This window comes from Coregonus clupeaformis, chromosome 8, assembly GCF_020615455.1.
Source record: "Coregonus clupeaformis isolate EN_2021a chromosome 8, ASM2061545v1, whole genome shotgun sequence".
Taxonomy (NCBI): domain Eukaryota; kingdom Metazoa; phylum Chordata; class Actinopteri; order Salmoniformes; family Salmonidae; genus Coregonus; species Coregonus clupeaformis.
The window spans coordinates 16,395,991-16,468,079 of NC_059199.1; the positions used below are offsets into that span (position 1 = coordinate 16,395,991).

Below are 72,089 nucleotides of genomic sequence, written 5' to 3' on the forward strand. Positions count from 1 at the left end.
CTTTACGTGGCCTTCACCACGGAGATGAGGAAGGTTTTTGACCACCCCGTACGAGGCAAGGAGGCTGCGAAACGGTTGTTTTCTCTTCGGCAGGGGGCTCGTAGTGTGGCGGAGATGGCAGTGGAGTTTCGGACTTTAGCAGCAGTGAGTGGTTGGAATGACGAGGCATTACAAGGAGTGTTCATCAATGCTTTGTCTGAGACTTTAAAAGATGAATTGGTGTCATATGATGAATCGCCTACGCTGGATAATCTTATTTCACTCACTATCAGGTTGGATAACCGGATTCGGGAGCGCCCGCCGGGAGAGGAGTGTTAGTTCCAAGCAACCTGTCTGTCATCAACAAACTCCTTCCTGCATCGTCCCTACGGAGAGAGCCGTGTCTTCCCGAGTCGATACGAGGAGCACTGAACCCGAAGCCATGGAGGTGGGTCGCACGGTTGTCCTCAGAGGAGCGTGCACGTCGTATTCAGGCTCGGGTCTGCCTGTATTGTGGAGAAGCTGGTCATTTCGTTCCTTCCTGCCCAGTTCGTCCGGGAAAAGGGCCGGCTCATCATTTATGGGAGAAGTTTTGGTGAGCCGAGCAGCGGATTCTTCCTCTTCTCCCCGCATTCTGCTCCAGGCATCCCTCCAGTGGCAGTCCCAGAATTTCTCTGTTAGTGCGCTGATTGACTCTGGTGCCGACGTAAAGCTTTTTGGATAGAGAGTGGGCTCAACAAATGGATTTGGAGACTGTTCCTATGGACTGTCCGCTGCAGGCTAAGGGTCTAAATGGACAATTGTTGACCCGCATTACCCATCAGACTGTTCCTGTTTGTCTTAGAGTGTCGGGAAATCATCAGGAGAACATTCAATTCCATATTATCGACTGCCCACAGACTCCCCTGGTCCTTGGTATCCCCTGGCTCATAAAACACAATCCACACATTGATTGGGTGACAGGTAGCATTGTTTCATGGAGCACATTTTGTCATGTGAATTGTTTGTGTTCTGCTCAGACTCCTGCCAGTACTGTGCCTCAACCTCCACTGGAGTCCATGGATCTTTCTGCTGTTCCTGACGTGTATCATGACCTGGCATCCGTTTTCTGCAAACACAGAGCTACTTCTCTTCCTCCTCACCGGCCCTTACGACTGCGCCATTGACCTCCAGCCAGGAGCCCCGCTCCCCAGCAGTCGCCTGTACAATCTCTCCCGGCCGGAGACGGAGGCTATGGAGAACTACATTCGGGACTCCTTGGCGGCAGGTACTATGCGTCCTTCCTCGTCACCTGTAGGAGCGGGATTCTTTTTTGTTGCTAAGAAGGATAAGACCCTCAGACCCTGTATTGATTACCGTGGACTTAACAACATCACCATTAAGAACAAGTATTCTCTGCCTTTGATTAATTCTGCTTTTCCCCTCCTTCATGGTGCTACCATCTTTACGAAACTGGATCTACGAAATGCATATCACCTGGTGCGCATTCGTAAGGGTGATGAATGGAAGACTGCCTTCAACACACCCTTGGGACATTTTGAGTATCGGGTTATGCCTTTTGGGTTGTCTAATGCCCCTGCTGTTTTTCAGGCACTAGTCAATGATGTCCTTCGGGACATGTTGAATCGGTTTGTTTTTGTCTATCTGGATGATATCTTGATTTTCTCAGAGTCCTCCCAGGAACATGAACTGCATGTGCGCCAGGTGTTGCAAAGGTTGTTGGAGAACAAACTGTTTGTGAAGATGGAGAAATGTGAATTTCATGTGTCTGAGACCTCTTTTGGGTTACATCATAGCTCAGGGGGAGCTGCGGATGGACCCAGCTAAGATCTCTGCTGTCACGGACTGGCCAGCTCCCTCTACCCGCAAAACAACTTCAACGATTCCTGGGGTTTGCGAACTTCTATAGGAGGTTCATCAAGGACTACAGCCGCATTGCGGCGCCACTCACCGCTCTCACCTCCATCTCACGACCGTTCGCTTGGAATGAAGGGGCCGAATCAGCGTTCGAAGAACTGAAACATCGCTTCGCCTCGGCTCCCATTCTGATGCAGCCGGACCCCGACCGCCAGTTTGTCGTGGAGGTGGATGCATCCGACACTGGGGTAGGTGCAGTGTTGTCACAACGTTCTCCTGAAGATAACAAACTGCATCCCTGTGCTTTTCTCTCAAGGAAACTTTCTCAGGCAGAGAGGAATTATGATGTTGGAAATCGTGAACTGCTCGCCGTTAAGCTGGCTCTCGAGGAGTGGCGACATTGGTTGGAGGGGGCGGAACAACCCTTCATCGTTTGGACGGATCATAAGAATCTGGCTTACCTCCAGTCAGCGAAGCAGCTCAACCCCCGTCAAGCCAGGTGGGCACTATTTTTTGGGAGATTCAATTTTTCTCTGTCTTACCGTCCTGGGTCACGCAACGTCAAGCCTGACGCCCTGTCTCGTGTTCATTCGGCTGTTGATACTGGTAGTAACCCTGAACCCATTTTGCCTCCTACCTGCAGTATTGCAGTCATCACATGTGACATCGAGGGGATTGTTAGACAGGCTCAACATCATCAAGCTGACCCTGGGAGGGGTCCTCCTAACCGGATGTTTGTCCCTGAGTCTGCTCGCTCCCAGGTACTTCAGTGGGCTCACTCGTCTCCCCTTACCTGTCACCCTGGAGTTTCGCGGACCCTTGACTTTGTGCGACGGAAGTTCTGGTGGGCCACGATGGAGGCGGACACTCGAGCCTTCATTGCTGCTTGTACGGTATGTGCACGAAGTAAAAACTCCACCCAGGCCAGCGCTGGTCATCTACGACCTCTACCTATACCCAGCCGGCCCTGGTCGCATATCGCTATGGATTTTGTCACTGGACTTCCCCCTCATCTGGTAAGACTGTCATTCTTACGGTGATTGATCGTTTTTCTAAGTTCGCTCATTTTTTGGCCCTACCTAAACTGCCCACTGCCAGAGAGACGGCTGATATTTTGGTTGAACATGTGTTCCGCTCTCATGGTCTACCCACGGATATTGTCTCTGACAGGGGTCCCCAGTTTGTCTCCCAGGTGTGGAAAGCTTTCTGTAAAGCTTTGGGCATTACATCCAGCCTGTCCTCTGGATATCACCCCCAGACCAACGGGCAAGCCGAGAGAGCGAACCAGGAGATGGAGACCGCACTTCGCTGTGTCACTGGGTCTAACCCTGGGTCATGGAGCTCCATGCTCCCCTGGGTGGAATATGCTCATAACACCTTGACTAACGCTTCCTCTGGTTTGTCTCCTTTTCTGTGTGCTCTGGGTTATCAACCTCCCTGTTCCCTTCCCAAGAGAGGGAACTTGCGGTACCCTCGGTGCAGTCCCACATGCGCCGCTGCTGCAAGGTCTGGAGGAAGGCCAGGGTAGCTCTGTCCCGAGCTTCGGCGTACATGCAGAGGCAAGCCAACCGTCACCGGTCCCAGGCTCCCGGTTACTCTCCTGGTCAAGAGGTATGGCTGAAGTCACGGGACCTTCCATTGAAGGTGGAGTCGAAGAAGATGGCGCCTCGTTTTATAGGACCGTTCAAGATACTGTCTATTGTTAACCCCCTGCGCGGTTAAGCTACAGCTTCCTGCCTCCCTACGGGTTCATTCCACCTTTCATGTTTCCCAGATTAAGCCTGTGTCGGTTAGCCCTTTGTGCCCGCCCTCTCATCCCCCTCCTCCGCCCAAGATCGTGGGTGGGGGTCCGGTCTACACTGTCCGGCGACTTCTGGATGTTCGCCGCCGGGGTCGTGGTTTCCAGTACCTGGTGGATTGGGAGGGTTATGGTCCTGAGGAACGTTCCTGGGTGCCCAGGAGCTTCATTGTGGATCCTGCTCTGGTTCGTGAGTTTCATAGGTTACATCCTGATAAACCCTGTCGGCCGCCAGGTGGCGTCCGTAGAGGGGGGGGTACTGTTAGGCCTACTGCTGCTAGGTAGCTCTCTCTCTGCTCTCTCCCTCCCCTCTGTCTGTCCTTGATTGCAGGAGTGAAGTCTGGTGTGCGGGAGTCAGGGTTCCAGCTGCAGCTCATTCACCATAATCACCTCTGCCTTTAAGACCCGGTCAAACTTTCCACTCATCGTCAGATCATAGTCAAGACAACCATGTTAGTCTCGCTGCCGACTCAACCTGTCTGTTTTCGCTCTTGTGTTTTTTGGACTGTTTATTTACTTTTTCTCCTGTGCCACAGATATTTGGAACCTGACTCCTGCCTACGCTTCACTCCTGCCACCACCATCCTGCTCTCCACTATCGGGCCTCTCCTTTGGACTCACCACGGACACTAGGACATTACGGTACCACACCTGCCCTGACCTGGATCTGTACCCTCCCTGTAACCTGGACTTGCTCTTCCCCATTTATTGGAAACCTGGACTATTGAACATTATAATAAACCTGTTAAAACTTCTCTGGCTTGGTGTACTTGTCTGCATTTGGGTTCTATCCAGTTAAATCATAACATCCAGAAGTTTTCAATGGGGTTCAGGTCTGGAGATTGGGCTAGCCATGACAGGGTCTTGATCTGGTGGTCCTCTATCCACACCTTGATAGACCTGGCTGTGTGGCATGGCGCATTGTCCTGCTGGAAAAAACAATCCTCAGAGTTGGGGAACAATGTCAGAGCAAAAGGAAGCAAGTTTTCTTCCAGGACAACCTTGTACGTGGCTTGATACATGCGTCCTTCACAAAGACAAATCTGCCCGATTCCAGCATTGCTGAAGCACCCCCAGATCATCACCGATACTCCACCAAATTTCACAGTGGGTGCGAGACACTGTGGCTTGTAGGACTCTCCAGGTCCCCGTCTAACCATTAGACGGCCAGGTGTTGGGCAAAGCTGAAAATTGGACTCATCAGAGAAGATGACCTTACTCCAGTCCTCTACGTCCCAATCCTAATGGTCTTTTGCAAACCTCAGCCTGGCTCTTCTTTGCTTCTCATTGATGAAGGGCTTTTTTCTAGCTTTGCATGACTTCAGCCCCTAGGAGCCTGTTTCGAACAGTCCTCGCCGTGCACTTCATCCCAGCTGCCGTTTGCCATTCTTTTTGTAGGTAACTTGATGTCATCCTACGGTTGTTGAGTGACATTCGAATGAGTTGGTGGTCATCCTGGTCAGTAGAGAGTCGTTCTCGCCCTCTGCCGGTCTGTAGCTTTGTTTTCCTCAATGTCTGCTGCTTGACCTTGTTCTTATGAACCGCCGTCTTTGAAATTTTAAGGATGGAAGCAACCTGACGCTCACTGTATCCCTCTGCCAGTAAAGCCAGAATTGAACCCTTCTTTTCCTCACTCACAACTTTCCTTTTCAACTCTTTTGGGATGGTCAATAGTTATTTTTTTATTAATATTACTTTTGAGGTACTATTAGCACTGTTTTTGCCATCCAGCTGGTCCTATTGCAAGAGGATAGTGATGACCACAGCAGTGGATTTTATACTTTTCCTCGTTAAATAAGATTTGGTTCATGTGATCACCTAATCAGTACCTAATTCAGTAGAATGAGGTGTGCCTGTGTTGGAATTCAACAGACACTGGAATGGAATGGCTGTCATACATGTAGAGATGCTGATTTAAGAAAAATCTGCAGTGGTCTCTTAATTTTTTCCAGAGCTGTATGTATACACTACCAGTCAAAAGTTTGGACACACCTACTCATTCAAGGGTTTTTCTTTATTTTTACTATTTTTTACATTGTAGAATAATAGTGAAGACATCAAAACTATGAAATAACACATATGGAATCATGTAGTAACCAAAAAAGTGTTAAACAAATCAAAATATGTTTTATATTTTAGATTCTTCAAATAGCCACCCTTTACCTTGATGACAGCTTTGCACATGCTTGGCATTCTCTCAACCAGCGTCATGGGGTAGTCACCTGGAATGCATTTCAATTAACAGGTTACAAGTTAATTTGTGGAATTTCTTTCCATCTTGATGCATTTGAGCCAATCAGTTGTGTTGTGACAAGGTAGGGGGGTACACAGAAGATAGCCCTATTTAGTAAAAGGCCAAGTCCATATTATGGCAAGAACAGCTCAAATAAGCAAAGAGAAACGACAGTCCATCATTATTTTAAGACATGAAGCTCAGTCAAAAGGGAACATTTTAAGAACTTTGAACGTTTCTTCAAGTGCAGTCCAAAAAACCCTCAAGTGCTATGATGAAACTGGCTCTCATGAGGACCGCCACTGGAATGGAAGACCCAGAGTTACCTCTGCTGCAGAGGATAAGTTCATTAGAGTTACCAGCCTCAGAAATTGCAGCCCAAATAAATGCTTCACAGAGTTCAAGTCAGACACATTTCAACATCATCTGTTCAGAGGGGACTGTGTGAATCAGGCCGTCATGGTCGATTTGCTGCAAAGAAACCACTACTAAAGGACACCAATAATAAGAAGAGACTTGCTTGGGACAAGAAACACGAGTAATGGACATTAGGTCTGGAGTCCAAATTTGAGATTTTTGGTTCCAACCGGTGTGTCTTTGTGAGACGCAGTGTGGGTGAACGGATAAACTCCGCAGGTTTAGTTCCCATCGTAAAGCATGGAGGAGGAGGTGTTATGGTGTGGGGGTGCTTTGCTGGTGACACTGTCTGTGATTTATTTTGAATTCAAGGCACACTTAACCAGCATGGCTACCACAGCATTCTGCAGCGATACGCCATCCCATCTGGTTTGGGCTTTTGTTTTTCAACAGGACAATGACCCAACACACCTCCAGGCTGTGTAAGGGCTATTTGACCAAGAAGGAGAGTGAAAGAGCGCAGTTAGAAAGAAATGGCATATAGAAGCAAACCGGATGGACATTATGAAAATGATCGGAGACGTTGAGGGTAGAGGAAGTTCAGGAGTAAAAACAAACAAAATATAATTATTGTAAAATTGACTGTGTCCATAAAATGTACACTACCGTTCAAAAGTTTGGTGTCACTTAGAAAAGTCCTTGTTTTCGATAGAAAAGCAATTGTTTTGTCCATTAAAATAACATCAAATTGATCAGAAATACAGTGTAGACGTTGTTAATGTTGTAAATGGCTATTATAGCTGGAAACTGCTAATTTTTAATGGAATATATACATAGTATACAGAGGCCCATTATCAGCAACCATCAGTCCTGTGAGAGGCAACAGAACAGCACAAACTGGCTCTAACTAGAATAGAAAGAGGAGTGGGAGGCCCCGGTGCACAACTGAGCAAGAGGACAAATATACACTGGGGGAAAAAAGTATTTTGTCAGCCATCAATTGTGCAAGTTCTCCCACTTAAAAATATGAGAGAGGCCTGTAATTTTCATCATAGGTACACGTCAACTATGACAGACAAATTGAGAAAAAAAATTCCAGAAAATCACATTGTAGGATTTTTTATGAATTTATTTGCAAATTATGGTGGAAAATAAGAATTTGGTCAATAACAAAAGTTTTTTTTTCTAATTTTGTCTGTCATAGTTGACGTGTACCTATGATGAAAATTACAGGCCTCTCTCATCTTTTTAAGTGGGAGAACTTGCACAATTGGTGGCTGACTAAATACTTTTTTTCCCCACTGTATTAGAGTGTCTAGGTTGAGAAGCAGACGCATCACAGGTCCTCAACTGGCAGCTTCATTAAATAGTACCCGCAAAAAACCAGTCTCAACTTCAACAGTGAAGAGGCGACTCCGGGATGCTGACCTTAAGCCATATCTCAGACTGCCCATCTTAATCTTTTCTTTTTATTGGCCAGTCTAAGATATGGCTTTTTCTTTGCAACTCTGCCTAGAAGGTCAGCATCCCGGAGTCGCCTCTTCAAAGTTGACGTTGAGACTGGTGTTTTTCTAGTTAGAGCCAGTTTGCGCTGTTCTGTGAAGGGAGTAGTACACAGCGTTGTACGAGATCTTCAGTTTCTTGGCAATTTCTCGCATGAATAGCCTTCATTTCTCAGAACAAGAATAGACTGACGAGTTTCAGAAGAAAGTTATTTGTTTTAGGCCATTTTGAGCCTGTAATCGAACCCACAATTGCTGATGCTCCAGATACTCAACTAGTCTCAAGAAGGCCAGTTTTATTGCTTCTTTAATCAGCACAACAGTTTTCAGCTGTGCTAACATAATTGCAAAAGGGTTTTCTAATGATCAATTAGCCTTATAAAATGATGAACTTGGATTAGCAAACACAACGTGCCATTGGAACACAGGACTGATTGTTGCTGATAATGGGCATCTGTACGACTATGTAGATATTCCATTAAAAATCAGCCGTTTCCAGCTACAATAGCCATTTACAACATTAACAACGTCTACACTGTATTTCTGATTAATTTGATGTTATTTTAATGGACAAAAAAATTGCTTTTCTTTCGAAAACAAGGACATTTCTAAGTGACCCCAAACTTTTGAACGGTAGTGAATATAAACTTTTCAGGACCCTGTCTTTCAAAGATGTCACGACTTCCTCTGAGGCTGCCTCCTCTCCTTGTTCGGGCAGGCTTTCACATTGGTCGTCACCGGTCTTCTAGCCACTGCCGCTCCTCATCTCATCATTCCATTTGTTTTGTCTTGTTAATTACACACACCTGGTTCATATCCCCTCATCAGTACCTGTATAAGTGTTTCCTCTGCCCCCTTGTCTTTGTGTGTGATTGTTTATTGTGAGGTTAGTGAAGCTCGGTGGAGCTCCTTGACACCAACCACGGTAAAGGAGGTGAAGTGCTTTATTGGCTTTGCCAACTACTATCGGAGGTTTATCCGGGGCTTTGGCAAGGTCACAGTTCCCATCACATCACTTTTGAAGGGTGGGCCGTCCCGGCCCCGCTGGTCTGCTGAGGCTGAGGGTTCTGTTCACCTCAGCCCTGGTACTGGCCCATCCTGATCCATCACTACTGTTCGTAGTGGAGGTGGATGCGTCCGAGGTAGGGATAGGCGCTGTCCTATCTCAACGGTCGGGCACAACACCCAAGCTCCGCCCCTGTGCCTTCTTCTCCAAGTAGCTCAGCCCGGCAGAGCAGAACTACGACGTTGGTGATCGGGAGCTGTTGGCTGTTGTCCGAGCCCTGACCGTGTGGAGGCACTGGCTCGAGGGGGCGAAACACCCTTTCCTCGTCTGGACGGACCACCGTAACCTGGAGTACATCCGGGCATCCAGGAAGCTGAACCCTCGCCATGCCAGGTGGGCCCTATTCTTCACCCGCCACACACGTTCCTCTCCTCTGGTCACCCAGGTATCGGTCAAACAGTGCACTGCCTGACCAGTAGGTACTGGTGGCCTACCTTGGCTAAGGACGTGAGGGTGTATGTTTCCTCCTGCTCGGTGTGCGCCCAGAGTAAGGCACCTAGGCACCTCCCAGCGGGTAAGTTACAGCCCTTACCAGTTCCACAACGGCCATGGTCCCACTTGTGTATTAAGTTCCTTACTGATATTCCCCTCTCTCAAGGTAACACCACCATCCTGGTCATTGTAGACCGCTTTTCCAAAGCCTGCCGCCTCCTTCCTCTGCCCGGTCTCCCCACAGCCCTGCAGACTGCGGAGGCCCTGTTTACACACGTCTTCTGGCACTACGGGGTGCCAGAGGACATAGTGTCTGACCAGGGTCCCCAGTTCACATCCAGGGTCTGGAAGGCGTTCATGGAACGCTCTGGGGGTCTCGGTCAGCCTGACCTCTGGTTTTCACCCCGAGTCTAATGGGCAGGTGGAACGGGTGAATCAGGATGTGGGTAGGTTCCTGCGGTCCTACTGCCAGGACCGGCCGGGGGAGTGGTCGGTGTTCTTGCCATGGGCTGAATATGCCCAGAACTCTCTCCGCCACTCCTCCACTAACCTAACGCCATTTTAATGTGTTTTAGGTTATCAGCCGGTTCTGGCACCGTGGCATCAGAGCCAGACCGAGGCTCCTGCGGTGGATGAATGGTTTCGGCGCGCGAAGGAGACATGGAACACTGCCCACATCCACCTCCTACGCGCCATGCGTCGCTAGAAGGCCAACGCTGACCACCATCGCAGTGAGGCCCCGGTCTTTGTACCGGGTGATCGGGTCTGGCTCTCAACCCGGAAACAGCCCCTCCGCCTGCACTGCCGGAAGCTGAGCCCGCGGTTTGAGGGAACATTCAAAGTCCTGAGGAGAATAAACGACGTTACTCATAGATTATTACTCCCTCCAGATTACCGTATTAACCCCTCGTTCCATGTGTCTCTCCTCAGGCCGGTGGTGGCTGGTACGCTCCAGGATTCTGAGGTGCGGGAGGTCCCTCCGCCCCCTCTGGACCTCGAGGGGGCCCCGGCGTACTCCGTCCGTTCCATCCTGGATTCGAGATGTCGGGTGGGGGGCCTTCAGTACCTCATGGATTGGGAGGAGTACGGTCCGGAGGAGCGGTGCTGGGTCCCGGTGAGGGATATCCTCGATTCCCCGTGTGCCTTGTTGGTTTCAATATGCTTGTTTTGCGCAATGGACTGCTTTACTGCGTAACTCTGTATTCCGGAATAATCCTGTTATTCTGTGATTTACCCTCCTGCGCCTGACTCCTTCAAATCACCCATCACAAAAGAAATCCAAATAACTTCACAGATCTTCATTGTACAGGGTTTAAACACTGTTCCCATGCTTGTTCAATGAACCATTAGCAATTAATGAACATGCACCTGTGGAACGGTCGTTAAGACTCTAACAGTTTACAGACGGTAGGCAATTAAGGTCACAGTTATGAAAACTTAGGACTCTAAAGAAGCCTTTCTACTGACTCTGAAAAAACCCAAAAGAAAGATGCCCAGGGTCCCTGCTCATCTGCGTGAACGTGCCTTAGGCATGCTGCAAGGAGGAATGAGGACTGCAAATGTGGCCAGGGCAATAAATTGCAATGTTCATACTGTGAGACGCCTAAGACAGCGCTACAGGAAGACAGGACGGACAGCTGATTGTCCTCGTGGTGGCAGACCACGTGTAACAACACCTGCACAGGATCGGTACATCCAAACATCACACCTCCGGGACAGGTACAGGATGGCAACAACAACTGCCTGAGTTACACCAGGAATGCACAATCCCTCCATCAGTGCTCAGACTGTCCACAGTAGGCTGAGAGAGGCTGGACTGAGGGCTTGTAGGCCTGTTGTAAGGCAGGTCCTCACCAGACATCACCGGCAACAACGTCACCAATGGGCACAAACCCACCATCGCTGGACCAGACAGGACTGGCATAAAGTGCTCTTCACTGATGAGTCGCGGTTTTGTCTCACCAGGGGTGATGGTCAGATTTATGTTCATTGTCGAAGGAATGAGCGTTACACCGAGGCCTGTACTCTGGAGCGGGATCGATTTGGAGGCGGAGGGTCCGTCATGGTCTGGGGCGGTGTGTCACAGCATCATCGGACTGAGCTTGTTGTCTTTGCAGGCAATCTCAACCCTGTGCATTACAGGGAAGACATCCTCCTTGTGGTACCCTTCCTGCAGGCTCATCCTGACATCACCCTCCAGCATGACAATGCCACCAGCCATACTGCTCGTTCTGTGCGTGATTTCCTGCAAGATAGGAATGTCAGTGTTCTGCCATGGCCAGCGAAGAGCCCGGATCTTAGTCCCATTGAGCACGTCTGGGGCCTGTTGGATCGGAGGGTGAGGGCTAGGGCCATTCCCCCCAGAAATGTCCAGGAACTTGCAGGTGCCTTGGTGGAAGAGTGGGGTAACATCTCACAGCAAGAACTGGCAAATCTGCTGCAGTCCATGAGGAGGAGATGCACTGCAGTACTTAATGCTGCTGGTGGCTACACCAGAAACTGACTGTTTCTTTAGATTTTGACCCCCCCGTAGTTCAGGGACACACTATTCCATTTCTGTTAGGCACATGTCTGTTGAACTTGTTTCGTTTATGTCTCAGTTGTTGAATCTTGATAAGTTCATTCAAATATTTACACATGTTTAGTTTGCTGAAAATAAACGCAGTTGACAGTGAGATGACGTTTCTTGTTTTTGCTGAGATTAGTATGTGTAAGCTGGAAGCAGAGGCCTAAGCGTTGTTGTTCACTAGTTTACTCCAATTGTGGAAGGGGTGGTGGGGTTGGAAAGTAATAAAGGGAAATATATATGTATATATATATGTATGTATATGTATTTATATATAAAGTAGGTATGTGTATATGTATGAATGTATGTATATATATATACAGTGGGGGAAAAAGTATTTAGTCAGCCACCTATTGTGCAAGTTCTCCCACTTAAAAAGATGAGAGAGGCCTGTAATTTTCATCATAGGTACACGTCAACTATGACAGACAAAATGAGAAATAAAAATCCAGAAAATCACATTGTAGGATTTTATATGAATTTATTTGCAAATTATGGTGAAAAAATAAGTATTTGGTCAATAACAAAAGTTTCTCAATACTTTGTTATATACCCTTTGTTGGCAATGACACAGGTCAAACGTTTTCTGTAAGTCTTCACAAGGTTTTCACACACTGTTGCTGGTATTTTGGCCCATTCCTCCATGCAGATCTCCTCTAGAGCAGTGATGTTTTGGGGCTGTCGCTGGGCAACACGGACTTTCAACTCCCTCCAAAGATTTTCTATGGGGTTGAGATCTGGAGACTGGCTAGGCCACTCCAGGACCTTGAAATGCTTCTTACGAAGCCACTCCTTCGTTGCCCGGGCGGTGTGTTTGGGATCATTGTCATGCTGAAAGACCCAGCCACGTTTCATCTTCAATGCCCTTGCTGATGGAAGGAGGTTTTCACTCAAAATCTCACGATACATGGCCCCATTCATTCTTTCCTTTACACGGATCAGTCGTCCTGGTCCCTTTGCAGAAAAACAGCCCCAAAGCGTGATGTTTCCACCCCCATGCTTCACATTAGGTATGGTGTTCTTTGGATGCAACTCAGCATTCTTTGTCCTCCAAACACGACGAGTTGAGTTTTTACCAAAAAGTTATATTTTGGTTTCATCTGACCATATGACATTCTCCCAATCCTCTTCTGGATCATCCAAATGCACTCTAGGAAACTTCAGACGGGCCTGGACATGTACTGGCTTAAGCAGGGGGACACGTCTGGCACTGCAAGTAAATTCATAAAAAATCCTACAATGTGATTTTCTGGATTTTATTCCTCAATTTGTCGTCATAGTTGACGTGTACCTATGATGAAAATTACAGGCCTCTCTCATCTTTTTAAGTGGGAGAACTTGCACAATTGGTGGCTGACTAAATACTTTTTCCCCCCACTGTAACGATCCCGGCGGTCTGAGTCGGGTCCTGTCTGGTGACGAGTGTTTCTGGTCGTAGCTCCTGTTTCCCGAGGGTTCGGGAACGCTCCGGGGAGCGCTCTTGTTTCCGCACCTGCTTCCCATCAGCAATCGGCACACCTGGGCCTAATCATCACCCTTCTTAGGGTCTGGCCCAACATCCAGTTCCTGCCGGATCGTTAGCCATGAACAGTATGTTTTGCCGGCGTATTAGCCTCAGTACTAGAGTTAGTGTTTGTTGTTTTGTTGCACCCTGTTGACCTGCCTGGTACTTACCTCCGTTTTTGTTCTCCCCCACAGTCACTCGCCCGGAACCTCTACCCAACCTCTGCCTGATGGTCGGCGGCTGCCGAGCCATCATCGGATCAACCACTGGACCCTCTACAACTCCTCCACGCCGCCGCTCTGTTCCCTGGATTATTCCCCTTCACCCTTGGTTCAGTAAATAAACACTCACCTTTTGACACCACTTACCTTGTCCTGGTCTGCTTCTGGGTTCTGGCTTAGTAAACCGTGACAGAACGATCCGGCCAGTAATGAACCCAGCGGACCTGGACTCTGTTCGCCATGCTATTACCCAGCAGGAGAAGATGTTGGGCCATCATAGCACGGTACTACAGGAGATCGCGTTGTCAGTTCGGAACCTTTCTACCGGTCTGACGGAGGTCCAGAACCAACGCAAGTGGCCGGTGGAGGATCCACTACCGGTTTCATCCATCTCGCCTGCCGCTTCTGAAGCTGTTCCCATCCGTGAGCCCAAGGTTCCGACGCGGATAAATATGAGGGGGAGCTGGGAAGATGCCGTTCCTTCCTTATGCAGTGTGGACTAGTGTTCGATCTACAGCCCTACTCTTATGCCACAGACAAGGCTAGGATAGCCTTTGTGATTGAGTTGCTGCGTGGTCGTGCGCTGGAGTGGGCTTCAGCCGTTTGGGAACGACAGGATCCCTGCATGGCTTCATACCAGGGGTTCACGGCCGAGATGAGGAAGCTCTTCGACCATTCCGTCCGAGGGAGGGACGCAGCTAGGCGCCTGTTTTCGCTTCGCCAAGGAACTCGCAGCGTGGCCGACTTCGTGATTGAGTTCAAGACGTTGGCTGTGGAGAGTGGGTGGAACGAGGAGTCTCTGCAAGCGGCCTTTTACCAGGGTCTGTCGGAGCAGCTCAAGGATGAGTTGATCTCCTATCCGGAGCCTAGTGACCTGGACAGCTTGGTAGCCTTGTCCATTCGGGTGGATAATCGAGTCCGAGAGCGAAGGAGGGAGAAGCAATGGGGTCCGTCCAATCGATCAGTTTCTCAGTTCCCAGTCGGGTCGGGTGGTGGACCAGAACACATCGATCATTCTCCACCACAGTGGATTAGTGGAGAGGTCCTCTCTCCCGATTCGGAACCCATGCAAGTGGGGCGGCACGGGTTAACCAAGGAGGAGCGTCAACATAGACGTAAGACCAACTGCTGCCTCTACTGTGGTAGCTCGGGACATTACATCTCCACTTGTTCCCGGCGGTCGTCAAACTGCCCGGCTCGCTAAAGTTGGGAGGACTTTTAGCGAGCCAGTTTCAACCTCTCAGTACCTCTGTCAGACCCCGCTTCCCGGCTACCCTTGTGAACAGGAATCAGAGCTTAGCGCTTAACGCTTTTATCGATTCAGGTGCCGATGGAAGCTTTCTTGATGCCGAGTTGGTGGAACAGCTGGGGCTTTCCAAGGAGCAATTGCCGGAAGCCATTGAAGCGACCACTCTGAACGGCAGTAGTCTGGCACGTATCACGATGAGGACTGAACCGGTTAAGATGCGGTTGTCAGGGAATCATTCTGAGATGATTTCATTTTTCATTCTGCCGTCTTCCCATGTTCCTCTGGTCCTTGGATACCCCTGGCTGAAGGAACACAATCCCACGTTCGATTGGGTGACGGGCAAGGTAACGAGTTGGAGCCTGGATTGTCATGCTAACTGTCTCAAGACTGCCTGCCCCCATTCGGTTCCCAGTCAGGTGATTGAGGCTAAACCTCCAGATTTGTCCCTGGTTCCCGAGACATATCACGATTTGGGGGAGGTTTTCAGTAAGCAGAAGGCTCTGTCACTCCCCTCCCCACCGACCATATGATTGTGCCATCAACCTGGTCCCTGGAGCTGTCTACCCCAAGGGAAGGTTATACAGTATCTCCCGACCTGAACGTGAGGCGTTGGAGACCTACATCAAGGAGTCCCTAGCTGCTGGTCTCGTTCGTCCCTCGTCATCACCCCTGGGGGCAGGATTCTTCTTTGTGGGTAAGAAGGATGGCTCTCTTCGACCATGTATTGACTATCGGGGTTGAATGACATCACGGTCAAGAACAAGTATCCCCTGCCCTTGATGAGTTCTGCCTTCGACTCCTTACAGGGTGCTACGGTGTTCACCAAGTTAGACCTACGCAATGCGTATCACCTGGTCCGGATCAGAGAGGGGGACGAGTGGTTGACGGGTTTCAATACACCGATGGGGCACTTCGAGTATCAGGTGATGCCGTTTGGACTGACCAATGCTCCAGCGGTATTCCAGAGTATGGTGAACGACGTCCTGAGAGATATGATCGGTCTCTTCGTGTTTGTTTACCTGGATGACATTCTGATCTTCTCGAAGGAACCTTCCGACCACGTCCAGCATGTCCGGCAGGTTCTGCAGCGATTATTGGAGAATCGCCTGTTCGTGAAGGCCGAGAAGTGCGAGTTTCACGCCCACACGACATCCTTTCTCGGGTACATCATCTCCAGGGGTGAGATTAGGATGGACCAGGAGAAGGTTAGAGCGGTTCTGGAATGGGCCCAGCCCGGTACGAGATTGCAGCTCCAGAGATTTTTGGGGTTTGCGAATTTCTACCGCAGATTCATCCGGGATTACAGCCGTGTGGCCGCTCCATTAACTGCCTTGACTTCCAGCATCAGGACCTTCAAGTGGAATCCGGAGGCGGATCGAGCGTTTCTGGATTTGAAGAGGCGATTCACCAACGCACCGATTCTCTCTCAACCGGACACGGCCCGTCAGTTCGTCGTTGAAGTGGACGCGTCTGATGTGGGAGTTGGCGCCATCCTGTCGCAGCGATGCTCCACGGACAGTAAACTCCATCCCTGCGCCTACTACTCGTCGCCTTTCGCCTGCGGAGAGGAATTACGATGTGGGTAACCGGGAGCTTCTCGCGGTGAAACTTGCCTTGGAGGAGTGGCGCCACTGGTTGGAGGGGGGCGGAGCAACCGTTTATTGTCTGGACTGACCACAAGAATCTTGCTTACGTGCAATCGGCTAAACGTCTCAACTCCCGTCAGGCCAGGTGGGCGTTGTTTTTCGGACGATTCAAGTTTGCCCTGACGTTCCGACCTGGATCTAAGAACGGCAAGGCGGACGCCTTGTCCCGGATGTTCTCCAAGACGGAGGAGAGTGGGCCCAAGACCGAGACTATTCTCCCCCGGCACTGCGTCGTGGGAGCAGTGATGTGGAAGATTGAGGAGGAGGTGCTGGCGGCCCTTCGGACTCAGCCCGGTCCCGGTAACGGTCCACCCGGTCGGTTGTTTGTGCCTGAGTCGGTTCGTCCTGCTGTCCTCAAATGGTCCCACGCCAGCAAGATGGCTTGTCACCCCGGCGTGGCTCGGACGATGGCGTTTCTTCGCAGACGTTTTTGGTGGCCTGCCATGGCCGAGGATACTCGGGGTTTTGTTGCTGCCTGTCCAGTGTGTGCGCAGAATAAGAGTACCAATCGGCCCAGCTCTGGACTACTTCATCCCCTTCCTATTCCCCGGCGTCCATGGTCGCATCTGGCCCTGGACTTCGTCACGGGGTTGCCCGCTTCTGAGGGGAACACGGTCGTTCTGACTATCGTGGACAGATTCAGCAAGTTCGCCCACTTTGTGCCTATTGCCAAGCTTCCCTCTGCCTCGGAGACGTCCGAGATCCTGGTTAGGGAGGTTTTCAGGGTCCACGGGTTGCCCAGTGATATCGTTTCCGACCGTGGCCCTCAGTTTACCTCTGCTGTCTGGAAGTCCTTCTGTTTGGCCATTGGAGCTACAGTCAGTCTCACATCTGGTTTTCACCCCCAATCCAATGGTCAGGCGGAGAGAGCCAACCAGAAGATGGAATCCACGCTACGCTGTCTGGTCTCTTCCAACCCCACCTCCTGGGCCACTCAGTTGCCTTGGGTTGAGTATGCCCACAATACTCTCCCTACATCGGCCACTGGGATGTCTCCCTTCCAGTGCCTGTATGGCTACCAACCTCCCCTGTTCCCTTCTCAGGAGAAGGAGCTCTCAGTGCCTTCTGTTCAGGCCCATATTCGGCGTTGCCACCGGACCTGGCATCGGGCCAGAAAGGCACTCCTTAGAGGTTCGGACCGGTATCAGCTCCAGGCGAATCGTCGCCGGATCCCCGCTCCCACCTATACCATCGGAGATAGGGTTTGGTTGGCCACACGGGATCTTCCGTTACGGACTGAGTCTAGGAAGTTGTTACCGAAGTTTATTGGTCCGTTTGTGGTGGAGAAGGTGATCAATCCAGTGGCCGTGCGACTCAAACTACCGAGGACGCTCAGAGTCCATCCCACTTTTCATGTCTCCTGCCTCAAGCCTGTCTTCCTCAGTCCTCTGTTGCCTCCTCCGCCTCCTCCTCCTCCTCCTCGGATGATCGGAGGTGGTCCTGCCTACACGGTGCGTCGCATTATGGATGCCAGACGGCGGGGCCGGGGTTTCCAGTATCTCGTGGACTGGGAGGGGTATGGTCCGGAGGAGAGGAGTTGGATTCCGCGGCGACAGGTCCTAGATGCGGATCTCATCAGGGACTTTTACCGCCTCCATCCTGGCGCTCCGGGGGAGTCCGCCCGGTGGCGTTCGTCGGAGGGGGGGGTACTGTAACGATCCCGGCGGTCTGAGTCGGGTCCTGTCTGGTGACGAGTGTTTCTGGTCGTAGCTCCTGTTTCCCGAGGGTTCGGGAACGCTCCGGGGAGCGCTCTTGTTTCCGCACCTGCTTCCCATCAGCAATCGGCACACCTGGGCCTAATCATCACCCTTCTTAGGGTCTGGCCCAACATCCAGTTCCTGCCGGATCGTTAGCCATGAACAGTATGTTTTGCCGGCGTATTAGCCTCAGTACTAGAGTTAGTGTTTGTTGTTTTGTTGCACCCTGTTGACCTGCCTGGTACTTACCTCCGTTTTTGTTCTCCCCACAGTCACTCGCCCGGAACCTCTACCCAACCTCTGCCTGATGGTCGGCGGCTGCCGAGCCATCATCGGATCAACCACTGGACCCTCTACAACTCCTCCACGCCGCCGCTCTGTTCCCTGGATTATTCCCCTTCACCCTTGGTTCAGTAAATAAACACTCACCTTTTGACACCACTTACCTTGTCCTGGTCTGCTTCTGGGTTCTGGCTTAGTAAACCGTGACACCCACTGTATATGCGAGAAAAAACATGGGGGATTGGAAGTGATGCAGACAATTACATTGATGGAAGTTACAATCTATCTGCAATATTAAAGCTGATCTACCCCCCCAAAAAAACAATATATATATATATATATATATATATATATATATATATATATATATATATATATACAAAAAAAAGGCTGTGTAAGGGCTATTTGACCAAGAAGGAGAGTGATGGAGTGCTGCGTTAGATGACCTGGCCTCCACCGACCTCAACCCAATTGAGATGGTTAGGGATGAGTCGGACGGCAGAGTGAAGGAAAAGCAGCCAACAAGTGCTCAGCATATGTGGGAACTCCTTCAAGACTGTTGGAAAAGCATTCCAGGTGAAGCTGGTTGAGAGAATGCCAAGAGTGTGCAAAGCTGTCATCAAGGCAAAGGGTGGCTATTTGAAGAATCTCAAATATAAAATATATTTTGATTTGTTTAACACTTGTTTGGTTACTACATGATTCCATATATGTTATTTCATAGTTTTTATGTTTTCACTACTATTCTATAGTGTAGAAAATATTAAAAATAAAGAAAAACCCTTGAATTAATAGGGGTGTCCAAACTTTTGACTGGTACTGTATATATACGGTGCTGCTTGAAAGTATGTGAGCCCCTTGTGCAATTACAGATTTTTTTCCGTTTTTACCATGAAATCTTAATTTAATCAGAACCAGTCTTTTTGATCTGAAATATCAGGTTTATATTTACCAGTACCATGTGTTATTATAGAGGAAATCATGTGTGTAGTACAAAAACAAAAGTTGCATTGGTTAAATCAAGTAGGAAAGTGAATCAGGTGGGTAAATAATTAGCTACCAAATGAACCAATCAAAGGAGAGATCGTTAGAGATAAGAAACCTGGTCAGTTTGGTGTTACCCATCCAGGTGAATTTAAAGCACACCACGCTGAGAGGAAAGGAGATCTCAGAGGACATCAGGACAATGGTAGTGAGAGCACATAAATCTGGGGAAGGCTATAAAATCATCTAAAAAAGATTTGAGCTCCATCAGTCCACTGTGAGGCAAATAATTTACAAATAGAGAGCATTTAACATGACAGCAACCTGGCCTAGAAGTGGACGCCCTTCCAAAATATCCCCAAGAGCCACAAGAACAATAATAAATCAGGTAAATGTCACGCCCTGGCTCTGGGGACTCTAATATGTTGAGCCAGGGTGTGGATAGTCTATGTGTGTTCTAGGTTTCACTTTCTGGGTTTGTATATCTATGTTGGTCAGGGTGGCTCCCAATCAGAGACGGCTGTAGCTCGTTGTCTCTGATTGGGAGTCATACTTAGGTAGCCGTTTGGCATTCATTTGGTGTGGTTTCTTGTTCGTATTTGGTTTGTGTATGACCATTGACTGTCACGTCATCGTTTTGTTGTTTTGATCGTGTGATCATTGAGATAATAAATATGTTCGCTTTCAACGCTGCGCCTTGGTCCTCATCTCTTACCGACGATCGTGACAGAAGAAACCACCAAGACTTGACCAAGCAGCGTGTCCAGGAGCCATCGCCAGGGAGATCTCTAGCAGATCTCCTTCGCCTCCTCGACTGGGTCAAGCCGAGTGAGGAAGAGAAGGGCTTGACATTGTGGCAGAAGGGCGAAAGGCTGGCGAGGGACATGGAGACCTGGTCCACGGGTAGGAGAGACGCCCAGAAAATTTTTAGGAGGGGGGCTAACGCCGTGGACGACGGGCCAGCAGGAGACCGCGGCAGAGCGGCCCAGCGGGTTGGCAGAGGAGGCCGCCAGGTTACGGGGGCCACTGGTCGAAGAGGGGGTGGAAGGTGTAGAGGCACGGCGAGAGGTACTGGGGTGTGTTACCAGTCCGGTCCGGCCCATTCCAGATCCTTGCGTAGGACCAGTGGTGTGTGTCCCCAGTACGGTCCGGCCTGTTCCTGCTCCCCGCACCAAGTCATTGGTGCGCTTCGTCAGCCCGGCTCGGCCCGTTCCTGCTCCCTGCACCAAGTCAGTGGTGCGCTTCGTCAGCCCGGCTCGGCCCGTTCCTGCTCCCCGCACCAAGTCGGTGGTGCGCCCGTCAGCCCGGCTCGGCCCGTTCCTGTTCCCCGCACCAAGTCAGTGGTGCGTTGCGTCAGCCCGGCTCGGCCCGTTCCTGCTCCCCGCACTGAGTCAGTGGTGCGCTTCGTCGGCCCGGCTCGGCCCGTTCCTGCTCCCCGCACCAAGTCAGTGGTGCGCCCGGCAGCCCGGCTCGGCCCGTTCCTGCTCCCCGCACCAAGTCAGTGGTGCGCTCGTCAGCCCGGCTCGGCCCGTTCCTGCTCCCCGCACCAAGTCAGTGGTGCGCTTCGTCAGCCCGGCTCGGCCCGTTCCTGCTCCCCGCACCAAGTCAGGGGTGCGCTTTGACAGCCCGGCTCGGCCCGTTCCTGCTCCCCGCACCAAGTCAGTGGTGCGCTTCGTCAGTCCGGCTCGGCCCGTTCCTGCTCCCCGCACCAAGTCAGTGGTGCGCTTCGTCAGCCCGGCTCGGCCCGTTCCTGCTCCCCGCACCAAGTCAGGGGTGCGCCCGACAGCCCGGCTCGGCCCGCTCCTGCTCCCCACACCAAGCCAGTGGTGTGCGTCGTCAGTCCGGCACGGCCCGTGCCTGTTCCCCGCACTCAAGTCAGGGGTGCGCTTCGACAGCCCGGCTCGGCCGCTCCTGCTCCCCACACCAAGCCAGTGGTGTGCGTCGTCAGTCCGGCACGGCCCGTGCCTGTTCCACCGGTGGCTGGTCCGGCACCGGTCAGATGCTTCACGCCGGAGCTAGAGCAATCCGCTCCACCAGTGTGCAGTCCAGCTCCGGCCAGCGGGGCCAGACTGGACCAGGGGTACTTTGGGGGGTTGGAGAGGGAGCGGGGATCAGGCCCGGAGCCGGATCCGCCGCCTAAGCGGAGTGCCCACCCGGTCCCTCCCCTGTGGTATTTGGTGGGCGCGGTCGGAGTCCGCGCCTTTAGGGGGGGGGTACTGTCACGCCCTGGCTCTGGGGACTCTAATATGTTGAGCCAGGGTGTGGATAGTCTATGTGTGTTCTAGGTTTCACTTTCTGGGTTTGTATATCTATGTTGGTCAGGGTGGCTCCCAATCAGAGACGGCTGTAGCTCGTTGTCTCTGATTGGGAGTCATACTTAGGTAGCCGTTTGGCATTCATTTGGTGTGGTTTCTTGTTCGTATTTGGTTTGTGTATGACCATTGACTGTCACGTCATCGTTTTGTTGTTTTGATCGTGTGATCATTGAGATAATAAATATGTTCGCTTTCAACGCTGCGCCTTGGTCCTCATCTCTTACCGACGATCGTGACAGTAAAAGCCAACCCAAACATAACATCTAAAGATTTGCAGACCTCCCTTGCTGCATCTCAGGTAACTGTGCATGCTTCAACTATAAGAAGAACACTGAATCGAAATGCCATTCATGGGAGGGTTGCTAGGAAGAGGCCTCTGCTATCAAAAAAGAACCAAACTGCCAGTCTTAACTTTGCCAGAGACCACCTGGACAAACCTGAAGGTTTCTGGAAGTCCATTCTCTGGACCGATGAGTCCAAATTTGACATTTTTTGTCACAATCAACACCGCTACGTTTGGCGAAAACCCAACACTGCCTACCACCAAAATAACCTTATCCCAACAGTCAAGCATGGTGGTGGGAATGTCAAGATCTGGGGCTGCTTTTCCTCCTCTGGACCTGGATGACTTCACATCATTAAGGGAACCATGAATTCTGAGATGTACCAGGAGATTCTTGAACAGAACGTCAGGCCATCAGTCAAAGAGCTAAAGCTGGGACAAAAATGGGTCTTTCAACAAGACAACGACACAAAGCATTCAAGCAAATCTACCAAAGAATGGCTCAGGAGAAAGAAGATTTGTGTTTTGGATTGGCCAAGTCAAAGTCCTGACCTAAATCCAATCGAGATGCTGTGGCAGGACCTGAAGCGGGAAGTTCATGCCAGACACCCCTCAAACCTCACTCAATTGACTGAGTTCTGTAAGGAGGACTGGGCAAAAATCCCTCCAAACAGATGTCAGAGACTGATTACTGGCTATAGGAGACGTTTAGTCCAAGTTTTCGCTGCTAATGGAGGTTCCACAAGCTATTGACTGAAGGGGTTCACATATTCTTGCACACATCAAATCTTTGTTTCTGTTAAATAAACCACTTTTTTAAATAAACAATGAAAATATATCATACCCAACTGGTCCCAGATATTCAGTAGAGAGACTGTCACTCTCAGATGTGACATACAGGGAGGAGAAGAGATTGAGTATGGTTTTTATAACAGAGGAAAGTCGGTCTACACGAATACAGAGCCTGAGTACAGAATCAGTCCTGCAAAGAATGGTCTATATACCTGTGAAGGTCTTCAGAAACTCAATGGCTTAAAACACTCCGAGTCAACTAATGCTATACAATTGACCGTGTTAGGTAAGTCTGTTTTTATGGGATTGCAAGAGAAAGAGACAGAATAGTGAGGAAAAGACAAAAGGGATGAGGTCAAATAGCAGACAGTGAGATCAATGATGGAACTAAATTATTGTTTGATTTTGGGGTAAGGTACAATATTATGATAACAAATTGAGTAAATATTTTATACTAAAATAATTTAATTAAAGAACAAACATTTTAACCCCAAGCTGTCCTGAGTGTCTCTCCTCAGTGGCTGAACCCTGGAGACTCAGTTACTCTGAGCTGTGGGGTTAAAGAGTCATCTACAGGCTGGAGGTTCTTCTGGTACCGATTTGTTCCCTACAGAGCTGGGTTACCCTCCCTATTGGACAGGTCCTACTCTGTAGAGCCTCTATCTGGCAATGGGACTACTGAAGACTCCTACACTCTGAACCCTGCTGGTCCTAATCACACAGGAGGATATGTGTGTACAGCTGGGAGAGGAGACCCAGTCTATGACACACTCTACAGTGAACCTCAGTTTCTCTGGTCAGGAGGTAACTAACTGCATTGAAACTGCATTTAACCACATTTAAGTCATCCTCATGTGTATATATAACTATAAGTTTGAGTCTTTCTCTTTGTTTCAGACCTGCATCCTTCAGTGTCTCTCAGAATAAGACCCAACAGAACTCAACACTTTACATCAAAGTCTTTCTCACTGAGCTGTGAGGAGAAGGGGAACTCTACTAGATGGAGACTGAAGAGATACAGAGAGAGAGGAGTGGAGTCAGGGTGTGGCTCTAACTGGGAATCAATGGCAGGGTCCACATGTACCATCAGGTCCACACTTGAAAAGGACAGTGGAGTGTACTGGTGTGAGTCTGCATCAGGAGAGTACAGTAATGCTGTAAACATCACAGTGGCTGGTATGTCTATTGTACAACATTCACTAACCTTTTTTACATTTCAATGTATGATAATGATGTTCAATTCTGAAACTGAATGAATGTATCTCATATAAAATGCAAGCTCATAAGACATTCATATATTGTGTGTGATTACTCCAGATTTACAGTTTTATTTATATATTATGTTACACAGCTGGTGCTGTGATCCTGGAAAACCCTGCCTATCCCATGACTGAGGGAGACTCTGTGACTCTGCTCTGTACAAATAGATATCAGGAAACAAACCCAAACCCCAAGGTTGATTTCTACAAAGATGGAGTACTCATCAGGAATGAGACCACAGGAGAGATGACCATCCCTGCAGTATCCAAGTCAGATGAAGGCTTCTATAAGTGTAAATCTAATGAAGGAGAAACACCAGAGAGCTGGGTGACAGTGAGAGGTGAGAAGAGCAGTGTGTGTGTGTGTGTGTGTGTGTGTGTGTTGATGGTAAAACATGTGTTTTGATAGTCCCTCCAGGTTCCGTTGTCTCCATCTCTCTGCTGTCCAGGATGCTGTGTGGTCTACTGGTGGTGTCTCCCTTTCTACTGGTGTATATCATTCTGATGGTGAAATGCTGCAGGGCTCAAGGTGACCACTTTATTTCAGTGTGTATCTACAAGAAGCTTATCCAGCTTGATATTTTCCTTCTTTATGTCATGCTCTTGTATTACTGTTATCAAGTAATGTTGACTCGAATGGTTCATTTCAAATGTAAATAGACAAAGTGCCCAGTGGCAGCTATTTCTGTTAAATGTCTTCTACGGAAATGTTCTTCCCCCAGAAAAGGCAAACTAACATTTTCATTACTTCTGAAGGATTACATTTTAGTGCTGTGCAGTTGAACGAGCAGTTGAATCAGTTTAACTCTAATGCTACTCTCCGTCCGTTATATTCCTATAGGCATGTGTTCAACAACCAAATCTCCTCAAGATGAGTTACGATCTGATGATATCATCGAACAGACCGAATCATCCGTGTGATCATTACAGTATGAACTGTGAGCTGAATGACCATTTTTATGATTTTAAAGTTTTTGCCATTGCCTTGCCATTGATTTATGATAGCGAGTCAAATATAATTGAATGACATTTTACAAATACTAAATGCTATGATTTAGCAAGTTGACGTTTTCAGCTTTTGGGATCTTGTATTCTTTGTTATTGTTGATTGTTGTTAATATTCTTGAAATATTACACTTACTCCTCTTTGATTTCAGTTTGTTGATTGAAAAAGAGTGTAGTGCCTGTTTTGTTTAAAAGTAGAATTTGTTGTATTTTTTAAATATGTTGTATTTTAGATAATGTCATGCTTTTTACATGCAGGTGCATATATGCTGTATGTGAATATTTTCTGGGACTAAAGGTGGGTTTATACTTGTTTGGCCGACCTACTATAACAACTTTAACAATTATGTTGGAACATGTATAGTTTGTTTTTAACTCAATTAATGCTTATTTTCATTTACATGTTCCATACATTCCGATTCTATGTCTGTATGTTTTTTATAAAATGTTATTTCTTCAGTATTCGTTATAGGAGCCAGATGAGTGTTCCACTATTGAACTTGAATAAAGAGGGTGTGCATTGTCTTACATTAGATAGCACGACGATTCTGCCTGACGAGAGTCGCATAGGAGTGACTCCACCTGACGTAAGACAATGGAGGTTGTGTTGCATTTTGTATTTTGTATTAATTCTCATATGTCAAATAAAAAGTGATGATTCCCCACATCATTGTATTGCTTTGAAATATAATTTAATTTAAGGACATATTCCTTTTACTCTCTGTATTGCTGAGTTGAAACAATGCATTTACATCTTGAACATTCCTATACATTTCTTATTATGTAAAGCAAAACTTTTTAACAAAATCTCTATACACCATATTGCTGTCAGTCTTCTGTAAACCACATTCAGATTTGACTTCTACTGATATGAACCCATACAGAAATGGTCCATGTCTGTACTAATATGATGACATAGAGAGAGGAAGGAATAAGAGGGCAGACCCAGTAGACTGAGGGGTTATGTTGTTGCTATGTGACCAATGACCACATTAGCGTCCATATTGTGATCCACAAGAATCTGGAGTAGTTACTGGCCTGTCCTAAAGGGGGCGATAAGAAACCCCAGATGTTTACCTTTTTACACCCACTAAAGGTGAAGTCTCTAACTGCTTTCACCTGTAACCTTTCTCTCCACATGTTTGTTTCTTCACATATGTTGTACATGTGTCCCACACCCTACACTCTACAACAAACCACTTAGTTTTTTTGTTTTTTGGGGGGTAGATCAGCTTAATATTGCAGATAGATTGTAACTTCCATCAATGTAATTGTCTGCATCACTTCCAATCCCCCATGTTTTTTATATATATACTCCCCTTTATTACTTTTCAACCCCGCCATCTTATCCCTACTTGGGGTAAATTAGTGAACAACCATGCTTAGGCCTCTACTTCCAGCTTATACTTACTATCTACATTTTATGGACACAGTCAATTTTACAATAATTTTATTTGATTTGTTTTTGCTTCTGAACTTCTTCTACTCTCAACCTCTCCGATCATTTTCATGATGTCCATCCGGTTTGCTTCTATATGCCATATCTTTCTAACTGTGCTCTTTCCCAAAAGCTCCCAACATACAACCTACAACATGTAATGATGTTACTCAAAATGAAACTCTACACTTTAACAATGGAAACCCAGTTACCAAGTTACACCTTTAATACATTCCACATAGCTCTGTCTCTGATGTACACACACAAACAACACAACACACAAACACACACACACACTAAACATATTCCTCATAACAGAACCATCTGAGGTTGTGTGTATGTGTGTATGTGTGTGTGTGTGTGTGTGTGTGTGTGTGTGTCTGTATGAAATTCTGTCTGTGTGAAGAAGTCCATTTCCATTGTGGCACAACTGAGGTTAGCTGGCTAGGCTTGCCACCTGACAACTGAGCAAAGGTTTGAAGGGAGGCCTACACTATCTAATATAATATGAATAGACTATAAACCGCTACTCTTTTTCCTCTTGAATCTTTCTCTCTCAGTGTTTCTGTGTGACTGTGAAGAGGCGTGATCTAAGCAGAATGTCATCATATAGGAAGTAGAGGGGTTTGTCAGAAGGACTATAGTTCTAGAGAAAGTCACTTGTCTGTGGGGACAGAATGGAGAGCACCTTGCTCTGTTTGCTACTAGGTAAGTACTGAGTTAGTGTGTGTGTATGAACACTAATTACCTGATTTACTAAGCCCTTAAGGTAAGAAGGAATAAGACATTAATGGAAATGAAGACAGTTTCAAGCTTTAGCTTTGTTTTTGGTGTTTTAGCCCTTATTGAGAAAACATGACAAATGCTTAGTAAATGGCACTAAAAAGAAATTGCAGCAAATATGGTGTAGATATGAAATAAGAGAGTGACCACCATACATTGATGTTGCATCTCTGTGAGAATGTCACGAGTGCTGAAGGTGGGTGTGGTGCAGAAATCAAGCGCAGGACGCAGAAACTAAGTCCAAAAGACTGTAGTGAAATATTCACGTAGTACACGAGCACAACAGGCCCGGAGGTGAAATAAAGGCGCACACAGGCGTCAAACAAAAGGCGCACTAACATGTGCGAAAACCTCTCCAAAACAATGGAGGGAAACACGTAGCACAGAACACCAAACAGAAGCGTAATCACACACAACACCTGACACACACAACGAGAACTAAATAGGACACTAATGAGCACTAACTAGAAACAGGTGTACAACATCAAGACAAAACCAAACGAACATGAAACATACAACGGTGGCAGCTAGTACTCCGGGGACGACGACCGCCGAAACCTGCCCGAGCAAGGAGGAGGAGCAGCCTCGGCAGATTCCGTGACAGTACCCCCCCCCCTTGACGCGCGGCTCCAGCCGTGCGCCGACCCTGGCCTCGGGGACGACCAGGAGGACGCGGTGCAGGGCGCGTAGGGTGACTACGGTGGAACTCAGTCAGGAGAGATGGGTCTAGGATGTCCCTCCTCGGCACCCAGCACCGCTCCTCCGGGCCGTACCCCTCCCACTCCACGAGATATTGGAGACCCCCCATCCGACGTCTCGAATCCAAAATGGACCGAACTGTGTACGCCGGAGCCCCCTCGATGTCCAATGGGGCGGAGGAGTCTCTGCGATCTCACCTTCCTGGAGTGGACCAGCTACCACCGGCCTGAGAAGAGACACATGGAACGAGGGGTTAATATTCTTATACTCAATAGGTAGTAGTAACCTGTAACACACCTCGTTCAATCTCCTCAGGACTTTAAAGGGCCCTACACACCGCCGACCCAGCTTCCGGCAGGGCAGGCGGAGGGGTAGGTTTCTGGTCGAGAGCCAGACTCGATCTCCAGGTGCGTACACCGGCCCCTCACTGCGGTGGAGATCGGCGCTCGCTTTTTGTCGACGGATGGCCCGCTGCAGATGAACGTGTGCAGCGTTCCACGTCTCCTCCGAGCACCTTACCCACTCATCCACCGCAGAAAATGAGAAAAGGGTGTTGAGCCCCCTCAAGCCAATGTCTCCACACCTTTAGGGCTTGAACCACAGCTAACAGCTCCCTGTCTCCTACGTCATATTTTCCGCTCCGCCGGGCTGAGCTTTTTAGAGTAGAAGGCACAGGGGCGGAGTTTAGGTGGCATACCGGACCGTTGTGATAGCACGGCCCCTACACCGGCCTCAGACGCGTCTACCTCTACCTGGAATGGTAAGGCGGGATCCGGATGCGCAAGCACTGGAGCCGAGGTAAACAGGGCCTTCAGTCTCCCAAATGCCCTGTCCGCCTCCGCTGACCACTGCAATCGCACCGGACCCCCCTTCAGAAGAGACGTTATGGGAGCTGCCACCTGTCCAAAACCCCGGATAAACCTCCGGTAGTAATTCGCAAAACCCAAGAACCGCTGCACCTCTTTCACGGTAGTTGGGGTTTGCCAATTACGCACGGCTGACACCCGGTCAACCTCCATCTTCACCCCTGACGCGGACAACTGATAACCCAGAAAGGAGACCGACTCCTGGAAAAACAGACATTTCTCTGCCTTGACATACAGGTCGTGCTCCAACAGCCTACCCAACACACGACGCACCAGGGCTACATGCTCGTCTCGGGTAGGCGAGTAAACCAGGATGTCATCAATGTACACGACCACACCCTGCCCCTGCATGTCCCTGAAAATTTCATCCACGAAGGATTGGAAGACTGAAGGAGCATTCATCAACCCGTATGGCATGACGAGATACTCGTAATGACCCGAGGTGGTACTAAATGCCGTTTTCCATTCATCGCCCTCCCTAATGCGCACCAAGCTATACGCGCTCCTGAGATCCAGTTTCGTGAAGAAACGGGCTCCGTGCAATGACTCCGTCATGGTCGCAATCAGAGGGAGTGGATAACTGTACTTCACAGTGATCTGATTGAGACTACGGTAATCTATGCACGGGCGCAACCCTCCATCCTTTTTCTTCACAAAAAAGAAGCTTGAGGACGCAGGAGAAGTGGAGGGCCGTATGTATCCTTGTCTTAGAGATTCGGCTATGTAAGTCTCCATAGCCCGCTTCTCCTCTTGGGACAGAGGATACACATGGCTCCGCGGAAGCGCTGCTCCTGCCAGGAGGTCTATCGCACAATCCCCCTGTCTATGAGGAGGCAAACGCGTCGCCCTCGATTTACTAAACACAAGTGCCAAATCCTCATATTCAGTGGGAATGCGCAATGAGGACACCTGGTTTGGACTCTCCACCGAGGTCGCCCCCACGGAAACACCCAAACATCTCCTCTCACACTGGGCAGACCACTCCTTAAGAGCCCTCTCTTGACACGAAATAGAGGGATCATGGGTACTCAACCAGGGAATACCCAGCACCACCAGATACGCAGGAGAGTCGATAAGATATAGCTGGATAGTCTCCTCATGACCCCCCTGCGTACACATCCTAAGTGGCGCTGTGACTTCCCTGATCAACCCGGATCCCAACGGACGGCTATCTAGGGCATGAACAGGAAATGGGATGTCAACAGGAAGTAGGGGAATCCCTAACTCTAAACAAAATTTACAATCAACAAAATTCCCAGCTGCGCCTGAATCTACTAGCGCCTTATGCTGGGAATGAGGTGCAACCTGTGGAAATCGCACAGGTATACAGAAGTGCACAACAGAGAGCTCTGGGTAAGTGGGGCGTCTACTCACCTGGGAAGGCTCCCCAGTGCGTGGCCTGTTGTCTCCTCCCTCTGGAAACCCTCCCCAGCACCTGGCCGCAGTGTGCCCTCCACGACCGCAATTGGTGCAGGGGACAGGCCCCCTCGGGCTCCTCCTCCTCCTTTCTCTAGCGCCAGCACCCCCGAGCTCCATAGGGCTCGGCTCGGAGGTGCTGGAGGGTGGAATGGACGGACCCCACTCTGGACGTCCACGGGTGGCCAGCAGGGTGTCCAGACGGATGGACATGTCGACCAACTGGTCGAAGGTGAAATTGGTGTCCCTGCAGGCCAACTCACATTGAACGTCCTCCCGTAGGCTACATCGAAAATGGTAGATGAGGGCCCGTTCATTCCACCCTGCGTCTGCCGCTAGAGTCCGGAACTCCAGAGCGAATGCCTGTGCGCTCCTCCTCCCCTGTCTCAGGTAGAATAGCCGCTCCCCTGCCGCTTTGCCCTCAGGTGGATGGTCGAACACGGCCTTGAAGCGACGGGAGAACTCCGCGTAGGAGATGGTGGTGGCGTCCATCCTCCTCCACTCGGCATTGGCCCATTCCAACGCCTTGCCCGTGAGACAAGAGATGAGGGCGGAAACGCTCTCATGTCCCGAGGGCACCGGGTGTACAGTGGCAAGGTAGAGCTCCACCTGCAGGAGGAACCCCTGACACCCGGCAGCTGTGCCGTCATACACCCTCGGGAGCGAGAGCCGAATCGCCCTGGGTTCCGGACCTGGGACTGGTGGACCGGCCGATGGCATTGGCAAGGTAGGTGGAGGTGTGGGTACCCCTCTGGACTCCCATCGGTGCAGGGTGTTGATGACATCCTGTAGAGCGGTCCCCAGTTGTCTGATCTGGTCATCCTGGCCGCGGACATGCTCCTCCAGCGACTCAGGTGTGGTTGTTGCTCCTGCTGATTCCTTTATAAGCGGTGTGTGATTCTGTCACGAGTGCTGAAGGTGGGTGTGGTGCAGGAATCAAGCGCAGGACGCAGAAACTAAGTCCAAAAGACTTTAGTGAAATATTCACATAGTACACGAGCACAACAGGCCCGGAGGCGAAATAAAGGCGCACACAGGCGTCAAACAAAAGGCGCACTAACATGTGCGAAAACCTCTCCAAAACAACAGAGGGAAACACGTAGCACAGAACACCAAACAGAAGCGTAATCACACACAACACCTGACACACACAACGAGAACTAAATAGGACACTAATGAGCACTAACTAGAAACAGGTGTACAACATCAAGACAAAACCAAACGAACATGAAACATACAACGGTGGCAGCTAGTACTCCGGGGACGACGACCGCCGAAACCTGCCCGAGCAAGGAGGAGGAGCAGCCTCGGCAGATTCGGTGACAGAGAACCTGAGCTTATAGAGATGATGCCATGCAGACATGGTTAGTGTGGTGGTGTGCATTTAGCCAGGTCATACCTCAGGAACTAAAGACTGGTGTTAACTCATTGGATGCAAAATGTGCTGTCAATGACAATGAATACAAAATGCAATATTTGTTGGATGTGTTGTAGTATCAAGTTGTGATTATTGTAAATGGTTGTAGGTTCCTTTGCTACAGTTATAGTAAACTGTGTTAAGAGATGAATGAGTGGTGTTTTGGTGTTTTTGGTCTCTGTACTCTCACTGTGTGCAGAACATGGGAAGTCAGTGTCCATTTATAGCTGCAGTCTGTAATTCAAACTACCTTTAAATGGCCACACTGCCACTTGTTGTGGTATACGGCTGAGGGATGGGGCTAAGGAAATTAATTCATCTACATTGTTTACAATAATTGTCATAAAATAAACATATATTTTGAGTTATGATGGAATAAGACTTGAATTGCTGTGATTCATTTAGTAGTGTAGAAATCTATGTAGAAAACGCAGATTGCACCTTTAAAATAAAGTACAGGATGGATTTGGTAAACAGTAACATGAATATGGCATGTTGTTATTTATTTCAAACTAATATTGGAGCAATGTGACTTTCTTTGTTGTAGTGCTGAGTACACACATCTACTCTGGACACTCTGAAGATGATGATGGTAGATATTTGTACACTTGATCAAGCCTTCATCTCTTAATGCTTCATTATATTTCTTTGTGATGTTTAAAGCTGCTTTTGGATAGACATAGTTTTAGTTTTTAGTGTCTCAAAATAACATTTATAAAAGCAATTTTATCATGCTGGTTTTATTTTGTGCAGGACAGGCAATGGCTGTTCTGACCATACACTCCAAATCCTCCCAGATATTCAGTTGAGAGTCTGTCACTCTCAGATGTAACATACAGAGAGGAGAAGTCACTGACTGGAAATACACATGGCGCAAGGATGGTGTAGACTTCCTCAGTAGGGAACATGAATTTGAGATCAGTGAGGTTAAGATTTCAGACAGTGGTGTCTACTTTTGTCTGGGTACACATATTGATCAGAAGAAGTATTCTGAGTGGAGTGATCCAGTCAGACTGACGGTGACAGGTAAGTCATCTTAACTTTCATTCAAATCAGTGCCTCCATGCCTACAACCACTTGACATTTGGCCCCATTTTAAGGATGCTATTTTGTCGTTAAAAAATTTCTGCCTACCATTGCTGTTCAGATTCCTCCATTAATTCTTCCTCGTTTCATTTGATAATTGAAGAAGTATGGTGTAAGATCATACTTTTAACTGATTGGTGCACTAATTGCATTTGTCTTCATTTAACTGTTTCCTCAGCTCTGCCTACAGCCTCAGTGAAGATAGTCACTACCCAGGAGCCACTGTACTCCGGAGACAAAGTCAAGCTGCAGTGTGAACTATCAGACTACACAGACTGGACGTACTCACTGGTTAATAAATAAAGAACGGCTTTCCAGTCACACCAGTAAAACCACCACCATCTTTCTCTCTGACCAGGCTGGTCAGTACCAGTGTGAGGGGACAAGGACAAAACGGCCCCAGATGTCATATCTCAGCTCATCTCTCCACATCAGCGTCACTGGTGAGCTCACTATTTATCTTCAATCACTATCTGGACATTCGAAAATCTGAGCCAATGAGGGTTCATCTAATTACATATATACAGTATACACTGTAAATTGAAACTGAATAGAGTGAACATACCCCTAAAATCAGCTTTTATCAAAACTTAACTGCAACAGCTAAATAATTAAAAATGGCCAAGTATTTATCCAGATGTTTTGATATTCTGCTCTCTGTTTTCTTAGCTCGGCCTGAAACTACACTGACCGTAAATCAAAACCCTGTGTACACAGGAGAGACAGTAACTCTGACGTGTTCAGTGGGTTCTGACAGTGGCTGGAGCTATACGTGGTACAAAGACAACACTAAGAAACTAGTGACCTTGTCTGTCAAACACACTACAACAGGAGCCACCTTCACCATCAATAGAGCTGCCAAGTCTGTCCAGGGTCTCTACTGGTGTCAGGGAGAGATCCTGTCCAGATCCATATCATCAATCATCAGTGATCCTGTCACTATCACTGTGAAAGGTGAGTTACTTTGTTATGTGTTTTTTATCATACAAATGGACACTATTTATATTGAGTCAATGATGTAGACATGATCCATGTACAGTTGAAGTCGGAAGTTTACATACACCTAAGCGAAATACATTTAAACTCAGTTTTTCACAATTCCTGACATTTAATCCTAGTAAAAATTCCCTGTCTTAGGTCAGTTAGGATCACCACTTTATTTTAAGAATGTGAAATGTCAGAATATTACTAGAGAGAATGATTTATTTCAGCTTTTATTTCTTTCATCACATTCCCAGTGGGTCAGAAGTTTACATACACTCAATTAGGATTGAGGTCAGGGCTTTGTGATGGCCACTCCAATACCTTGACTTTGTTGTCCTTAAGCCATTTTGCCACAACTTTGGAAGTATGCTTGGATTCATTGTCCATTTGGAAGACCCATTTGCGACCAAGCTTTAACTTCCTGACTGATGTCTTGAGATGTTGCTTCAATATATCCACATACTTTTCCTTCCTCATGATGCCATCTATTTTCTGAAGTGCACCAGTCCCTCCTGCAGCAAAGCACCCCCACAGCATGATGCTGCCAACCCCGTGCTTCACGGTTGGGATGGTGTTCTTCGGCTTGCAAGTGCCCCCATTTTCCTACAAACATAACAATGGTCATTATGGCCAAACTGTTCTATTTTTGTTTCATCAGACCTGAGGACATTTCTCCAAAAAGTATGATCTTTGTCCCCATGTGCAGTTGCAAACCGTAGTCTGGCTTTTTAATGGCAGTTTGGAGCAGTGGCTTCTTCCTTGCTGAGTGGCCTTTCAGGTTATGTCGATATAGGACTCGTTTTACTGTGGATATAGATACTTTTGTATCTGTTTCCTCCAGCATCTTCACAAGGTCCTTTGCTGTTGTTCTTTGATTGCTTTGCACTTTTCGCACCAAAGTACATTAATCTCTAGGAGACAGAACGCGTCTCCTTCCTGAGCGGTATGACGGCTGCGTGGTCCCATGGTGTTTATACTTTGTACAGATGAACGTGGTACCTTCAGGCGTTTGCAAATTGCTCCCATGGATGAACCAGACTTGTGGAGGTCTACCATTTTTTTCTGACGTCTTGGCTAATTTCTTTTCATTTTCCCATGATGTCAAGCAAAGAGGCATTGAGTTTGTAGGTAGGCCTTGAAATACATCCACAGGTACACCTCCAATGGACTCAAATTATGTCAATTAACCAACATACATCCTTAATGGACTTTTGTAGTATGAAAACGTTCCAACAACAGCTACATCTTTGGATATTGCTAAGCATGTATCCAGATCTTTAAATTATGCTCTTTTCTCACAGCCCTGCCCAAAGCTACACTGACCATAAATCCAAACCCTGTGTACACTGGAGAGACAGTAACTCTGACGTGTTCAGTGGGGTTTGACAATGCCTGGAGCTATACATGGTACAAAGACAACACTAAGAAAGTAGTGCCCCAGTCTGACAGACACACTACAACAGGAGACACCTTCACCATCAGTAGAGCTGCTGAGTCTGACCAGGGTCTCTACTGGTGTCAGGGAGAGATCCAGTCCAGAACCATATCATCAATCATCAGTGATCCTGTCGCTATCACTGTGAAAGGTGAGTTACTTTGTTTTGTGTTTTTTATCATATTGAGTATATCATGTAGACATGATCCATGTACAGTTGAAGTCGAAACTTTACGTACACCTTCGCCAAATACATTTAAACTCAGTTTTTCACAATTCCTGACATTTAATCCTAGTAAAAATTCCCTGTCTTAGGTCAGTTAGGATCACCACTTTATTTTAAGAATGTGAAATGTCAGAATAATAGTAGAGAGAATGATTTATTTCAGCTTTTATTTCTTTCATCACATTCCCAGTGGGTCAGAAGTTTACATACACTCAATTAGTATTTGGTAGCATTGTTCTGTCCACAAATGTTCTATAGGATTGAGGTCAGGGCTTTGTGATGGCCACTCCAATACCTTGACTTTGTTGTCCTTAAGCCATTTTGCCACAACTTTGGAAGTATGTTTGGATTCATTGTCCATTTGGAAGACCCATTTGCGACCAAGCTTTAACTTCCTGACTGATGTCTTGAGATGTTGCTTCAATATATCCACATACTTTTCCTTCCTCATGATGCCATCTATTTTCTGAAGTGCACCAGTCCCTCCTGCAGCAAAGCACCCCCACAGCATGATGCTGCCACCCCGTGCTTCACGGTTGGGATGGTGTTCTTCGGCTTGCAAGTGCCCCCATTTTCCTACAAACATAACAATGGTCATTATGGCCAAACAGTTCTATTTTTGTTTCATCAGACCTGAGGACATTTCTCCAAAAAGAATGATCTTTGTCCCCATGTGCAGTTGCAAACCGTAGTCTGGCTTTTTAATGGCGGTTTTGGAGCAGTGGCCTCTTCCTTGCTGAGCAGCCTTTCAGGTTATGTCGATATAGGACTCGTTTTACTGTGGATATAGATACTTTTGTACCTGTTTCCTCCAGCATCTTCACAAGGTCCTTTGCTGTTGTTCTGGGATTGATTTGCACTTTTCGCACCAAAGTACATTAATCTCTAGGAGACAGAATGCGTCTCCTTCCTGAGCGGTATGACGGCTGCGTGGTCCCATGGTGTTTATACTTTGTAAAGATGAACGTGATACCTTCAGGCGTTTGCAAATTGCTCCCATGGATGAACCAGACTTGTGGAGGTCTACCATTTTTTTCTGACGTCTTGGCTAATTTCTTTTCATTTTCCCATGATGTCAAGCAAAGAGGCATTGAGTTTGTAGGTAGGCCTTGAAATACATCCACAGGTACACCTCCAATGGACTCAAATTATGTCAATTAACCAACATACATCCTTAATGGACTTTTGTAGTATGAAAACGTTCCAACAACAGCTACATCTTTGGATATTGCTAAGCATGTATCCAGATCTTTAAATTATGCTCTTTTCTCACAGCCCTGCCCAAAGCTACACTGACCATAAATCCAAACCCTGTGTACACTGGAGAGACAGTAACTCTGACGTGTTCAGTGGGGTTTGACAATGCCTGAGCTATACATGGTACAAAGACAACACTAAGAAAGTAGTGCCCCAGTCTGACAGACACACTACAACAGGAGACACCTTCACCATCAGTAGAGCTGCTGAGTCTGACCAGGGTCTCTACTGGTGTCAGGGAGAGATCCAGTCCAGAACCATATCATCAATCATCAGTGATCCTGTCGCTATCACTGTGAAAGGTGAGTTACTTTGTTTTGTGTTTTTTATCATATTGAGTATATCATGTAGACATGATCCATGTACAGTTGAAGTCGAAACTTTACGTACACCTTCGCCAAATACATTTAAACTCAGTTTTTCACAATTCCTGACATTTAATCCTAGTAAAAATTCCCTGTCTTAGGTCAGTTAGGATCACCACTTTATTTTAAGAATGTGAAATGTCAGAATAATAGTAGAGAGAATGATTTATTTCAGCTTTTATTTCTTTCATCACATTCCCAGTGGGTCAGAAGTTTACATACACTCAATTAGTATTTGGTAGCATTGTTCTGTCCACAAATGTTCTATAGGATTGAGGTCAGGGCTTTGTGATGGCCACTCCAATACCTTGACTTTGTTGTCCTTAAGCCATTTTGCCACAACTTTGGAAGTATGTTTGGATTCATTGTCCATTTGGAAGACCCATTTGCGACCAAGCTTTAACTTCCTGACTGATGTCTTGAGATGTTGCTTCAATATATCCACATACTTTTCCTTCCTCATGATGCCATCTATTTTCTGAAGTGCACCAGTCCCTCCTGCAGCAAAGCACCCCCACAGCATGATGCTGCCACCCCCGTGCTTCACGGTTGGGATGGTGTTCTTCGGCTTGCAAGTGCCCCCATTTTCCTACAAACATAACAATGGTCATTATGGCCAAACAGTTCTATTTTGTTTCATCAGACCTGAGGACATTTCTCCAAAAAGAATGATCTTTGTCCCCATGTGCAGTTGCAAACCGTAGTCTGGCTTTTTTAATGGCGGTTTTGGAGCAGTGGCCTCTTCCTTGCTGAGCAGCCTTTCAGGTTATGTCGATATAGGACTCGTTTTACTGTGGATATAGATACTTTTGTACCTGTTTCCTCCAGCATCTTCACAAGGTCCTTTGCTGTTGTTCTGGGATTGATTTGCACTTTTCGCACCAAAGTACATTAATCTCTAGGAGACAGAATGCGTCTCCTTCCTGAGCGGTATGACGGCTGCGTGGTCCCATGGTGTTTATACTTTGTAAAGATGAACGTGGTACCTTCAGGCGTTTGCAAATTGCTCCCATGGATGAACCAGACTTGTGGAGGTCTACCATTTTTTTCTGACGTCTTGGCTAATTTCTTTTCATTTTTTTTCCATGATGTCAAGCAAAGAGGCATTGAGTTTGAAGGTAGGCCTTGAAATACATCCACAGGTACACCTCCAATGGACTCAAATGATGTCAATTAATCAACATACATCCATAATGGACTTTTGTAGTATGAAAACGTTCCAACAACAGCTACATCTTTGGATATTGCTAAGAATGTATCCAGATCTTTAAATTATGCTCTTTTCTCACAGCCCTGCCCAAAGCTACACTGACCATAAATCCAAACCCTGTGTACACTGGAGAGACAGTAACTCTGACGTGTTCAGTGGGGTTTGACAATGCCTGGAGCTATACATGGTACAAAGACAACACTAAGAAAGTAGTGCCCCAGTCTGACAGACACACTACAACAGGAGACACCTTCACCATCAGTAGAGCTGCTGAGTCTGACCAGGGTCTCTACTGGTGTCAGGGAGAGATCCAGTCCAGAACCATATCATCAATCATCAGTGATCCTGTCGCTATCACTGTGAAAGGTGAGTTACTTTGTTTTGTGTTTTTTATCATATTGAGTATATCATGTAGACATGATCCATGTACAGTTGAAGTCGAAACTTTACGTACACCTTCGCCAAATACATTTAAACTCAGTTTTTCACAATTCCTGACATTTAATCCTAGTAAAAATTCCCTGTCTTAGGTCAGTTAGGATCACCACTTTATTTTAAGAATGTGAAATGTCAGAATAATAGTAGAGAGAATGATTTATTTCAGCTTTTATTTCTTTCATCACATTCCCAGTGGGTCAGAAGTTTACATACACTCAATTAGTATTTGGTAGCATTGTTCTGTCCACAAATGTTCTATAGGATTGAGGTCAGGGCTTTGTGATGGCCACTCCAATACCTTGACTTTGTTGTCCTTAAGCCATTTTGCCACAACTTTGGAAGTATGTTTGGATTCATTGTCCATTTGGAAGACCCATTTGCGACCAAGCTTTAACTTCCTGACTGATGTCTTGAGATGTTGCTTCAATATATCCACATACTTTTCCTTCCTCATGATGCCATCTATTTTCTGAAGTGCACCAGTCCCTCCTGCAGCAAAGCACCCCCACAGCATGATGCTGCCACCCCCGTGCTTCACGGTTGGGATGGTGTTCTTCGGCTTGCAAGTGCCCCCATTTTCCTACAAACATAACAATGGTCATTATGGCCAAACAGTTCTATTTTTGTTTCATCAGACCTGAGGACATTTCTCCAAAAAGAATGATCTTTGTCCCCATGTGCAGTTGCAAACCGTAGTCTGGCTTTTTAATGGCGGTTTTGGAGCAGTGGCCTCTTCCTTGCTGAGCAGCCTTTCAGGTTATGTCGATATAGGACTCGTTTTACTGTGGATATAGATACTTTTGTACCTGTTTCCTCCAGCATCTTCACAAGGTCCTTTGCTGTTGTTCTGGGATTGATTTGCACTTTTCGCACCAAAGTACATTAATCTCTAGGAGACAGAATGCGTCTCCTTCCTGAGCGGTATGACGGCTGCGTGGTCCCATGGTGTTTATACTTTGTAAAGATGAACGTGGTACCTTCAGGCGTTTGCAAATTGCTCCCATGGATGAACCAGACTTGTGGAGGTCTACCATTTTTTCTGACGTCTTGGCTAATTTCTTTTCATTTTTTTTCCATGATGTCAAGCAAAGAGGCATTGAGTTTGAAGGTAGGCCTTGAAATACATCCACAGGTACACCTCCAATGGACTCAAATGATGTCAATTAATCAACATACATCCATAATGGACTTTTGTAGTATGAAAACGTTCCAACAACAGCTACATCTTTGGATATTGCTAAGAATGTATCCAGATCTTTAAATTATGCTCTTTTCTCACAGCCCTGCCCAAAGCTACACTGACCATAAATCCAAACCCTGTGTACACTGGAGAGACAGTAACTCTGACGTGTTCAGTGGGGTTTGACAATGCCTGGAGCTATACATGGTACAAAGACAACACTAAGAAAGTAGTGCCCCAGTCTGACAGACACACTACAACAGGAGACACCTTCACCATCAGTAGAGCTGCTGAGTCTGACCAGGGTCTCTACTGGTGTCAGGGAGAGATCCAGTCCAGAACCATATCATCAATCATCAGTGATCCTGTCGCTATCACTGTGAAAGGTGAGTTACTTTGTTTTGTGTTTTTTTATCATATTGAGTATATCATGTAGACATGATCCATGTACAGTTGAAGTCGAAACTTTACGTACACCTTCGCCAAATACATTTAAACTCAGTTTTTCACAATTCCTGACATTTAATCCTAGTAAAAATTCCCTGTCTTAGGTCAGTTAGGATCACCACTTTATTTTAAGAATGTGAAATGTCAGACTAATAGTAGAGAGAATGATTTATTTCAGCTTTTATTTCTTTCATCACATTCCCAGTGGGTCAGAAGTTTACATACACTCAATTAGTATTTGGTAGCATTGTTCTGTCCAAAAATGTTCTATAGGATTGAGGTCAGGGCTTTGTGATGGCCACTCCAATACCTTGACTTTGTTGTCCTTAAGCCATTTTGCCACAACTTTGGAAGTATGTTTGGATTCATTGTCCATTTGGAAGACCCATTTGCGACCAAGCTTTAACTTCCTGACTGATGTCTTGAGATGTTGCTTCAATATATTGTGATGTCACAAGAGGCTGTGTCCTGGAGGGACGTTACATCCCCCTGAGGTGGCTGCAAACCCAGACAGCTATGGCTCCATCTGCTGGTATGGTCGGGAACTCCAACCCTCTGTGGCCAATCTTCCCACGCAGCTGAAACCAATCAGGGGCTGATGGGCTGGGGTTGTTTTGGAAGGGAAGAGACACGGTCTGGAGGGTGGGTTGGAGGAAGAAGAGAATTGTGTTATAATTTTGTTTGTTGCCGAAGACCTTTAATAAAAATCCTTGTTTTGGTTGAACCTGGACTCCTTGCACTACTTGGGCAACCCCGCTGGAAGCGGTAGCCTCTCGTGGCATCACAGATGGTGGAGAATACGGGCACGCTCAAGCGGTAATAGTGCATGTCAGAGGAGGATACCGAAGGTTTGATCACCCAGTTTTCCAAGCTGGCCGTAGGCTCCCCGCCGACTGAAATGGAGGACATATTGAAAGCCCTTGTTGCTGGCCAGCAAGCCCAGATGCAAACAAACGTGGCTCTCTTGGAGGAGCAAAAGAAAGCCAACCTTCTGAAGGCAGAGGAATTGCAGTTGCAGAGACAGAGGGTGGTCCAAAATACCCGCCCAATAAAGGCAAGTGACTTTATATCTAAGATGGGAGCTACCGATGACATTGAGGCATACCTGCATGCATTTGAGGCCACGGCCACTAGGGAAGCCTGGCCCAAGCAACAGTGGGTTGGTCTGTTAGCCCCCTTTCTAACCGGGGAAGCGCTGAATGCTGTCCGGGACCTGGGCCCTGACCAGGTTACTGACTATGATGCCCTGAAGTCTGAGATCCTCAGCAGATATGGACTCACAAAGTTTGGTATGGCCCAGCGCTTTCACAGCTGGACCTTCCCTACCAGACCAACCTCCTCGGGCGCAGATGCATGAACTTGTCCGAATCGCAAGGAAATGGCTGGATCCGCAGAGGAATACAGCAGCGGCGGTGGTGGAGGCCGTTGTGGTGGATCGTTACCTACGCGCCCCTGCCTTATGAGGCAAAACGGGTCATCAGTCAACAGGCCTTGACCACGGCTGATCTGACCGTGGAAGCTGTGGAAAAGTACCAGGCCACAGCGGAGATGCTGAATGCTTCCCGAAAAGACCCCAGGAGTGCGGCCCCACCACAAATGGGAAGGACCCGTCCAAAGGACCCCAAGGTCTCGAACCCAGCCACGTCAGGACTTATCCCGGCTCCAGGGGGAGCCAGAAACCAGGCGGGTCCAAGAAGAGTACACCAGGAGGGGGGAAACTCGACAGTGTTACCGGTGTGGGGAGATGGGACATATCTCCTGGCAGTGTGGGAAACCAGCCGATGAACCTATGCCCACTGCGGAGTCCTCCAGCTCAGCACCCACACACCGTGTTGCCTCGCTCTTGGGAGTCGTAGATGGCGGCCCAGATCGACCCCCCCACCTGCCCGGTAACTGTGAATCACCATGATGTGGAGGCCTTACTGGATTCTGGTAGCCGGGCCACCCTGGTGCGTAAGGATTTGGTGGGCCCAACGTGTCTGACCCCGGGGAAAGTCCTCCCAGTTTCCTGTGTCCATGGGGACACCAGAGAATACCCCATTACTGAACTTACAATGACCAGCACACGGGGAACCATACACACGACGGCGGGGGTGGTTGATTCCCTCCCCGTCCCTGTCCTAATTGGACGAGACTGCCCAGCCTTTTACCCACTCTGGAGAGAGTCTCAGGAGAGGATAACCCGAGTACCTCGGAAACGGAGAGGCAAGACTCATCCTGGGAAGGCTCCGGTGCAATCCTCCGAGTTACTCACTCCCGCCCGGGCTCTGATAGGGATGGCAGGTGCCCAGACCGACACCGAGACTGGTCCGGATACGGGAGAAGAGAACGCAGCCCAGGAAAGTGCTCCGTTCTCCAGTGAAGAAGACGTCCCAGGCACCCAAGAGCTTCCCCCTCTCACAGGCCAGTATGGTACGGCTCAATTACAAGATCCTACTCTTGCAAATGCCTTAAGAAATGTGCAGGTATTAGAAGGTGTAGTGTTAGGTGATAAGACAACCCCCACTTACCCCCATTTCGCAGTAAACCGGGGGTTAGTATATCAGATAGTCAAGAAAAATGAGGAAGTGCATGAACAGCTCCTCGTGCCACAGCCCTATCGGGCCACAGTACTCAACCTAGCCCACACACACCCGCTAGGGGCCCACTTGGGGGTAGAGAAGACTAAGGAAAGAATCATGCAACGTTTCTTTTGGCCAGGAGTACACAAAGAGATAGAGAACTACTGCCGTAGTTGCCCGGAGTGTCAGCAGGTTGCGCCAAAGCCCACATATAGAAACCCGCTCATTCCCTTGCCCATTATCGAAACTCCTTTTGAGAGGATTGGATTAGACATAGTCGGGCCCTTACCGAAAAGTGCCAGGGGACATCAATACATTCTGGTCATTCTGGACTATGCGTCCCGGTACCCGGAGGCCATTCCGCTGAGGAAGGCTACATCCAGACAAATCGCCAAGGAGCTGTTCCGTCTCTCAACTAGTCTGGGAATCCCAAAAGAGATATTGACGGACCAAGGGACTCCATTCATGTCCAGGGTGATGAAAGAACTCTGTGCTTTACTGAAAATCAAACAGCTGAGAACCTCGGTCTACCACCCCCAGACAGATGGCCTAGTCGAACGTTTTAACAAAACACTAAAATCCATGCTGCGGAAAGCGGTAGGGGGAAGATGGGCGCAACTGGGATCAGCTGTTACCATACATATTGTTTGCGGTGAGAGAGGTACCTCAGTCTTCTACTGGTTTTTCACCCTTTGAGCTCTTGCTTTCCTACAGACCCAGAGGACTGCTCGACATCGCCAAGGAGGCCTGGGAGGAGCAGCCATGCCAACAGCGGACACTGATCGACCATGTAGGGGCTATGAGGGAGAGAATGAAGGCCATCTATCCCATGATGCGGGAACACATGGAGGCCAGTCAGCGGCAACAGCAAGCCTCCTACAACAGATCTGCTCAGCCCAGGGAGTTTAAGCCGGGGGACAGAGTGCTGGTCCTGGTGCCAACCGTTGAGTGCAAATTCCTGGCAACCTGGCAAGGACCATATGAGGTCATTGAACGCATGGGAGAAGTAAACTACAAGGTGAGGCAACCAGATAAGAGGAAAACTGAGCAGATTTATCATGTTAACCTTTTAAAGAAGTGGCACGCCAGAGAGGCGCTGTTTAGCTCTCTACCCCCCACAGAGACCCAGGAACCGGCGCGAGAAGAGGTTCAGCTGGGTCCAAATCTGTCCCCACATCAACGACAGATGGCCCTGGAACTCGTGGAGCAGAACCAGGATGTCTTCTCCTCCCTTCCCGGTCACACAGAGGTGGTCCAACATGAGATCCGCACCATGCCTGGCCGAACGGTAAACCAGCGCCCGTACCGCGTGCCAGAGGCTCGTAAAGTGGTTATACAGAAGGAGGTAAGGAAGATGCGGGAGTTGGGAGTAATCGAAGAGTCCCACAGTGCCTGGGCAAGTCCCATAGTACTAGTTCCCAAGCCAGACGGTTCAGTACGATTTTGTAATGACTATCGAAAGTTGAATGAAGTGTCTGAATTTGATGCATACCCAATGCCTCGTGTCGATGATTTAATAGACTCCTTGGGGCATGCTCGTTTCATAACCACTCTTGATCTCACAAAAGGCTACTGGCAGGTGCCCTTGACCCCGGCGTCTAAGGAGAAGACAGCCTTTGCCACCCCGGAGGGGCTCTACCAGTATACCCGACTTCCGTTTGGTCTCCACGGGGCCCCTGCCACGTTCCAACGCCTGATGGATCGAGTCCTTGCGCCCCACAAGAGGTACGCAGCGGCTTATTTGGATGATGTGGTTATACAAAGTCAGGATTGGGCCAGCCACCTACCCCGGGTACAAGCGGTGCTGGATTCGCTCAGGGAAGCAGGGCTCACGGCAAACCCGAAGAAGTGCAAGGTGGCCTTCAGTGAGACAAACTACCTGGGGTACACCATTGGGCGGGGGTTGGTCAAACCACAGGAAGCCAAACTGCGGGCCATACAGGACTGGCCGCAGCCCATCAACAAGAAGCAAGTAAGGTCATTTTTGGGCCTCGCTGGCTACTATAGACGCTTTATTGCAGATTTTGCTACCATAGCGGCACCATTGACGGAGCTGACGACCAAACGCCACTCACGAATGGTGAAGTGGAACCCTGCGGCGGAGGCGGCTTTCCGCAACCTGAAGCGAGCACTCTGCTCCAGTCCGATCCTGGTGGCACCAGACTTCAAGAAGGAATTCATGGTCCAAGCGGATGCTTCGGAGGTGGGTCTGGGTGCTGTCCTCACCCAGGCACATGACGGGGAAGAACATCCCATTCTCTACCTAAGCAGGAAGTTACTTCCAAGAGAGAAGAACTATTCAACGGTGGAGAAGGAATGTCTGGCGGTAGTCTGGGCCCTGGAGTCCCTTCGGTTCTATCTCCTGGGCCGACGTTTCATGGTGGTATCTGATCACGCCCCTCTGCAGTGGATGGCCAAGAACAAGGAATCAAACAGTAGAGTAACCAGATGGTTTTTGAGCTTGCAACCGTTTAACTTTTCGGTTGTCCACAGGGCTGGCAAGCACCACGGAAATGCGGACGCCCTCTCCCGGCGCTGATGCCTTCTTCACTGCCTTTACCCGACGAGGACGTCGGTCCCGAGGAGGGGGATGTGTGATGTCACGAGAGGCTGTGTCCTGGAGGGACGTTACATCCCCCTGAGGTGGCTGCAAACCCAGACAGCTATGGCTCCATCTGCTGGTATGGTCGGGAACTCCAACCCTCTGTGGCCAATCTTCCCACGCAGCTGAAACCAATCAGGGGCTGATGGGCTGGGGTTGTTTTGGAAGGGAAGAGACACGGTCTGGAGGGTGGGTTGGAGGAAGAAGAGAATTGTGTTATAATTTTGTTTGTTGCCGAAGACCTTTAATAAAAATCCTTGTTTTGGTTGAACCTGGACTCCTTGCACTACTTGGGCAACCCCGCTGGAAGCGGTAGCCTCTCGTGGCATCACAATATCCACATACTTTTCCTTCCTCATGATGCCATCTATTTTCTGAAGTGCACCAGTCCCTCCTGCAGCAAAGCACCCCCACAGCATGATGCTGCCACCCCCGTGCTTCACGGTTGGGATGGTGTTCTTCGGCTTGCAAGTGCCCCCATTTTCCTACAAACATAACAATGGTCATTATGGCCAAACAGTTCTATTTTTGTTTCATCAGACCTGAGGACATTTCGCCAAAAAGTATGATCTTTGTCCCCATGTGCAGTTGCAAACCGTAGTCTGGCTTTTTAATGGCGGTTTTGGAGCAGTGGCTTCTTCCTTGCTGAGCGGCCTTTCAGGTTATGTCGATATAGGACTCGTTTTACTGTGGATATAGATACTTTTGTACCTGTTTCCTCCAGCATCTTCACAAGGTCCTTTGCTGTTGTTCTGGGATTGATTTGCACTTTTCGCACCAAAGTACATTAATCTCTAGGAGACAGAACGCGTCTTCTTCCTGAGCGGTATGACGGCTGCGTGGTCCCATGGTGTTTATACTTTTTACAGATGAACGTGGTACCTTCAGGCGTTTGCAAATTGCTCTCATGGATGAACCAGACTTGTGGAGGTCTACCATTTCTTTTCATTTTCCCATGATGTCAAGCAAAGAGGCATTGAGTTTGAAGGTAGGCCTTGAAATACATCCACAGGTACACCTCCAATGTACTCAAATGATGTCAATTAACCAACATACATCCATAATGAACTTTTGTAGTATGAAAACGTTCCAACAACAGCTAAATCTTTGGATATTGCTAAGCATGTATCCAGATCTTTAAATTATGCTCTTTTCTCACAGCCCTGCCCAAAGCTACACTGACCATAAATCCAAACCCTGTGTACACCGGAGAGACAGTAACTCTGACGTGTTCAGTGGGGTTTGACAATGCCTGGAGCTATAAATGGTACAAAGACAAAATTAAGAAAGTAGTGCCCCAGTCTGACAGACTTTTACAGTTTTATTTATATATTATGTTACACAGCTGGCGCTGTGATCCTGGAGAGCCCTGCCTATCCCATGACTGAGGGAGACTCTGTGACTCTGCGCTGTACAAATAGAAATCAGGAAACAAACCCAAACCCCAAGGTTGATTTCTACAAAGATGGAGTACTCATCAGGAATGAGACCACAGGAGAGATGACCATTCCTGCAGTATCCAAGTCAGATGAAGGCTTCTATAAGTGTAAATCTACTGAAGGAGAATCACCAGAGAGCTGGGTGACAATGAGAGGTGAGAAAATAATTATGATCACCTTACATTTGTATAATATCTGTGGTCATCAGTGATTTATATTGTTAAAAAGCATACTGTAGGTTTGGAGTTGCAAGCTCAGGCTGGTCATCTGATCTCAAGTTATTTGTCAAATATATAATGTCTCTACAGAAATGTTTCACTTTGTCCACTACATTAGAGTCTGATGGTGATTTGCTGTTCTCTCTCCAGGCATAACTCCTGGACCCTCTACATCAGTCCTAGTAGTAGTTGTTGTGGGCCTGGTTGTTGCTGGTGTTCTACTGGCCATTCTCCTGGTACTGCTGTGTCGATATAAAAACGCCAAAGGTGAGACTTTTATCAATTCTCATTTAACTTGTTAAAGAGAAAAATGTCTAATTACAAAAGTTCAAAACAGTAATGTCCTGATATAATAATATGCATTTTTCATTACAGGTTCCTGTTGTAACATGATATTCTCGTGAGTACATCTGTCTTTCAACTACGTTCCTTTTCATACAGTAAAATATCATCTGTGTGTTTCATGAGTATCTCTCTCCATGTAGGCCCCCCCCAGCCACATAGCACCAACCTGGACCCCCAACAGGACCAAGGATCTACCCAGAGCCGGGCTCCTGATGCTGGGTATACACGTCTGCAGCATGGTCAGTCTCTCAGCCCAGATCACTATCACTCTCCTCTCTCTGTAACTTCATCCACTGACTTTTCACCATCCACTTTGTGTTAAACATGTTAATGTACTCTGTCCCTAGGCAATCTGAGGGATAACTAACCAATTAATCTTTCTCTCTCTTCTTTGACCAACAGGTGGCGCTAACATCTACGATACAATCACTCCCTCAGACAATAATGACAATGGTACTGTTAATGTATGTTAAGTTTAGCATTAATACAGTATAGCGTTGTTGTTGCAGTTGTTCTTCATATGTTTAATATGACTAGCATACTAAGACTAAGTAGAGATATTAGTGTATTACCTGTATGTTTCAGATGCTGCTGCTGCTACTGCTGGACCAAGTGACGTGATGTACGCCCACATTCAACTCAAAAAGTTGAAAAAGAAAAGTAATTCTTAACTGTCACATAAATTAATACAAAATGTAGCAGTGTTTTTTACTCATCAAATTTGATACAAACTTACAAATTCTCTCCTCCTCCTCCTCCTCTTCCTCCTCCTCCTCCTCCTCCTTAGAAATGCCAGCTGATCCAAAAGAAAATCCAGTCTATTCTGAGGTCAAGACAGGGAAGGCCACAGGTAAGACCCATTCTACAGGTCGGCAGTCAGTGAAATCTAAATGTACAATTTTGGAATGTCAATGAAGATGCAGAATATGGAATAAGCTAATTCCATCATTTGTTGACTGGATATTTCCATTTTCAGCAGGAACTGGACCTGTTGATGTGACCTATGATGAGGTTGACCTTAAACAGAAGGCCAAAGCCAAGAAGAAGAAAGGTAAGAATATAAATCTCTCCTTCCATATTCCCCCTATCATAACCTCACACCTCTTTGACCCCTTATTGACTAGCTGTATATTATTATGTATATAACTGTTCTATTATTCTGATGTTTATCCTCACCCCTTAAAGAAACAGAAACCCCACCTGAGGCAGATTCGGTCTATTCTTAAGTGAAGCCAGTCACAGCCCCAGGTAAGACTAATAGCCATATGCTATTGATACTTAATATGATACTAATATGGAACTATTTCTCTGAAGTATAATGTATGTATTTAAAGTATGTATTTTTGTTTGATTCTTAAGAGTTTGTTTGACTGCATGTCCTCAACAACTTTGTGTGGTGATATGTTGCAGGACCTTGAGGGGGGCAGGGATGGACGGATGGAAGGATGGAGTGATGGAGGGATGGATGGGTGGAAGGATGGAGGGATGGAGGGATGGAGGGATGGAAGGATGGAAGGATGGAAGGATGGAGTGATGGAGGGATGGAGGGACACACCATCAGAGGAGGAGCGGAAGGATATGCGGGAACATGGATTATGCACGCTCAACGCACGCAAGCAAACAGACACACACACACAATAACACCTTGTACTTTAAGGATTTTTTTTCGTATTTTATTTACCAACAGATACAGTGGGGAGAACAAGTATTTGATACACTGCCGATTTTGCAGGTTTTCCTACTTACAAAGCATGTAGAGGTCTGTAATTTTTATCATAGGTACACTTCAACTGTGAGAAACAGAATCTAATACAAAAATCCAGAAAATCACATTGTATGATTTTTAAGTAATACATTTGCATTTTATTGCATGACATAAGTATTTGATCACCTACCAACCAGTAAGAATTCCGGCTCTCACAGACCTGTTAGTTTTCTTTAAGAAGCCCTCCTGTTCTCCACTCACTACCTGTATTAACTGCACCTGTTTGAACTTGTTACCTGTATAAAAAACACCTGTCAACACACTCAATCAAACAGACTCCAACCTCTCCACAATGGCCAAGACCAGAGAGCTGTGTAAGGACATCAGGGATACAATTGTAGACCTGCACAAGGCTGGGATGGGCTACAGGACAATAGGCAAGCAGCTTGGTGAGAAGGCAACAACTGTTGGCGCAATTATTAGAAAATGGAAGAAGTTCAAGATGACGGTCAATCACCCTCGGTGTGGGGCGCCATGCAAGATCTCACCTCTTGGGGCATCAATGATCATGAGGTAGGTGAGGGATCAGCCCAGAACTACACGGCAGGACCTGGTCAATGACCTGAAGAGAGCTTGGACCACAGTCTCAAAGAAAACCATTAGTAACACACTATGCCGTCATGGATTAAAATCCTGCAGCGCACGCAAGGTCCCCCTGCTCAAGCCAGCGCATGTCCAGGCCCGTCTGAAGTTTGCCAATGACCATCTGGATGATCCAGAGGAGGAATGGGAGAAGGTCATGTGGTCTGATGGGACAAAAATACAGCTTTTTGGTCTAAACGCCACTCGCCGTGTTTGGAGGAAGAAGAAGGATGAGTACAACCCCAAGAACACCATCCCAACCGTGAAGCATGGAGGTTGAAACATCAGTCTTTGGGGATGCTTTTCTGCAAAGGGGACAGGATGACTGCACCGTATTGAGGGGAGGATGGATGGGGCCATGTATCGCGAGATCTTGGCCAACAACCTCCTTTCCTCAGTAAGATTATTGAAGATGGGTCGTGGCTCGGTCTTCCAGCATGACAACGACCCGAAACACACAGCCAGGGCAACTAAGGAGTGGCTCCGTAAGAAGCATCTCAAGGTCCTGGAGTGGCCTAGCCAGAAAATCTTTGGAGGGAGCTGAAAGTCCGTATTGCCCAGCGACAGCCCCGAAACCTGAAGGATCTGGAGAAGGTCTGTATGGAGGAGTGGGCCAAAATTCCTGCTGCAGTGTGTGCAAACCTGGTCAAGACCTACAGGAAACGTATGATCTCTGTAATTGCAAACAAAGGTTTCTTTACCAAATATTAAGTTCTGCTTTTCTGATGTATCAAATACTTATGTCATGCAATAAAATGCAAATTAATTACTTAAAAATCATACAATGTGATTTTCTGGATTTTTGTTTTAGATTCCGTCTCTCACAGTTGAAGTGTACTTATGATAAAAAATTACAGACCTCTACATGCTTTGTAAGTAGGAAAACCTGCAAAATCGGCAGTGTATCAAATACTTGTTCTCCCCACTGTATATTTCTCTTAAGCATGGTTTAATTGTGTATTACTGTTTTATAAAAAATATAAGGTGTAGTGAGAACGGATCTTATCTGCAGCTACAGGAATTATCTGCCTTGTGTTGTGTATTGAGTATTATTTTTTTGTTGTAAATGTGTTAAAATGTATCACAGTGGGGGGGGGAGTATTTAGTCAGCCACCAATTGTGCAAGTTCTCCCACTTAAAAAGATGAGAGAGGCCTGTAATTTTCATCATAGGTACACGTCAACTATGACAGACAAAATGAAAGAAAAAAATCCAGAAAATCACATTGTAGGATTTTTTATGAATTTATCTGCAAATTATGGTGGAAAATAAGTATTTGGTCAATAACAAAAATGTCTCAATACTTTGTTATATACCCTTTGTTGGCAATGACACAGGTCAAACGTTTTCTGTAAGTCTTCACAAGGTTTTGGGGCTGTCGCTGGGCAACACAGACTTTCAACTCCCTCCAAAGATTTTCTATGCGGTTGAGATCTGGAGACTGGCTAGGCCACTCCAGGACCTTGAAATGCTTCTTACGAAGCCACTCCTTCGTTGCCCGGGCGGTGTGTTTGGGATCATTGTCATGCTGAAAGACCCAGCCACGTTTCATCTTCAATGCCCTTGCTGATGGAAGGAGGTTTTCACTCAAAATCTCACGATACATGGCCCCATTCATTCTTTCCTTTACACGGATCAGTCGTCCTGGTCCCTTTGCAGAAAAACAGCCCCAAAGCATGATGTTTCCACCCCCATGCTTCACATTAGGTATGGTGTTCTTTGGATGCAACTCAGCACTCTTTGTCCTCCAAACACGACGAGTTGAGTTTTTACCAAAAAGTTGTATTTTGGTTTTATAGGATTATTTTATGTATCATTATCAATCAATTTTATCAATCAATTTTATTTTATATAGCCCTTCTTACATCAGCTAATATCTCGAAGTGCTGTACAGAAACCCAGCCTAAAACCCCAAACAGCTAGTAATGCAGGTGTAAAAGCACGTGTAAAAGCACGGTGGCTAGGAAAAACTCCCTAGAAAGGCGAAAACCTAGGAAGAAACCTAGAGAGGAACCAGGCTATGAGGGGTGGCCAGTCCTCTTCTGGCTGTGCCGGGTGAAGATTATAACAGAACCATGCCAAGATGTTCAAAAATGTTCATAAGTGACAAGCATGGTCAAATAATAATCAGGAATAAATCTCAGTTGGCTTTTCATAGCCGATCATTAAGAGTTGAAAACAGTAGGTCTGGGACAGGTAGGGGGTTCCATAACCGCAGGCAGAACAGTTGAAACTGGAATAGCAGCAAGGCCAGGCGGACTGGGGACAGCAAGGAGTCACCACGGCCGGTAGTCCCGACGTATGGTCCTAGGGCTCAGGTCTCTCAGTTGGCTTTTCATAGCCGATCATTAAGAGTTGAAAACAGCAGGTCTGGGACAGGTAGGGGTTTCGTAACCGCAGGCAGAACAGTTGAAACTGGAATAGCAGCAAGGCCAGGCGGACTGGGGACAGCAAGGTGTCATCATGCCCGGTAGTCCTGACGTATGGTCCTAGGGCTCAGGTTCTCAGAGAGAAAGAGAGAACGAGAGAATTAGAGAGAGCATACTTAAATTCACACAGGACACTAGATAAGACAGGAGAAGTACTCCAGGTATAACCAACTAACCCCAGCCCCCCGACACATAAACTACTGCAGCATAAATACTGGAGGTTGAGACAGGAGCGGTCCGGAGACACTGTGGCCCCATCCGAAGAAACCCCCGGACAGGGCCAAACAGGAAGGATATAACCCCACCCACTCTGCCAAAGCACAGCCCCCGCACCACTAGAGGGATATCCTCAACCACCAACTTACAATCCTGAGACAAGGCCGAGTATAGCCCACAGAGGTCTCCACCACAGCACAAACCAAGGGGGGGGGGGGGCGCCAACCCAGACAGGAAGATCACGTCAGTAACTCAACCCACTCAAGTGACGCACCCCTCCCAGGGACGGCATGAAAGAGCACCAGCAAGCCAGTGACTCAGCCCCTGCAACAGGGTTAGAGGCAGAGAACCCCAGTGGAGAGGGGAACCGGCCCGGCAGAGACAGCAAGGGCTGTTCGTTATTCCAGAGCCTTTCCGTTCACCTTCACACTCCTGGGCCAGACTACACTCAATCATATGACCTACTGAAGAGATAAGTCTTCAGTAAAGACTTAAAGGTTGAGACCGAGTCTGCGTCTCTCACATGGGTAGGCAGACTGTTCCATAAAAATGGAGATCTATAGGAGAAAGCCCTGCCTCCCGCTGTTTGCTTAGAAATTCTAGGGACAATTAGGAGGTCTGCGTCTTGCGACCGTAGCGTACGTATTGGTATGTACGGCAGGACCAACTCGGAAAGATAGGTAGGAGCAAGCCCATGTAACGCTTTATAGGTTAACAGTAAAACCTTGAAATCAGCCCTTGCCTTAACAGGAAGCCAGTGTAGGGAAGCTAGCACTGGAGTAATATGATCAAATTTCTTGGTTCTAGTCAGGATTCTAGCAGCCGTATTTAGCACTAACTGAAGTTTATTTAGTGCTTTATCCGGGTAGCCGGAAAAATAGAGCATTGCAGTAGTCTAACCTAGAAGTAACAAATGCATGGATTAATTTTTCTGCATCATTTTTGGACAGAAAATTTCTAATTTTTGCAATGTTACGTAGATGGAAAAAAGCTGTCCTTGAAACAGTCTTGATATGTTCGTCAAAAGAGAGATCAGGGTCAAGAGTAACGCGAGGTCCTTCACAGTTTTATTTGAGACGACTTTACAACCATCAAGGTGAATTGTCAGATTTAACAGAAGATCTCTTTGTTTCTTGGGACCTAGAACAAGCATCTCTGTTTTGTCCGAGTTTAAAAGTAAAAAGTTTTCAGCCATCCACTTCCTTATGTCTGAAACACAGGCTTCTAGCGAGGGCAATTTTGGGGCTTCACCATGTTTCATTGAAATGTACAGCTGTGTGTCATCCGCATAGCAGTGAAAGTTAACATTATGTTTTCGAATAACATCCCCGAGAGGTAAAATATATAGTGAAAACAATAGTGGTCCTAAAACGGAACCTTGAGGAACACCGAAATGTACAGTTGATTTGTCGGAGGACAGACCATTTACAGAGACAAACTGATATCTTTCCGACAGGTAAGATCTAAACCAGGCCAGAACTTGTCCGTGTAGACCAATTTGGGTTTCCAGTCTCTCCAAAAGAATGTGGTGATCGATGGTGTCAAAGGCAGCACTAAGGTCTAGTAGCACGAGGACAGATGCAGAGCCTCGGTCTGACGCCATTAAAAGGTCATTTACCACCTTCACAAGTGCAGTCTCAGTGCTATGATGGGGTCTAAAACCAGACTGAAGCATTTCGTATACATTGTTTGTCTTCAGAAAGGCAGTGAGTTGCTGCGCAACAGCTTTTCTAAAATTTTTGAGAGGAATGGAAGATTCGATATAGGCCGATAGTTTTTTATATTTTCCGGGTCAAGGTTTGGCTTTTTCAAGAGAGGCTTTATCACTGCCACTTTTAGTGAGTTTGGTACACATCCGGTGGATAGAGAGCTGTTTATTATGTTCAACATAGGAGGGCCAAGCACAGGAAGCAGCTCCTTCCAGCAGTTTAGTAGGAATAGGATCCAGTATGCAGCTTGAAGGTTTAGAGGCCATGATTATTTTCATCATTGTGTCAGGAGATATAGTACTAAAACACTTAAGTGTCTCTCCCGATCCCAGGCCCTCGCAGAGCTGTGCAGATCCAGGACAGCTAAGCCCTGGAGGAATACGCAGATTCAAAGAGGAGTCCGTAATTTGCTTTCTAATGGTCATGATCTTTTCCTCAAAGAAGTTCCTGAATTTATTACTGCTGAAGTGAAAGCCATCCTCTCTTGGGGAATGCTGCTTTTTAGTTAGCTTTGCAACAGTATCAAAAGAAATTTTGGATTATTCTTATTTTCCTCGATTAAGTTGGAAAAGTAGGATGATCGAGCAGCAGTGAGGGCTCTTCGGTACTGCACGGTACTGTCTTTCCAAGCTAGTCGGAAGACTTCCAGTTTGGTGTGGCGCCATTTCCGTTCCAATTTCCTGGAAGCTTGCTTCAAAGCTCGGGTATTTTCTGTATACCAGGGAGCTAGTTTCTTATGACAAATGTTTTTCGTTTTTAGGGGTGCAACTGCATCTAGGGTATTGCGCAAGGTTAAATTGAGTTCCTCAGTTAAGTGGTTAACTGATTTTTGTCCTCTGACGTCCTTGGGTAGGCAGAAGGAGTCTGGAAGGGCATCAAGGAATTTTTGTGTTGTCTGAGAATTTATAGCACGACTTTTGATGCTCCTTGGTTGGGGTCTGAGCAGATTATTTGTTGCGATTGCAAACGTAATAAAATGGTGGTCCGATAGTCCAGGATTTTGTGGAAAAACATTAAGATCTACAACATTTATTCCATGGGACAAAACTAGGTCCAGAGTATGACTGTGGCAGTGAGTAGGTCCAGAGACATGTTGGACAAAACCCACTGAGTCGATGATGGCTCCGAAAGACTTTTGGAGTGGGTCTGTGGACTTCTCCATGTGAATATTAAAATCACCAAAAATTAGAATATGATCTGCTATGACTACAAGGTCTGATAGGAATTCAGGAAACTCAGAGAGGAACGCTGTATATGGCCCAGGAGGCCTGTAAACAGTAGCTATAAAAAGTGATTGAGTAGGCTGCATAGATTTCATGACTAGAAGTTCAAAAGATGAAAACGCCATTTTTTTTTGTAAATTGAAATTTGCTATCGTAAATGTTAGCAACACCTCCGCCTTTGCGGGATGCACGGGAATATGGTCACTAGTGTAACCAGGAGGTGAGGCCTCATTTAACACAGCAAATTCATCAGGCTTAAGCCATGTTTCAGTCAGGCCAATCACATCAAGATTATGATCAGTGATTAGTTCATTGACTATGACTGCCTTTGAAGTGAGGGATCTAACATTAAGTAACCCTATTTTGAGATGTGAGGTATCACGATCTCTTTCAATAATGGCAGGAATGGAGGAGGTCTTTATCCTAATAAGATTGCTAGGGTGAACACCGCCATGTTTAGTTTTGCCCAACCTAGGTCGAGGCACAGACACAGTCTCAATGGGTATGGCTGAGCTGACTACACTGACTATGCTATTGGCAGACTCCACTAAGCTGGCAGGTTGGCTAACAGCCTGCTGCCTGGCCTGCACCCTATTTCACTGTGGGGCTAGAGGAGTTAGAGCCCTATCTATGTTGGTAGATAAGAGGAGAGCACCCCTCCAGCTAGGATGGAGTCCGTCACTCCTCAGCAGGTCAGGCTTGGTCCTGTTTGTGGGTGAGTCCCAGAAAGAGGGCCAATTATCCACAAATGTTATCTTTTGGGAGGGGCAGAAAACAGTTTTCAACCAGCGATTGAGTGCTGAGACTCTGCTGTAGAGCTCGGTCACTTCCCCTAACTGGGAGGGGGCCAGAGACAATTACTCGATGCCGACACATCTTTCTAGCCGATTTACACGCTGAAGCTATGTTGCACTTGGTGACCTCTGACTGTTTCATCCTAACATCGTTGGTGCCGACGTGGATAACAATATCTCTATACTCTCTACACTCGCCAGTTTTAGCTTTAGCCAGCACCATCTTTAGATTAGCCTTAACGTCGGTAGCCCTGCCCCCTGGTAAACAGTGTATGATCGCTGGGTGATTCGTTTAAGTCTAATACTGCGGGTAATGGAGTCGCCAATGACTAGGGTTTTCAATTTGTCAGAGCTAATGGTGGGAGCCTTCGGCGTCTCAGACCCCGTAACGGGAGGAGTAGAGACAAGAGAAGACTCAGACTCAGACTCCGACTCGCTACATAATGGGGAAAACCGGTTGAAGGTTTCTGTCGGCTGAATGAGCGACACCGGTTGAGCATTCCAACAGTATTTCCCTCCAGAAGCCATGAGAAAGTTGTCCGGCTGCGGGGACTGTGCGGGGGGATTTATACTAACGTTACTGTCTGTACTTACTGGTGGCACAGACGCTGTTTCTTCCTTTCCTACACTGAAATTACCCTTGCCTAACGATTGCGTCTGAAGCTGGGCTTGTAGCACAGCTATTCTCGCCGTAAGGCGATCGTTCTCCTGTATATTATGAGTACAGCGACTGCAAATCGCACATGTAGGGAGATGCCAAAGGTAAAATATAATAAACATGTTTGATATTTTATAATTCAGATACATGCTTAAATAAGGAATATAGACATGAAGTATATGCTGTGTTTTAAATGAATGCATGTGTTATTTCACAGAGGCTCTTAAACAGTGTGCAGTACATTAATGTTTTAAGAAGTGGCCTAAGCCACGCAGCCAATAGAATGATAGAATGAGAGGCTTCATATAGAAAAAAGCATTCATGACATTTTGGAGTGGATAATGTGTAACAGCTGGACGTTGAAAAAGAGGGGTGGTGCAGAGTGCAGAACAAAAAAAAAAGTTTGGAATGTATGCATGTTTTTTTCATATGTGTGTATATAAGAGATCTCTAAGCCAGAGGGAGACAGTTGCTCCATGGAGCAAACTCTGGCTTTGTTATGCAATAAAGTCTAATTCTTGAATTCACAAGCTCCTGTGTCTTGAGAGATATTTTTGAGTTGATTATCTCTTAGTCAAATATTTCTACGACATAATTGGCGAGCTTGTCCAGAAGTTGAAAAATAGGGATCAGAGACGGTGTACATCTGCGGTTGTGAAATGGCTTGGACGAACCATACAAACAAAAGCGGCCGCTTTTAAGAGGTAAGCCAAGTTCTTACTTATATAGTATAACGTTTGTGTGGTTCGATCTGGGGCTCGGCAACATCTGCAGAAAAACCTAGTAGGTCTCTCCAAATATAAGAACCAGAAAATTCGACACTGGGAGCTTTTGAATTTAAAATACATGCTAAATGATAAAAAAGCCTCGAGGGTTGCAATAAGTAGAAAATAGTATAAATAGGTCTGCCTGGGTTGGGGTAGGTCAGTCATTGTGGTTGAGTGGGGTGGGTTATCTGTCTCGTTTGAGTTGATCATTTGGTCAGTATGAATGCATCTGTTTGACTAAACCCGACGGTTTGACCGCGTCTTGTACTTGTCAATGACACTCGGTTGTTCGTCTGAACCGTTTTTTCAAAACATCTGATTCAATTGTTCATCCTGCTACTAATTCTGTTTAATCCATTGAGATTTGATAGATTGTGGTCAGGTTGGATGATTAATCTGTCTCATTCGGGTTGCTGAGTTGGACAGTCTGATTGATCTGTTTGATTCGATTGCTCAACTCGTGCGTTCAATCGTCGGGGTCACTCGGTTGCTCATCTGATGCGTCTGTTCGATTCGGTCGATTCATTTGATTCATTTTGCTGATCGCTCTGTCTGGGTCATTTCGACACGGGCGGCTGTCCAGCGGGTTGAGTGATCAGACAATAACATGTTAAGTCCTTCGAATACCGCTATGAACATGTAGCAAAAGTGTATCGTTTATAGGCTGCTTAGGTAGGCAGAAATCCTGTGTAATGCCGCTCCTTTCTCTGTGTTGAGAAAGTGTAACAGAAAAAATAGGGCAGAATTGACAGGTCGCTTAGGAAAGCGTAGTAGAAGTCCAGGTGTGTTGAGGAAGTGTAATACCTAGGGGGCTAAATAAATATAAATCCTGTGGATAACGCTTTGGAGAGCTAAAATTCCAGAGGACTGAACGGGCAGGTAGGGCATCATCCTGTGTTGTGGTGATGCCAAAATTAGGTAGGGTCGATCAGGTAAAAAGGTTAGGTCATCCGGCATAGGTGACACCATAAATTGGAGTAACACCGGTCATCCTGAGTAGGTGAACGGGTTAAATAGTCACAAGGGCTTAAACATTTTGATAAAGTGTTAAATAAGAGTAGGTCTGCTCATCTTATGTGAGTGAGTGGTTTACTTTGGTGGCTGTGAGTCATTCAACTGTCTGATTCATTTGGGCACAAGTGGCTGCTCATCTATATGAATGAGAATAATAAGAAATCCTGCAGATAACAGCTCATTTTCTGTGTTGAGGAGAGAATCTGTGTTTGAGGTCGTTTGAAATCTCTGTGTTGGGTGGAGAAAGGTTGGCGCACCTTTTCTGGACTGTCACTTAAGTGTGACCTGGTAGGAAGGACGCACCCGATCTCACACCGAGAGTGAAAGAGTGAAAGAGTGAATGTGAAAGTGAGTGTGAAAATCTCTGTGTTGGGTGGAGAAAGGTTGGCACACCTTTTCTGGACTGTCACTTGAGTGTGACCTGGTAGGAAGGACGCACCCGGTCTCACACCGAGAGTGAAAGAGTGAAAGAGTGAGAGTGAAAGTGAGTGTGAAAATCTCTGTGTTGGGTGGAGAAAGGTTGGCGCACCTTTTTCTGGACTGTCACTTAAGTGTGACCTGGTAGGAAGGACGCACCCGGTCTCACACCGAGAGTGGAAGAGTGAAAGAGTGAGAGTGAAAGTGAGTGTGAAAATCTCTGTGTTGGGTGGAGAAAGGTTGGCGCACCTTTTCTGGACTGTCACTTAAGTGTGACCTGGTAGGAAGGACGCACCCGGTCTCACACCGAGAGTGGAAGAGTGAAAGAGTGAGAGTGAAAGTGAGTGTGAAAATCTCTGTGTTGGGTGGAGAAAGGTTGGCGCACCTTTTCTGGACTGTCACTTGAGTGTGACCTGGTAGGAAGGACGCACCCGGTCTCACACCGAGAGTGAAAGAGTGAAAGAGTGAGAGTGAAAGTGAGTGTGAAAATCTCTGTGTTGGGTGGAGAAAGGTTGGCGCACCTTTTCTGGACTGTCACTTGAGTGTGACCTGGTAGGAAGGACGCACCCGGTCTCACACCGAGAGTGAAAGAGTGAAAGAGTGAGAGTGAAAGTGAGTGTGAAAATCTCTGTGTTGGGTGGAGAAAGGTTGGCGCACCTTTTCTGGACTGTCACTTGAGTGTGACCTGGTAGGAAGGACGCACCCGGTCTCACACCGAGAGTGAAAGAGTGAGAGTGCAAGTGAGTGTGAAAATCTCTGTACTAGGAAGGGAAGATTTATGTCTACACAAAAGAAAAGTGGACATCAGGATAAGTCATTTTATTATTACATAAAGAATATAGCTGAGTGATTTAAAGCTAAGAAAAAAACACTAGGAAGGGAAGATTTATGAGTTGTCCACACAAAGGAAAAGTGGACATCAGGATAAATCATTTTATTATTACATAAAGAATATAGCTGAGTGATTTAAAGCTAAGATAAAAACACAAGGAAGAGAAAGATTTATGAGGTGTCCACACAAAAGTGGACATCAGGAAATATTATTATGATATAAGGAGACTGTCAAATGCCCATTAATAATAAATAAGTTCTAACCAAACAATAATCAAAGAAGCACAAATAGTCTAACAATAAAAACAAATACTAATATAAGAATAAATAAATAGGAGGAATACTAAAATAGATTAAAAAGGAAGTTAAAAAATATAGGCCATAAATATGAATAAAACGCGGCGGTAGAAATACTGAGTGCCAGGTATCCCTTAGGCAAGGAAGAAATAGCGAAAACATCTGAAAAATGGGAGAAACGCACCAGGAAAATGGGCACCAAATGGCCAGAAGGAGGAACATTTGATGTCTCGGTGTGTGAGGAAATGGAAACACTGATAAAGAACCATAAAACAAAAGACACAGGAAAGAAGAGAAGCATCAAAAAAGAAAGAGAAAAATAAGTACTCAACATGTTCAAAATGGAAGGAGAAGGATTGCTAAGGAACATGCGAGAAGCCAGAAACATGTTGAGAAAAGATGATGAGAAAACAAACAAAAAGAAAGCAGATTGGTCTGTGGGACCCCCACCATATGTTGGTGGACAATATCCCCAGGTGTCCGGAGTAGTATCAATAAAAGGAGAAATAGAAATGGAAGAAGAAAGACCTTTGTTTACATCCTCCCAAAGGATGGAAAAAAACTCAAAGGAAACAGAAGGAATCAAGCGAAGGGTAGAAATCAAGCCAAATAGATTGGACTGCTGTGGAGAGCTGAGGGAAGCATTGGGAAGAATGAAAATGACGAAGAGAGATGATGGAGAACTCTCAGATGAAGAAATGGCAGAAATTGAAGCAACAAACGAACAAATAGAGAGAGAAATGGACAGGATGAGGCGAATGTTGAGAGAAAAGGAAGAAAAAAAAGTGAGGTAAGACAGCATACAGGTAGAGAGCTAGAGGAGGAGGGAGCAGCAGCTGACATATGGGGTGTCACGAGTTGCTAAGCCAGAACCCAGAAGCAGACCAGGACAAGGTAAGTTGAAACGAAGGTGAGTGTTTATTACAAATTCAAGAGTGATGCTGAATAATCCAGGGAACAGAGCGGGCGGCGTTGATTAGTTGTTGGGGGGTGCAGTGGTTGATCCCATCCTGGGTCGGCAGCCGCCGACCACCAGGCAGAGGTTGGATGAAGGTTCCGGACGGGTGACTGCAGATGGAACAAAACGGGGGTAAGTACGCAACAAACCAACACGGTGCAAAAACAACAAAACTAACGCTAGGCTCTAAGACTGATACTCTGGTAAACCTACTGTTCATGGCTAACGATCCGGCAGGGAATGGATGTTAGGCCAGAGCCTAAGAAGGGTGATGATCAGGACCAGGTGTGCAGATTGCTGATGGGATGCAGGTGCGGAAATCAAGAGAGCTCCCGGAGCGTTCCCGAACCCTCGGGAAACTGGAGATCACGAACAGAAAAACTAGTCACCAGACAGGACCCGACTCAGACTGCCGGGATCGTTACAGTACCCCCTCCGACGAACGCCACCGGGCGGACTCCCGGAGCGCCAGGATGGAGGCGGTAGAAGTCACTGATGAGGTCAGCATCTAGGACCTGTCGCCGCGGAATCCAACTCCTCTCTTCAGGACCATACCCCTCCCAGTCCACGAGATACTGGAAACCCCGGCCCGCCGTCTGGAATCCATGATGCGACGCACCGTGTAGGCAGGACCACCTCCGATCATCCGAGGAGGAGGAGGAGGAGGCGGAGGAGGCAACAGAGGACTGAGGAAAACAGGCTTGAGGCAGGAGACATGAAAGGTGGGATGGACTCTGAGCGTCCTCGGGAGTTTGAGTCGAACTGCCACCGGATTGATCACCTTCTCCACCACAAACGGACCAATGAACTTCGGTAACAACTTCCTAGACTCAGTCCGTAACGGAAGATCCCGTGTGGCCAACCAGACCCTATCTCCGATGGAATAGGTGGGAGCGGGGATCCGGCGACGATTCGCCTGGAGCTGATACCGGTCCGAAACTCTAAGGAGTGCCTTTCTGGCCCGATGCCAGGTCCGGTGGCAACGACGAATATGGCCCTGAACAGAAGGCACTGAGAGCTCCTTCTCCTGAGAAGGGAACAGGGGAGGTTGGTAGCCATACAGGCACTGGAAGGGAGACATCCCAGTGGCAGATGTAGGGAGAGTATTGTGGGCATACTCAACCCAAGGCAACTGAGAGACCCAGGAGGTGGGGTTGGAAGAGACCAGGCAGCGTAGCGTGGATTCCATCTTCTGGTTGGCTCTCTCCGCCTGACCATTGGATTGGGGGTGAAAACCAGATGTGAGACTGACTGTAGCTCCAATGGCCAAACAGAAGGACTTCCAGACAGCAGAGGTAAACTGAGGGCCACGGTCGGAAACGATATCACTGGGCAAACCGTGGACCCTGAAAACCTCCCCTAACCAGGATCTCGGACGTCTCCGAGGCAGAGGGAAGCTTGGCAATTGGCACAAAGTGGGCGAACTTGCTGAATCTGTCCACGATAGTCAGAACGACCGTGTTCCCCTCAGAAGCGGGCAACCCAGTGACGAAGTCCAGGGCCAGATGCGACCATGGTCGCCGGGGAATAGGAAGGGGGTGAAGTAGTCCAGAGCTGGGCCGATTGGTACTCTTATTCTGCGCACACACTGGACAGGCAGCAACAAAACCCCCGAGTATCCTCGGCCATGGCAGGCCACCAAAACGTCTGCGAAGAAACGCCATTGTCCGAGCCACGCCAGGGTGACAAGCCATCTTGCTGGCGTGGGACCATTTGAGGACAGCAGGACGAACCGACTCAGGCACAAACAACTGACCGGGTGGACCGTTACCGGGACCGGGCTGAGTCCGAAGGGCCGCCATCACCTCCTCCTCAATCTTCCACATAACTGCTCCCACGACGCAGTTCCGGGGGAGAATTGTCTCGGTCTTGGACCCACTCTCCTCCGTCTTGGAGAACATCCGGGACAAGGCGTCCGCCTTGCCGTTCTTAGATCCAGGTCGGAACGTCAGGGAAAACTTGAATCGTCCGAAAAACAACGCCCACCTGGCCTGACGGGAGTTGAGACGTTTAGCCGATTGCACGTAAGCAAGATTCTTGTGGTCAGTCCAGACAATAAACGGTTGCTCCGCCCCCTCCAACCAGTGGCGCCACTCCTCCAAGGCAAGTTTCACCGCGAGAAGCTCCCGGTTACCCACATCGTAATTCCTCTCCGCAGGCGAAAGGCGACGAGAGTAGTAGGCGCAGGGATGGAGTTTACTGTCCGTGGAGCATCGCTGCGACAGGATGGCGCCAACTCCCACATCAGACGCGGCCCACTTCAACGACGAACTGACGGGCCGTGTCCGGTTGAGAGAGAATCGGTGCGTTGGTGAATCGCCTCTTCAAATCCAGAAACGCTCGATCCGCCTCCGGATTCCACTTGAAGGTCCTGATACTGGAAGTCAAGGCAGTTAACGGAGCGGCCACACGGCTGTAATCCCGGATGAATCTGCGGTAGAAATTCGCAAACCCCAAAAATCTCTGGAGCTGCAATCTCGTACCGGGCTGGGCCCATTCCAGAACCGCTCTAACCTTCTCCTGGTCCATCCTAATCTCTCCCCTGGAGATGATGTACCCGAGAAAGGATGTCGTGTGGGCGTGAAACTCGCACTTCTCGGCCTTCACGAACAGGCGATTCTCCAACAATCGCTGCAGAACCTGCCGGACATGCTGGACGTGGTCGGAAGGTTCCTTCGAGAAGATCAGAATGTCATCCAGGTAAACAAACACAAAGAGACCGATCATATCTCTCAGGACGTTGCTTCACCATACTCTGGAATACCGCTGGAGCATTGGTCAGTCCAAACGGCATCACCTGATACTCGAAGTGACCCATCGGTGTATTGAAACCCGTCAACCACTCGTCCCCCTCTCTGATCCGGACCATGTGATACGCATTGCGTAGGTCTAGCTTGGTGAACACCGTAGCACCCTGTAAGGAGTCGAAGGCAGAACTCATCAAGGGCAGGGGATACTTGTTCTTGACCGTGATGTCATTCAACCCCCGATAATCAATACACGGTCGAAGAGAGCCATCCTTCTTACCCACAAAGAAGAATCCTGCCCCCCAGGGGTGATGACGAGGGACGAACGAGACCAGCAGCTAGGGACTCCTTGATGTAGGTCTCCAAAGCCTCACGTTCAGGTCGGGAGATACTGTATAACCTTCCCTTGGGGTAGACAGCTCCAGGGAACAGGTTGATGGCACAATCATATGGTCGGTGGGGAGGGAGTGACAGAGCCTTCTGCTTACTGAACACTTCCCCCAAATCGTGATATGTCTCGGGAACCAGGGACAAATCTGGGGGTTTAGCCTCAATCACCTGACTGGGAACCGAATGGGGGCAGGCAGTCTTGAGACAGTTAGCATGACAATCAAGGCTCCAACTCGTTACCTTGCCCGTCACCCAATCGAACGTGGGATTGTGTTCCTTCAGCCAGGGGTATCCAAGGACCAGAGGAACATGGGAAGACGGCAGAATGAAGAATGAAATCATCTCAGAATGATTCCCCGACAACCGCATCTTAACCGGTTCAGTCCTCATCGTGATACGTGCCAGACTACTGCCGTTCAGAGTGGTAGCTTCAATGGCTTCCGGCAATTGCTCCTTGGAAAGCCCCAGCTGTTCCACCAACTCGGCATCTAGAAAGCTTCCATCGGCACCTGAATCGATAAAAGCGTTAATCGCTAAGCTCTGATTCCTGTTCATAAGGGTAGCCGGGAAACGGGGTCTGACAGAGGTATTGAGAGGTCGAAACTGGCTCGCTAAAAGTCCTCCCAACTTTAGCGAGCCGCGCAGTTTGACGACCCGACTGGAACCTGAGAAGCTGATCGGTTGGACGGAACCCATTGCTTCTCCCTCCTTCGCTCTCGGACTCGATTATCCACCCGAATAGACAAGGCTACCAAGCTGTCCAGGTCACTAGGCTCCGGATAGGAGATCAACTCATCCTTGAGCTGCTCCGACAGACCCTGGTAAAAGGCCGCTTGCAGAGCCTCCTCATTCCACCCACTCTCCACAGCCAACGTCTTGAACTCGATCACGAAGTCGGCCACGCTGCGAGTTCCTTGGCGGAAGCGAAAACAGGCGCCTAGCTGCGTCCCTCCCTCGGACGGAATGGTCGAAGAGCTTCCTCATCTCGGCCGTGAACCCCCTGGTATGAAGCCATGCAGGGATCCTGTCGTTCCCAAACGGCTGAAGCCCACTCCAGCGCCGACCACGCAGCAACTCAATCACAAAGGCTATCCTAGCCTTGTCTGTGGCATAAGAGTAGGGCTGTAGATCGAACACTAATCCACACTGCATAAGGAAGGAACGGCATCTTCCCAGCTCCCCCTCATATTTATCCGGCGCCGGAACCTTGGGCTCACGGAAGGACACAGCTTCAGAAGCGGCAGGCGAGATGGGTGAAACCGGTAGTGGATCCTCCACCGGACACTTGCGTTGGTTCTGGACCTCCGTCAGACCGGTAGAAAGGTTCCGAACTGACAACGCGATCTCCTGTAGTACCGTGCTATGATGGCCCAACATCTTCTCCTGCTGGGTAATGGCATGGCGAACAGAGTCCAGGTCCGCTGGGTTCATTACTGGCCGGATCGTTCTGTCACGAGTTGCTAAGCCAGAACCCAGAAGCAGACCAGGACAAGGTAAGTTGAAACGAAGGTGAGTGTTTATTACAAATTCAAGAGTGATGCTGAATAATCCAGGGAACAGAGCGGGCGGCGTTGATTAGTTGTTGGGGGTGCAGTGGTTGATCCCATCCTGGGTCGGCAGCCGCCGACCACCAGGCAGAGGTTGGATGAAGGTTCCGGACGGGTGACTGCAGATGGAACAAAACGGGGTAAGTAATCGCAACAAACCAACACGGTGCAAAAACAACAAAACTAACGCTAGGCTCTAAGACTGATACTCTGGTAAACCTACTGTTCATGGCTAACGATCCGGCAGGGAATGGATGTTAGGCCAGAGCCTAAGAAGGGTGATGATCAGGACCAGGTGTGCAGATTGCTGATGGGATGCAGGTGCGGAAATCAAGAGAGCTCCCCGGAGCGTTCCCGAACCCTCGGGAAACTGGAGATCACGAACAGAAAAACTAGTCACCAGACAGGACCCGACTCAGACTGCCGGGATCGTTACATGGGGAGATTGCAATCAAGGCGTAAGAGAAGAAAGATTGCGCAATAGGAGAACATTGAGAAGGCCTGAAAAATATAAGGGACAATATCCAATTCTGATAAAAGGTACCCAGGCTCACTATGCTCCGTGGGGATCATAGGACCTGGAAGGATTGGTTGCCCGTCTGCCAGATTTGCATGATGGGGCGGGAAAATGGATTAGGATTTTTGAGGAACAGACCATGGGGAAACTGCTGGCTGTGGGGGATCTGAAGGCACTGTTGGCAAGGGTGGTTGGAAAGGCAAAGATGGAGGATATACTGGGGAACAGTGACCTGAGTAGAGAAGTGAGTGACCCACAAGGAGATGCGATTGACTTTGATTCACACCGCCCCGAAGTCTGGCAAGCACTAAGACTGGAATACCCGGCGAGAATTGACCCCAAGTCACTGAAAGGGGGGACACTGGGAGAAACTGAGAATCCAGCTGCCTATCTACATGAACAGATGAACCGATGGAGACTGGAAACGGAACGAGATCCAGAAGGGGACCCACTGATGACAACTCTATTCCGAAACTCCATAATAGAGGCAATGCCCCAATCAGTAAGAAGCAGGCTGGAGGATGTGGTGGGACTAACCTCAAAGACACACAAAGAATTCTGTGACCATGTGATACATGCAGTAGAGAAACACAGAAAGGATGAACAGAGACTTATGGAGCAGGGGAGAGACATTCAGAGGAAACTGACTCAACTCCAATTGGAAGAACTGACAAACAGAGGGAAGAAGAAAATCCAGGCCCCAGTAGCAGCACCTGCGAATGAAACAGGAATGATGGCTGCAGTTACTCCAGGAGGGCCATATCTGCCTCCCGCGCCACAGGCCCAAGTACAACCCACAGTACCAGTAGTGAATGTGTATGCACAACAACCCCGGCAATGGAATAATAACAATAAACAACAAAAATTTCAGCAAAATAATCAAAAAGGAGGAAATCAGGGCCCACAAGGGCAACCTGGAATTTGCTGGGGATGCCAGCAGCAAGGGCATATCAGACAAAACTGCCCCACAAAACCCTGGCAACAACAGGGGAACAAAAACCAAAATAATTGGAAGCAACCTGATGGCTGGCAACAAAATCAGCAACAAATCCAAGGTCCTGTGAATCCATGGGCTGGGCCTGATCAGGGGTACTAGGGGTGCCCAGAGAATCCTACCGGGGAGGGTCAGTTTACAGTACTAACTACACAAGCTGATCAAGAACCTATGCTGCAGGTTCAAATAGAGAACAGAGGCACACCAATGATGGTTGATACTGGAGCCACTTACACTTGTGTAAGTCCAAATTATGCCTCTCACCTCCCCATGTCTGGCAAATATGCAAAAACTATAGGATTCTCGGGACAAACGCAGTTAATTCCAATGACAGCTTCAGTTCGCCTGACAGCGGATGACAAATCCGCAACCCTCCCTATACTTGTATCAGAACACACCCCTGTCAATCTATTGGGAAGAGATGCCCTATGCAAAATGGGTATACAAATTCAATGTTCCTCTGAAGGAGTAGTTATAGAAAGGGCAGGGTTGAACTTACAAATGGTAATGAAACAGGATACAGCAAATGTCTATTGGTTAGGGGATATTGAGACAGAAGTAGATAGAGTAGTAAAGAAATGGAGTAGGTTTATTCAGGCTCAGATACCAGAAGCGGAAAGAGGAAAGTCAGAATTTCACTGCACCATGCAATATGATCCCTATCGTGATGATCTTTTAGAGCAACTGTGGTTGTTAAATACAAATGGGAAATCAGTACCTATAATGTCTCAGTACATAATTATAGGAAATCAAGGAGCAGCAATGGAGGTGACGGACATGGATGGCTCAGACTTTGTGGCAAAATGGTATAATGTTTCTAAAGCTGCCCCACACATTACCTTGCTGGTGAACAAGGGAATGGAGGCTAAGGATTTGGGCACCATGATGATGCGAGCAAAAACAATTCAATGGAACAAAACAGAAAATCCACTGATTTATCACTCGAAAGATAAAGCCTTAATCAAAATACACCATACTACAATAATGACTGGGGACCCCAGGGCAGTGGAAGTTACATCCCAACAGCTAACGCAGCTAGAGGAAGTGACAGAATTGGAGGACAAGCTAAAACAGGAAATGGAGAAAAACATACCTCAGGAGGTATGGTCACAACATGATACAGATGTTGGATTGGTAAAATCGGCAAGTCCTGTGTTTGTCAAAACAAAGCCTCATGTTAAGCCCCCTTGGAGGGCTCAATACCATATGAAACCTGAAGCAGAAGAGGGCATCAGTGGCACAATTGAAGGACTGATAAAAGCAGGAGTACTAATAGAAACAAAGTTGTTGTAATACACCTTTGTTGCCGGTCCTTAAAGCAGATGGGAAAACGTGGAGGCTGGTACATGATTTAAGGGCCATAAATGAAATAGTACAAGATTGGCCTGCTGATGTTCCAAACCCTCATACGCTACTCACCAATGTTCCCCCAGAAGCAAAGTACTTCACAGTGATTGACTTATGTGGAGCATTTTTTTAGTGTGCCCCTGGCAGAAGAATGCAGACACTTGTTTGCATTTACCTACAAAGGTAAACAACTTACGTATACTCGAACTCCACAGGGATTTAAGCATTCTCCTCATTTGTTCAATCGGGTGTTAAGAGTAGACCTAGAAGATCTAATACTTGAAGGAACATTGATCCAGTACGTGGATGACCTGTTGATCTGCGCTACCTCCTTAGAACAATGCCATGCTGATTCTATAAAGGTTTTAAAGCGACTGGCAGAAGGAGGACACAAGGTGTCAAAAAAGAAACTTCAGTATTGCCAATCCCAAGTTGAATATCTAGGAAGAACAATTGCACGTGGAACAAAGGCAATAGCACCAGGACAATTGGAAGGAATCAGCAAGGCACCACTACCTCAAACAGTTGCTCAGATGATGATGTTCTTAGGGATGACTGGATTTAGCTCAGACTGGCTAGAGGAGTATGCAGTTTAAACTGCTCCTCTACGAGAAATCATGAAAGAAGCAGGACAACTAGACCTTAGAGCAAGCCTAGAATGGAACATTGACGCATTGACTGCGTTCGAAACAATAAAGAAGGAAATACAGTCAGCTCCGGCTCTAGCAGCCCCAGATTACACAAAACCATTCTTGTTGTATGTGGCAAATAGATGTGAAAGGTATGCAACAGCGGTACTTATGCAAGAGACATGCAGTGGAAGACGAAAACAACCTATTGCGTATTATAGTTCTAAACTAGATTATGTTGCCCAGGGATATCCACCCTGTTATCAAGGTCTAGCTGCATTACAATATGCATATGACAAAGCGTCCACAATTACTATGGGATACCCGGTAATAATATATACACACCATAAAATAGTGGAACTAATAGAACAAGGGAAGTTTGTCCTTACCAATGCTAGAACTTTGGAATACTTGACTCTATTGACCTATCCAGATGTTTCCATTAAACGATGCAGTACAGTAAACCCAGCTGAAATAATCCCCTTAGAGTTTGAGGGGCAAGCACATGACTGTGTAGCAGATTCATTGACATTTACTCGACTAAGGCCAGACTTAGAGTCAACCCCGTTGTCTGGCCTAGGGGAAGAGTGCATAGAAGAGTATTTTGTTGATGGATTATGTTATAAAGATCATGTGGGAAATCATGCAGGCTATGCAGTAGTGCAAAAACAAGGAGAAAGTTTCAAAGAGGTGATAGCAGAGTACTGTCCACAGCCATGCTCAGCCCAGTTGGCTGAACTAAAAGCACTCACTGCAGCTTGCATCCTAGGGAAACGAAAAACTGTTAATATCTATACTGATTCAGCATATGCACATGGGGTGTGTCATCTATTTGGGGCAGTCTGGAAGCAGCGAGGGTTCAAGAAAAGCGATGGTACACCCATACAACACCACGAGCAGATTGTGGAATTAATGATGGCGTTAATGTATCCCACTAAATTGCCGATAGTGAAATGTCAGGCGCATAGAAAAGGAAAAGGATTTATAACTAAAGGAAACAATGCAGCTGATGAAGCTGCAAGAAAGGCATCTAGATGCACCGTCCCAGTGTTAACAGCACCAATGGTCATTATTGAATCCATGCCACAGCCAGACGATATAATAAGGATGCAGGAAAGAGCAGGACCTTATGAACAGACTATGTGGCACAAAAGAGGGACCACCAAAGATGTGAAGGGATTATGGAGGTCACATGAAGGAGCCATAGTAGCACCCATTGTGTTGCTCAACTTACTGATAACTGATGCGCGCATGGTTTTGACCATTGCGCAAGGGGGGAAATAGTAAGGAAAATTTAAAAACAAGGATACTGGTCTCCATACCTACAGGCAACAATAGATGAGGCATTAGCAAGATGTGAGGTGTGTGCACAAAACAATGTAAGGAAAGGGATAACAACACCTATAGGGCACATACCGGTTCCTGAAGGACCATTTTGACATTTAGTCATGGACTATGTAGAAATGATAAAAAAGGTGAATGGCAAAAGGTACATGCTAGTGATCATAGATAGATTCAGTAGATGGGTAGAAGCGGTACCCTCAGCAGATCTAGGATCAGGAACAGTAATCAAATTTCTAACTAGAGAAGTAATACCCAGATTCGGAATACCAACAGAAATCAGTTCAGACAATGGATCAGCGTTTATTCAGAAAACAGTGAAGCAAGAATTACAGCAGCTAAGGATTAAGCAAAGATTAGGGTGTGTGGGCACGCGTAGACAAGATGGCGTATTGAATAGAAATCGGTACAAAACACCTCAAGATAAAAACATAATATTCAAAATCAGTAAGTTAGACTAAATATTAGCATTTCATATATTCGCAGTTAATATAATTCAATCTGGATAATAACAGAAATAAGATCATAAGGCTAGAGAAATATATCGACAAATATTACTACAACAAGCAACACCCAAACATGACTGAAGACAAGCGTGAGAGCCGATCCCCAAAAGGAAACGCGACTCATCGACTGATACAGATGATATATGCTTTTCACCACTGGGTATGGTAAGTGTGGAAAGCGACCTGTTGAAGTCGATAAATGACAAATTGGGCATATTAGAATTGGTCAGTAAAGACGTAAAAGAGTTGAAAGCGAGTCTTCAAATGAGTGACGAAAAAGCTTTGGTAATGGAGAAAGAAACCAAAGAAATAAGTGACAGTCTCTAAAATGGAAACGGACGTTAGGGAATTAAAAAAGGAGAACAATCTTCTGAGAGAAGCCTTACTAGACATCCAAACTAGATCGATGAGGGAAAATCTAGTACTTACGGGTATTCAGGAAAAGGAGGGAGAAATAACAGAGAATATTATGAAGGACTTCCTGCATACAGCGCTACAAATCCCACTCGAGGCTGTCGATAAAATCCAACTCGAACGTGTACATCGTTTCGGAAAAAGAGGACAGAAATATGAGCGCCCAATCGTTGCCAAATTTGCTTTTTTAAGGACAAAGCTATGGTGAAAAGCCTGGGAAAAAGACTTGCTGGCACGAAAATAGGCATGAATGATCAGTTCCCGAAGGAGATTGTAGAAAGGCGCAAAGTTCTGTATCCAATCTTCAAGGAAAACAGATTAAAAGGGAAATGTGTTGCACTAGTGGTGGATAAATTATATATTGACAACCAAATGTTCAGAGACACAAAGACTACTCCATGGCTATTCTAAAAGTTGTAATAGAGGAGTCAAATATTGGAGCACCTGATACTAGCAATGATAGGGATTGTAATATTAAATAACATTTATAGTAAGTATAGTATTTTATAAATGGATAAAACGATATAACAAGCAGAATAATACATATTTAAATACAAA

The 72,089-nt window shown here is 47.2% G+C and overlaps 1 protein-coding gene and 1 long non-coding RNA gene across 2 annotated transcripts; both read left to right on the forward strand.

Annotated features, from left to right (window-relative positions):
* Nucleotides 1–23,254: 23,254 nt before the first annotated feature.
* Nucleotides 23,255–25,084, forward strand: LOC121561941 (low affinity immunoglobulin gamma Fc region receptor III-like; the record flags this gene model as incomplete). Its single annotated transcript, XM_045222224.1, has 5 exons — nt 23,255–23,559; nt 23,653–23,939; nt 24,115–24,363; nt 24,432–24,551; nt 24,864–25,084. Coding segments are annotated over 5 exons (1,041 nt in total), but the record flags the coding sequence as incomplete, so codon positions are not given.
* Nucleotides 25,085–47,587: 22,503 nt separating this feature from the next.
* LOC123491363 lies at nt 47,588–48,051 on the forward strand. The gene is made up of 3 exons (XR_006661299.1): nt 47,588–47,678; nt 47,842–47,892; nt 48,025–48,051. It is a non-coding gene; the product is annotated as an uncharacterized LOC123491363 (long non-coding RNA).
* Nucleotides 48,052–72,089: the final 24,038 nt, after the last annotated feature.